The 68922-nt window shown below is 47.7% G+C and overlaps 5 protein-coding genes and 1 long non-coding RNA gene across 9 annotated transcripts in view; 5 read left to right on the forward strand and 1 right to left on the reverse strand.

Moving 5' to 3' along the window:
* Positions 1–13111: 13111 nt before the first annotated feature.
* csrnp1b (cysteine-serine-rich nuclear protein 1b) lies at positions 13112–27614 on the forward strand. The gene is made up of 5 exons (XM_076050261.1): positions 13112–13448; positions 20658–20850; positions 23115–23374; positions 23685–23984; positions 24284–27614. Exons 2-5 carry the CDS (start codon positions 20676–20678, stop codon positions 25247–25249), a joined length of 1701 nt encoding a protein of 566 aa, XP_075906376.1. The 5' UTR covers positions 13112–13448; positions 20658–20675; the 3' UTR covers positions 25250–27614.
* Positions 27615–28169: 555 nt separating this feature from the next.
* LOC142904280 (chymotrypsin-like elastase family member 1) lies at positions 28170–30170 on the reverse strand. The gene is made up of 8 exons (XM_076050264.1): positions 30033–30170; positions 29824–29909; positions 29545–29651; positions 29284–29409; positions 29078–29214; positions 28827–28978; positions 28351–28500; positions 28170–28252 (listed from the first exon to the last, which is right to left on the reverse strand). The coding sequence occupies exons 1-8, from the start codon at positions 30064–30066 to the stop codon at positions 28238–28240; spliced, it is 807 nt and encodes a 268-aa protein (XP_075906379.1). The 5' UTR covers positions 30067–30170; the 3' UTR covers positions 28170–28237.
* A 754-nt stretch (positions 30171–30924) lies between these two features.
* LOC142904279 (Golgi reassembly-stacking protein 1-like) lies at positions 30925–41104 on the forward strand. Of its 2 annotated transcripts, XR_012929372.1 has the most exons (10): positions 30925–31169; positions 31563–31643; positions 31916–32119; positions 32657–32743; positions 32840–32970; positions 33060–33208; positions 33297–33419; positions 33547–33906; positions 40339–40489; positions 40746–41104. XR_012929372.1 is itself a non-coding variant. In XM_076050262.1 (8 exons), exons 1-8 carry the CDS (start codon positions 31104–31106, stop codon positions 33681–33683), a joined length of 978 nt encoding a protein of 325 aa, XP_075906377.1. In that variant the 5' UTR covers positions 30925–31103; the 3' UTR covers positions 33684–34581. The 2 variants fall into 2 exon arrangements, 1 of the variants encoding a protein (XP_075906377.1); XM_076050262.1 differs by lacking the exons at positions 40339–40489; positions 40746–41104 and having other exon boundaries at positions 33547–34581.
* Positions 41105–49170: 8066 nt separating this feature from the next.
* Positions 49171–52188, forward strand: LOC142904334 (uncharacterized). Its single transcript, XR_012929380.1, has 3 exons — positions 49171–51322; positions 51403–51510; positions 51585–52188. It is a non-coding gene; the product is annotated as an uncharacterized LOC142904334 (long non-coding RNA).
* Positions 52189–53664: 1476 nt separating this feature from the next.
* Positions 53665–56474, forward strand: slc35g2b (solute carrier family 35 member G2b). Its single transcript, XM_076050312.1, has 2 exons — positions 53665–53926; positions 54676–56474. The coding sequence occupies exon 2, from the start codon at positions 54700–54702 to the stop codon at positions 55951–55953; it is 1254 nt and encodes a 417-aa protein (XP_075906427.1). The 5' UTR covers positions 53665–53926; positions 54676–54699; the 3' UTR covers positions 55954–56474.
* A 2498-nt stretch (positions 56475–58972) lies between these two features.
* Positions 58973–68922, forward strand: part of nck1b (NCK adaptor protein 1b) — a 26416-nt gene continuing 16466 nt past the window's right edge. Inside the window, exons 1-3 of one of the 3 annotated variants that reach the window (XM_076050452.1) lie at positions 58973–59228; positions 67676–67728; positions 68565–68805. In XM_076050452.1, coding sequence (XP_075906567.1) covers positions 68580–68805 — 226 coding nt within the window. In that variant the 5' untranslated portion in view covers positions 58973–59228; positions 67676–67728; positions 68565–68579. Of the gene's footprint in view, positions 59229–60225; positions 60250–67484; positions 67584–67675; positions 67729–68564; positions 68806–68922 lie in introns of those variants that run through there. The other 2 variants (XM_076050453.1, XM_076050451.1) reach the window with 2 other exon arrangements.

The raw sequence follows: 68922 nt of genomic DNA on the forward strand, positions 1-68922 counted from the left end.
TCTCCTCTACTCTTTCGCCCAGATGACCTTCTTCCTGGTACACAAATATTGCTCATTACACGGAGGTTTATGTGCTGGATGCAGCCATTGACCCTCAGCCCGCCTCTGGCTGCTGCTGCTGCTGCTGCTGCTGCTGCTGCTGCTGCTTCTCCCTCACCTCCTCTCCGTCGATGGCTAGTTACGGATGGGCCAGTAAATTATAGGTGGGGGGAGGGAGGGGGGCACTGGGACACACACACACACACACACACACACACACATGCACGCATACCTGCACAGGCTGATTGTCTCCCAGCCTGCCAGACGCCCCCCCCCTCCACCTGCAGATTGCTCCATCAATCAGTCGGGTTTCCTGCTGGCTCCTCTCTCTTCTTGCTTCCTTTATTTATTTATTTATTTATTTGTTTGTTTGTTGTGCTTTCTTTATGTTTTGCCCAGGCAGCAGCAGCAGCCTTGAATTAACATGCAGCTGGGGTGGCGTTGGGGGGGGTCGGGGGGGACACGGTGCATCAAATGCATGCGTGCTTTTCAAGGGCGAAATCGACTAAGTTGTCGTCGCGTTCTGTTGTTTTTTTTTTCTTTGATTTTCTTTTTTTTTTTTTTGCCGTATTTTCAATCCAAGCGACTTCTCACGCCTCATATTTGTTCTTGCAGCACCGGGGGTCCCGCTGGTAAGAGAAGCCTGTGGTCTTAATATAGGGAATGACCTCAGCGGTGTCCTCTCCTCGGCTCCCGCTATAGACGCACTAGATGCACGTGAGCACACACACGCACGGACTCGGGGCTCAAGGCGGCCGATGGAAATAGAATTGCTGAAGGGATTTCTCCACCAAATGACCTGGAAAACATCGGCCTGCTTGACTAGTGTGGATACTGTGTGTGTGTGTGTGTGTGTGTGTGTGTGTGTGTGTGTGTGTGTGTGTGTGTGTGTACATACACCCAACACACATCGCCGCCGCCGCTGATATCTAATTTCTTCCGACACGGAGTCCTCTCCTAGCTATTGGCCCGCTCGCCTAATTAAATCAGATGCCGCTTTCCCTCGTCGTTCCGCGTCAGGTCGAGCGCCAGACGAGCTTTTCTGGAGATCTCCACATCAGCAGGTTCCTCTTCGGCGTTCAATCTGTGACTGAACGCTGAAATTCCGATTCGAGGCTCCGCTTCTTCTTTTTTCTTTTTTCTTCTTTTTCCTTCCTTGGTGCGACTCCAAACTATTTGGCATTCTTTGCTCGGCGCTCGACGCCCAGAGCTGCCAAAACGTTTTAGAAATAATTACATGTACTCCTGCAGAAGCGCGTTGGAATCTCCGTCCTCTCCACGTGCTGTTTTTTTTTTCTCTTCCTTTCCCACCCTCCCTCTTTACATCCCTTGATAGATAGCAGTAAAACTATATGAAGAACCCACACAAAAATATCTTTAAATATTCTTCAAGCCTTCAGATGGAGTCACAGACAAAAAAACAATAGATAGATAGATAAATAGATAGGTAGGTAGGTAGATAGGTAGGTAGGTAGGTAGGTAGATAGATAGATAGGTAGGTAGGTAGATAGATAGATAGGTAGGTAGGTAGATAGATAGATAGGTAGGTAGATAGATAGATAGATAGGTAGGTAGATAGATAGGTAGGTAGGTAGATAGATAGATAGGTAGGTAGGTAGATAGATAGATAGGTAGGTAGGTAGATAGATAGATAGGTAGGTAGGTAGATAGGTAGGTAGGTAGATAGGTAGGTAGGTAGATGATGGATGGACGGACTCTGAGAACTGTGCTGTTGCAGCACTAAAAACATCAAACAAACACACGATACAACAATAACTTGAAGGAGTGTTGGGTGAATTAAGATAGAAGAATAGCTGCAATAATTTCAGTCAGATGTGCAGAGGCTCAGATAAGCAAAGTTTTAAGAACCATTGGTGCAAGCGCACAAATATGCGCATGTTCATTATGTGTTGCACGCTGGTATGTGCGCAAGTGTGTGTGTGCATGCTGTGCTGTGTGTGTGTGTGTGTGTGTGTGTGTGTGTGTGTGTGTGTGTGTGTGTGTGTGTGTGTGTGTGTGGCGTCTTTGTGTGCAGCAGTGAGAGACCTGCTCTGGTGATTAATGGGGGTTCCTGTGTGGAGGCGCCTGCACGCGGACGGGGCGGCAGCACCCGCCAGGCTTGTCCTTCACACCGGGAGGAAGGCGGGAAGGAGGGCGGAGAGAATTAAAAAAAAAAAAAAAAAATCTCCCCTCGCCGTCCTTTCACTCTCCCTCTCCTCCCCTCTGCCCATCCATCCTGCTCTCCCTCCCTCCCTTCCTGAACTCCACTTTTTTTTTTGACACGGCTCCCACCCTTTTCCTCCAGCCCTTCCCTTCCCTTCCCTTCCCTTCCCTCCCCTCTCTTCCCCGCTGGCCCCTGTCCTCTGCTGAACCCCCGGCACCAAAAAAAAAAAAAAAACACATTTAAAGAAATCTTGAGAAACCCGGTGAAATGTGAAAGGAGGACGGGAGCGAGTGGGGAAAGCAAAGAGCAGTGAGAGGGAGAAGGAAAAAAAAGGATAAAGTGAACTATCAGCAGAGGCTCTGAAGGGAGGGTGAGGAGCCTGCTGCGACTCCCTCCCTCCCTGCCTGCCTCCCCGCCTCCCCCGGCCCTCCCCTGCAGTTTGGGTATGCGGGCCCCCTTCTCCTCGGTGTTAAACAAGCCTTTTAAACAGGCCTTAACCTGGGCCCGCCCTCAATGGGGCCATTGTGGGAGCGGATGTGTGGACAGTAGTGCCTCGGTAAACACGGCTGCTTGTCCCTTTCTCACATTATTGTGAGAGGAGAGCCGGCCGGCCAGCCGAGCCCCGGAGGCTGACGCTGCACTAAGAGCGCGCCAGTGTGTGTGTGTGTGTGTGTGTGTGTGTGTGCCACAGAGCCACAGTGCACTGATAGAAAAGAGACAGAAGTGTCTAGAGGGACGGAGGAGTGATCAGTTTTGTGTTATTGGCTGATTTATCAATTAATCTGAGTCTGTGCACCGCTTAACCCCCCCACCACCACCACCACACACACACACACACACACACCCTACCCACTGGACTGATTTAGTTATTTATCCAACTCACAGAAGTTCGCTCCCCGAGTCTCTAATTGGTCCTCGCTGTCGTCGCCCCGGCACCTGCAGTTGGCCCTGCGTGTCTCCGTAGCCGTGGTAACAGCGGCATGCCATCCCCTCCCACCGCCCCCCGACTCCCACCACCAACCCCCCACTGGCAGCGCCGCATTGTCCTCCACCCCCTCCGCACCCCCTGAAAGTTGGAGGATTCTGCAGAGGAGCTTGGCAAGGAGCCACAGGGGGGAGATTCTGATTGACGGCGGCTGAGCACTGAAAAGCCGAGATGTGGTTAACTAACGGGAGCTAATGGGCAGATAATGGAGTGATTTCAGTCCTGTCCTGACTCGGGCCGCGTGTTTGTGTTGGGAGTGAATTAGTCATCGCATGAAAGATGAGGGACTTTGGTGAGATGGTGTCGCGAAAAACTTTGTCATTTGTCGTTTCCGTGCTCGTTTTTTTTTTTTTTTTTTTTTTAATCAAAGGTCAAACAGGGACTTTGACATTTGGTGCCAATGCTACTGTCACCAGCTGCGTTTCCATTCACTCTAGAATTGCGCAAAACCTAAATATGGTCATAAAACTGGTAATGGAAACACCTAAACTTGGAAAAAGGTTTTGACGCTCTCATGAGATGCTTTTTTCAGATCAGATTTGCAAATCGCAATTGTACTTTATTGCTTTTATTTTGCGAAAAACTGCTATGGAACCGCAGCTACTGTCTGGACACGGCAGCAGCAGCAGCCGCCAAGCTGGCGGACATCACCCCCAGGTTGCGAGCGACGGAGGGGGGGGGGGAGAAGGTTTTCACTTCCTGCGACACCCGTGGAAGCAGCTCAAAACGCTTGTTGTCGATTTTAATCTCCTCTTTCCGTCATTTGGTATCTGACTGAGTTGCCTCAGCGTCAGGCCGTGGCGGCGGGAGGCGCAGGGTGCGCGTGTGGAAATTTCAACAACACAAAAAAGGATGTTTGTCGAATTCTACTGTGGAAACAGCTTACCTCGGCAAAAGCCGACAACGGTCACGATCTGTCTCGCGAAACCTCCGAGTGACTCTCGCCGTCACGTTTTGTTGGGGGGGGCGGGGGTGTTTGTGTGGTTTTCGGCAGAATTGCGAACTCTCCCTGACACCTTCCAACAATCTAGCGCTGGGCTCGAGCACCGATTCTCAACGAGCAAAGGAAATAAAATAATAATAATAAAAATGTCTCAATAGCGTCTTTATACGTAAAAAAAATGCCTTTATCAAAAATGCCGCCTCACACCCGGTTTATTTATAACACTGGTCCGCTCAGTCACGCATCGACAGATACTTCCTCTGAATTCCGACGATGCCGAAATCGTTTTTTCCGCCGCTACTGGAAATGTCAACAGGCCCCGCCTTCAAATTGTTTTGCGTTTTTTTTTTTCTCTCTCACTTTTTCCCACCAGTGCCTATTTCCAAATACACTGTGCGCTTTGAAATTATCACACAGACAATGGGGACTGTTGCGGGGGGGGGGGAAGAAAGAGGAAGTGCCGTGTGTGTGTGTGTGTGTGACGGGAAACACGCAGTGTGCGGTTTCCTCCTGCCTCGGTCTTGCTGAGAATGTGACGCGGCGCCGGGACTTCTTGCACTGGGTCCGCTCAGGTTCCTCGCCGTCCGTCGGTTGTCATGGAGGGGGGGGGGCGCTGTAACTTCCTGCTGAAAGCTGATCTCCGCCTGCGCTGTGCCAGATAGCAGCGATCAGCCTCTCAGTCGGCCGAAGTTAGAGAGAGCTGATCTTGTTATCCTACGTCTTCCCCTCCTTGCCTTCGCCATCTATTACCGTAATTGCAGCGAAGGGCTTTTTTGTCAATGGGAAACAGGATTTTTTTTTTTTCTTTCTTCCTTCCCCACTTTGTTACGGTCGCGCCGACGAGTTCCTGCTCGAGAAGCCTCTCGGCCTTTTCTTTGAAAGCACGTGGGCCGCGTGTAAACACGCCAACGAGGAAGTGCGGCAGCCAGGAAGGAAAAAAAAAAAAAGTTTCGCTTGCGATCTACCAGGCGAACGTCGGCCATAAAGCACCGGCTGACCGCGTATTGATCTCTGGGAACAAACCATCAGCAGACATGTCCTGACAAACGGAGCCGCCGACTGCAGTTTTGCAGCTATTGAGTGAGAGGCGTGACGGCAGCTTGGGGTTGAAGTCGCAGACAGCGCTCAGGGCTGACTGCAGGGTTCAGGAGGGTAGGAAAAAACACCCAGTTTTGGCTCAGCGACTGTGAATTTACGGGCCTGAGACGAGGCTCCCGGTGTCGCTCATCGTTAAAAGCTCCCCGACGGCTGATTTACACACCTCGGTATACCTCGCTTTCGCTCCCGCGCGCAATCCCATGTCTTTGACGGCGCGCACGTTCCAGCACAAACACGTCGGACGAGCGATCGATCGGCTCTTATTTATGAGCCAGGTGCCATCGCCTGGAAACGACCCGGGCTCGAGCAGAGAACACACCGTGTGTATGTCAGCGTGATTGAAGCTGGGGACGACCCGAGTCTGACATGCTTCTCTCATGATGGCCACTTGTTATTTTGTGATCTGGAGGCGGCGTAATAAGCGAGTTGGTTCGAGTCATTAAATCATCTTTTTTCGAAAAGTATCTGTAAAATAACAAAAACCAAGCCGTTCTCCGCAGTTCTTTATTTTCACAGACTAGTTCAGGATCTCGAAGTGATGAAAACAATCATTTGTTGTCACGGCTGTTAGAATCAACCGCTGGAAGCCAAAGATTCCACATTCTACCGGTTTCTAGTTGAGTGTTTTTTTGTTTTTTTTTGGCAACTCGAGCTAAACAACACGCACAGACACACACAGTTGTTATTGTGTGCAACAGTCAGGATTACTTCAAGGGCTGCGTCAAGTAATCCCCGGGACAAAACAACATCTGCACACATCATCAACAACAACAACAACAACAACAACAACGGCTGAATAATACATTCCAGTTCAAGCAATGAACTCGTTAACATTTTATTATTTGATTAACCCCAAACTCAAACGGCTAATTGTCCAATCGGCCACTCGTCCCGTCTGTCAACAAGCTGCTACATCAGCGCTCATTGTCTCTCGGCGGGATTTTTTTTTTCTCCCCCGCCGCCGCCGCTAAATGTCAGGTCTTCCCTGACATCCAGCAGATGAAATCATCGGCTGGTCTCACCGAAAAAGCAAAGTGCGAGTCGGTCGATGTGTAAACCGGCTGCCGTCCGGCTTATTAGGGGGCCAATCATCTGGAAATAAATAAGAGATAAAGACACGGCGAGCCCTCGGCGCCTGAAGTGAAGCCATTTCTTTTCTGTTTTTTTTCTTTTATGATAGTCTATTAGCCAATCAATAATATTATGTCAGTGGGAAGTCTATCACACATCGCCGCCATGAATAAAACATGGCACTGACGTCCTGGGAGAGACAATCCAGAATGCATTAGTCAGACGGCTCGGTGACGCTGCCAAGCAAACAACACATACACACACACACACACACACACACACATACAGGCAGGGTTTTTATTATTTTTTATTGTCTTCTCCCCCCCTCCCCCTGCTTTCATGCCCTAAAGCCAAAAACGCGTTACGGAGACCTCGTTAAAAAAAAAAGAAATGTTACCCTCGCGCAGTGCAAAGCGCGGAGGGCGAAGCCAAACATAGCGCTTGTTTGTTGGCCAATGAATGGCGCCATTGAGGAGCCGCACGTTTCTGCCGCCGCCGCCGTGGCGACAATGAGGAGCAGCGGAGGCGACGTCCACGGCCGCATTTTTTATGAATGGTGCCTGTCTCAGAGCGGAACAACTGAGGCCACCAGAGGCGGAGAGGGAGGGGGGGGAAATCCTGTTCAGAAGGTTTCAGAGGGGTTTTTTTCTCACATTTTTTTCTTTCAATTGTAAAATTGATGCCAGAAACTGTAGTTTGGGGGAAATCTGCGCTGAGATCCACGTGGCGCTCCGCTGTGTTTTCTCCACGGTCCTCTGAGATGGAAGGGAAAAACAATTTCGGAGAGAGAGAGAGAGAGAGAGAGAGAGAGAGAGAGAGAGAGAGAGAGAGAGAGAGAGAGAGAGAGAGAGCAGTGACCTCTCCTTTCATGGGCAGCCGACGATGTCATGTCACTACACACAGATTCCTCGGCCTCCGAGTGGGGCGGCTCCTCTGATTGGCCGGTGGGCTGCCTGAGAGGTGGGGGAGGGTGTTTGTTTTCTCCCCCCCCCCCTGCTCTGTCTGTTCTGCCGTTCCTCTTGTTGCTGAATGGATCCCTGTGTGGCTGTCAGCCCATCCAGCAAAACTTGATGTTGTTGATTTTTTTTTTTTTGTCGTTGGAGGATGCTGCGTGTGTGTGTGTGTGTGTGTGCGTGTGCGTGTGCGTGCATGTGCATGTGTGTGTTCGTCATGCCCCGCCTTTAAGTAATCAAAATAAAACGAACTCCTTAAACACCAAACTTGCTCCTTGCATGCTTCCCTCCCCGCGGCGGCAAACTGTTTTTCCTCGAGTGCTCCTCCGCCCCCTCCTGATTGGTCGCTCCTCTGCTTGCCGCCCCCCCCCTCTTCCCCTCCGGCGGCCTGAACTCTGGCCCCGCCAGCCAAACACAATGCCAGGGTTGCTGCTACCGCCGGCCGTGTCTGGGGCTACAGGTGACCAGCTGTCCTGTCCCTGCGGGACAGCTGGAGCCATCAATCAGCGGCTCCTCTCTCTCTCTCTCTCTCTCTCTCTCTCTCTCTCTCCCTCTCTCCCTCTCTCCTTCTCTCCCATCTGCCCCCTGATCTGACCACCGCTGCCGCTGTCGCCGCCACGACAACATCAGCAACGCATCGCCCTCTCCAGCGGACACCTCTGATCTTTGGGCAAAAAGCGTCTTCAGCTGTCAGCTCGGGGGTGAAATTCGGCTTTCAGATGAAATTTCAGACTGCGGCGCTGAAGTGCGTGAATAAACTTTCAAGTCGAACTTGATTTGACCTTCTCGAAAACTTTTGCACGGACATGTCTCAACTGCTCAGCACTTTTTGCATAACATGCAGTTGTGCTGTGGGTGTTTTTGTTGACCGACTCAAATGCTCTTTTGCACTGCAGAGGACTTGCACCTAATTTCCTCGTACTTGTTAACAGTAGCTGCGTTTCCATTACCATTAGAATTGCGCAAAACCTAAATATTGCAATAAAAAAGAACTGGAAATGGAGACAAGCTAAACTTCGAAAAACCTCTCAAATATGGCTAAAAGGTTTTTTATGCTCTCATTTTTCAGACGTGTCGTTACAGAGGTACATCGCAAAAGTGTCGTGGAAGCACTGTTTTTCGCGTTTACACATCAGCGGAAGTGATTTATGGGGTCACGTGACCAGTTCACTTTAAGTGAAAATGAAAAATCAAGTGAAAAAATCTCGGCTTATGTACTTCACACCATTCAATGGAAACGCCTGCAAATTGCAATTGTACTTTGTCGAAATTTTAGAGATAGCACCTTTATTTTGCGAAAAAAGAAAAGAAAAAAAAACGTAATGGAAACGCAGCTTGTGACCATAAATTCTATTCTATTCTATTCTGGCATCTGATCCATGAATGGCAAACACTAATTGTTCTGGCCCAGTGATGGGAGTTTGTACTTCAAACAATGTTGCTCACATTTTTGGCATCACGACGCTCGGCATAAAGTTCGCATGACGACTCATTGAGACCTTTTCCACATATTTCACCCATTCTCTTTGTGTGCTCCTGTACACGACACTCGTCTTGGTCAACTCAGCCTTTGTCTCCTCAGATCATTTCACGCCTTGGGTCTTTTAACCCCTCGCTGGCCGGGGCCACTTCTCCCACCTCGGCGCTTTTATGAGGCATCCGATGGCCATAAATTGATACATTGTGGAGCTGACTGGCCGGGCACAGCACGTGCAGCCGCAGCCTTTTCTCCCTCCGCAGATGGAAAGCATTGAAGGCCATTATTGTGCTCTTGGAGGGGCGTCCTCCGCCATGAACTCTCTGGCACACTTTTAAAGAGAGTGGCCGTAATGTATTCAGGCCCGATTCAGTGGCTTTGGCGCTGCTGGTGTCACCATCCCCCATCGCACACAAACACACATGCAAGCTCTTTTTTTCTCTCTCTCCTCTGAGGGAGAGAGAGAGAGAGACAGAGAGGGCAAACATGTGTGCGCGTGAGTCACGTTTGTTCCCTGGAAAGTTCTGACCTTGTTTCTTAAAAAGAAAAATGGAAAATACAGAGGGGATCGATGAATTCTGTGACTTCTTTTTTCCTTTGTATGCTTGACAATCTGCAAAAACACCATGCAGGAAACTCACAACAAGCTTTTTTTTTTTCTTTTTTTTCTATTTTTTTTACTCGACGCTGCCCAGATGACATACTTGCATAACGTTTGTCCGTCAAAAACAAAAACAAGCCTGGTCCGATGGCGTGTTTTGCCAGAGCTTTGGCCGTGCAATTAGGACGGAGTGACGCTGAGAAGAAACCACAGCTGGTGACAGAGCTTCTCCCAGGCCTGCTGGAGCTCTTTTCAAACAGAGGGGCACTTTTGCAACTTTGGAGATGATTTTTTTTCTTCTTCTTCAGCGCGGAGGGAAAATTCCTTAGTAATGGCTGTGACTGCAGCTCACGTGCCCGTCTAGCTGTGGTCATAGGCTGCTTCATTGTTGTCTCCAGGATTGAAGAGTGGCAGTCGGGGGAGGAGCCGGTCCGGCCTCACCGCAGAGATTGCACGCCCCTACGCCGTCACACACCTTGGATGCACGAAAAACAAAAACAGAGAGAGCCGTGGCACAAATTCAAATAGTTTTATTTTTTTCTCCAGTCTTTCCCCCAACAATCTCTCCAAAGTAATGACTCTTCTGCGGTGCTGAAAGAAGCCTCGGCTTCTCTTCCTTTTCCATTTACTGACCTACTCGTTTGTGCACCCGAGTCTCCAAATGTTTTTCTCTTTCTAACATGTCTTCCACGTGTTGTTTTTTTCCAAGACTTCAATTTACTCAAATTAAAGGCTGGCGATTTTGGGTTGTTTTTTTTTTTTTTACACCAAATGCAAAAGCTGAGACTGATTAGATTCAACAAGTCGACCTCTGTGATGTCAAACTGCAACGTGAACTTACCTCCCACACCAGACCTCTCTCTCTGACAAGTGAGCTGTGCGGCCAGCTGCTCTTATCATGCTAATGATCACAACGCTGCTGGTTCTTGACTAAACAGGAAGTCGTGCTCCCACCGAAACCTCCACCTCGAAGGCAAATCAAGCGACTCCCGCCGGTGAAATGGCCCGTGCATTGTTCCCCCTCCCTTTTTTCTGGGGCACTCCCTCATCGTCATTATCATCGTCATCGCTTTTATTCAACCAGGCGGGTCAATTCAGAACGGGTACTTATTTACAATGACGGCCTGAGTAGTGACAATGGCCTCTTGAGGGAAGGGGGGTGGGAGAGGGAGTAAAACACAGTGAAAAAAAACAAAAGAAATCATAAAAACACGACGACAACAACAAGCAAAGTCATAACATTACAACAACACCACAGACAGGCAGTCTTACATGGTAGGAACAGTTGCAGGAGTCAGAGAAAGTGGGTGGGTGAGGGTTTTTTTGCAGAGCATTCCAGTGAAGAGCCGCTAACCGGCCTGCTGCCTCCGCTTGATTTTCATGTTTGGTCTTTGCGGGCAAAAAGCCGTCGCCGGCATCACAATGGAGCGAGAGAAGGGCCTCCGCTATTAGCGGCGGGCAATTAGCATAGCTCTGTGTAAACAGGTGAACCTAGGCCTCCACCCGCACTGCTGACTCAAGCACCTGCGTCGAGAATGAAACCCAGAGGATTTCGGTGTGTGTCGCTACAGTCAGAAGTGGATGGAGGAGGGCTGGGACATGTGACAGCAGTGCCTAAAGATTGCAAGGTCTCGGCTGGAATGTCAACAATGGACATTAGTGGAGGATCGTCATTCCCTCTTGAAGGGAAAACGAAACTTGGAGGGACTTTTTGATCACTTTGAATATGACAAATGAACAAATCTGAATACACGAATCATTGGACTGGGATTATTCCATCTTCTCAAACGCCATGGACGGCAATGAACACATGATGACTGGTTGTTTGTTTTTATAGTCCTTTCAAAACTCGATACCGGTTTGGCAGTGAACGGGAGCTGATGGAACTTTATTGTTTTAATTATTATTATTATTTTAATGTTTATTTATCAAGGTTGTGATGCATATAAGATGTCTAGCTTCAGCTAATTTGAGGCTTTTAGAGCACACTGAGATACACTGAAAAACCAATTAACAAATCAAATAATACAACAACAAAAAAAAAACTGTTTCAGTTGTCAATTACAAATAAAAACACGAGTTACATTTAGGTGCCGTTACGTTGACAACGACTTCACAGGAAATGAATGTTCACATTTCTCCTGCTGCTTGAGCCACAGGCCAAAACGCCAAGGCCCGTTTCTCTGGCATTGATTGTTGTTCCTGTCCTCATGTGATAAGGACAGCGACGGCTCGCCGGGGGGGGGGGTTGAGACACACGACGCGTCACATGACGGCAAGGCGTCGTGATTGAATTACCGGCCGCCCGCTGACGTCTGTTTTGATCAGTCGTCGCCGTGGAGAAGGGTTGGGTTTTTCTGCTCTGCCCGTTGACTTCCATGTAAAAGAAACTGAGTCAGAATTTCATCAGGCTGAGTCAGTGGTTTTTCTCTCTCTCTCTCTCTCTCTCTTCTGCTGCCTGGAAATAAGCCGTAGCCCACACAGCATGACAACACCTCCTACATCTCTACTAGCGCTGATGCTATCCGCGCAGGGATGGTGGTGATGACACACACACAAACGCACACACACACTCACTCAGCTCACGCGGACGACAACAAGGACAGCTGACATTCCTTGTATTTCACCGTTTTGGGCCGTAAGATGGACTAAATGTGGTCAAATACTATCAAGCAGAGGTGAATATTTGAACTGATGCAGCTATTATTAGCTTTTGGTTCACCTCCGCTTGTGTAGGACATGAAACTTGTGAATCTGGTCGAGGCGGGAGGAGGGGTAGCAAAAACAAGAACAAGGGCTTTATTTACTGCGCCGCACCGAGTGCACAACATCAGACTGAGACAATGAGGTGAGAGAAGACAGTCATATTCATATATGTAAAAAATAAAAAAGGGGAAATCAGTCATTGGCTATAGTCTGCATCTCTTTTTCTTCCACACTGAATCCGATTGTCTATCAGTCTTTCTTGCGTGACACCATGTAGGTGTTTATGTTATTTGTTTGTAGTGACGTGTAAAGCGCTTCGGTTCAACTCTGTTGTCTTTTAAATGTGCTATATAAATAAAGTGGTATGCTATATCTATCTATCTATCTATCCATCTATCCATCTATCTATCTATCTATCTATCTATCTATCCATCTATCTATCTATCTATCTATCTATCTATCAGTCTATTTAGCTAGCTAGCTAGCTTGCTTAGAATCGACTGGATTAGACTTGATTAACCAGACTACATTATTTATTTGTGTGTTTGTTTGTTTGTTCGTTTATTTATTGTAAATCCATCTGGAGGCTTGCATTATACTTAGATATTTTGGTTTGGGTTCTTTACATTGTTTGTTTGTTTGTTTGTTTGTTTTTTTGCCATTTTATCCTTAAAATATCCAGCACCTCCACTACCAGAGGAGTTGTGCCTTTTGTTGTTGTTGTTGTTGTTGTTTTGTTAGTTTGATGTAAATCCCTAAAATACATCTGTCTGTCATATTGTCCGTCCTCTCATCATCATCATCATCATCATCATCATCATCATCATTAACATCACCCTCCTCATATACAGGCATGCATACACAGTACACACACACACACACACAAAACAAAAACAAAAAAAACAACCACTGCACACAAACAACTCCCTTCGGGAGGACGTGCCTCGCTGTTGGTGTCGCTCCAGTCCGGCGTCGTGAGTCTCATTGGGCAGGAAGCGGCGTGGGCAGCCTCCCTCCCCGTGTCACCGCCTGCGTCAGACGCCAGGAGGGAGTTTTCCACTGACGAGAAAGGCTGCGCTTCTCAGCAGCACCGCCACAGACAAGGGAAGCGCTTCAGCTGGTACGGATCTCCCCCCCTCTTTCTCTTTCTCTCTCTCTCGCTGTGTGTGTGTGTGTGTGTGTGTATGCGCCGGAGAGGCAGACAATAGCACCGAGCAGCCTTCAGTAAAAGGAGGAGATACAAGAAGAAGAAGAAGAAGAAGAAGCAGAAGAAAGGCGGCGGGGGACAAGATTGCATATTTTTTCCTCCTGCTGGGGATTTACTTGCAGCTCCTACCGAGCGACCATCGGCTGTCTTTGCCCGGCGATATTTTTTTTGCCCACCGATGGTGATCGGAGACGCGGATTGGTGGTGAGTAACAAGCCGAAGCGGAGACTCGACTGTCGGTTGTGTCGCTGGCCGGGTACCGGGCACCGGGCATCGGGCTACCGGACTCGGCGTGTGTGTGTGTGTGTGTGTGTGTGTGTGTGTGTGTGTGTGTGTGTGTGTGTGTGTGTGTGTGTGTGTGTGTGTGTGTGTGTGTGTGTGTGTGTTTTACAGCGGTGGATTATTGTCTTTTTATTTCCTCCTTTTGTGGCCATTTAAAAGGCGCCCCTTGTCTCGGAGAAGGAAAACATTGTCAGCCGCGGGCGGCCGCACACTGCCCCTCTTCTTTCTTCCTTTCTTCCTTTCATTCGCTTCTCGCTAACTTTCAGTATTATTTCCTTTATCGTGATACTTGATTGTGGTGTAGACGGGTAGGGGCTGCAAGAGCCACTGGGAATGAAGCAAGTCAATGATCGCTCGATCGACCCGGAGGAGCTTCGCTCGGATCATTGGTCACGTTTGGTGGAGAAACTTCTCAAGGCGTTTAACAGCAGGTTGGGGCTCGTGAGCCCGGGGGAGGGGGGCACGGGGGGGTCGCGTTAAACCAACGCCATCGCGTGCGTAATGCGTAATTTTTTTTTAAATCTGTATGTGGATATTTTTTTTAATTGCACTTTTATTGCGGATTTAATCAGAACTGTTGACGAGGGGTCGCGCTTTGTGTGTGAGTGCGTGTGTGTGTGCGCGTGCGCTTGTCTCTTGTTCACCTCGGCTCTGCTGCTGCTCTTGCAACTCGAGCGACTCCTGAAGGCGCTACATGTGAGCGCACTCACTCGCTCGCTCGCAGGGGCGCGCGCGCACACGCACACACGCAACAAACACAGCTGACGGAGGAGCCGCCGCCGCTGTCATTGGAATTAGCATTAATCACGAGGAGTCCGTCGGCTGCGCGGGAGGGAGGGAGGAGAGTTATTTCCGCCCCACCACCATGCCGCCACGAGCCGCCAGATTTGTGCTCAATTATTAATTATTAATTGTCGCCTCGTGCGCATTACGCCCAGGTGCCTCCTGCTCCTCCTCCTCCTGGATTGGAGCCTCTTCATTGTCTGATCTTTTATTTCCATTATTCCCCCCCACCATCATCATCATCATCATACACACAACGCACACGCGCGCCTTGAGCCTCCACGCTCTCCGTCAGGAGCTGCTGATTTAATGCATTTTTAATGCAGATTGACACCACGTCTGCGTCTCTGTGTGACGCTTATACGAACGTGTGTGTACATATATATATATATATATATATATGTATATATATATATATATATATATATATATATATATATATATATATATATATATATATATATATATATATAATGGTATTTATTTATTTCTTTTTAAAGCGGCTCTAGCGCGACCTCACCCGGATCACTTCTGGAATCATGCTTAGTGGAATGGGGCTTCGCGGAGCTCAATGATCCTTTGTTTACAGAGAGGTGGAGGAGGTGGGTGGGTGGGGGTGGGGGTGGGGGGCAGTGGTGGTATACAGCACTTGATGCTCTGGATTGTGTGAGGGATTCATTTCCCAGGAATATGGCCGTACTGTTAAATAACTCTTTATCCCCACCCTACCACCACCTTCACTTATATAATGTCATTTTCTTTGCTCTCCGTCCTCCGGGGTTAAGCTGATAATTTACACCCTCGTGCCTTGAGTAAATAATGACAGCAGTGTGCTGCCACCGGCAGGGAGCAACTTGAGAAAGGGAGCACTGTGCGCCATTGTTTGGGGAGATTTTCATTTCTTTAAAATACATACATTTTCATGCGTGAGCCCCTGAGTGGCTGTGGTTGTGGCTCCTGCCTGGCAACCTTGCTGGAAGCCGGCAGCTGTTGGAACGCAGGCTTTGGCCCGGCCACTTCCTGTGTGCACTGCAGTGGATGTTTCACAGCCTCTGGAAGCTCGCCGTGCACTTTTAAGATCCCCCAGCTCTCTCTCTCTCTCTCTCTCTCTCTCTCTGCACCCCCCCTCCCAGTCCTCCTCCTCCCCCCAGCGAGACGGAGGCAGCGCCGGGTTCAGACAAGGTTGTCTGCGCCTGCTTCATTTTGGTCACGCAGGATGGCCCCCACGCTTGTGTGTGCCGGGAGACGGCTGGGTGAGGGGAGGGGTGTGTGTGTGTGTGTTGGGGGATGTATGTATGTGTGTGTGTGTGTGTGTGTGTGTGTGTGGGAAGACTGCTGACGGTGTCCCACGCAGCAGCAGCAGCAGCAGCAGGGTAGCTCCCATCTGCTTTGTCCTCTCCCAGCATTCCACTCTGTGCAAGTGTCCCAGACTGGAGCTTGACCTCTGACCTCACAGCCACGTCCTCTCTGCACACACACACACACACACAGTGTATTCTAGACTGTTAGGCAAAGGAATTTCCTAAACCTTCAGAGTTTTTCCCAGCTCTGCTTTGTCTGATAACCTGCGTGCTTTCCTCTACATGCAAATGCCCTGCGCCGCCAGCGATTTGCATACCAGAAATAGAAGAAGGAGAAGAAGAGAAAGAATAGACGGGGAGGCGTTCAAACGCAGTGAGAGTGACAGCGCAGTCCGGGGGGCCCCCTGCAGGTATCGCCTGGCCGCTTCAGGTTCGTCCCTGGCCGCACGGCGGATTAATGTCAGCCAGCCCGACGGTACGCCAGCCCCACGTGCACGCTAATACCCTGTCAGGTGTGGCTGGAGGAGGCGGCCCGGCTCAGCCGCCTCCTCCAGCCACCTCCCTTCTCTTCCCGTGCGCTGTGCAAGGAAGAGAAGGGAGGACTTTTCCAGTGGTGGCGGAAAAACACATCTGGGTTGGATTTGGGTCTGTGTTCCTTTCCCACTATTACAGCAACGAGCGGCGCTGCCAGAGTGGAATTCCTGCGGCCGGGAGACATGACATTATTTATTTGTTTTGAACGCTCCTCCCTCCATTCCTCCATCCATCCCTCCATCCCTCACTACCAGCTCCCGCCTGCTCCGTGCACAGGCAGCGTGAGCTGCGCGCCACGGGGGTTTTTTTTTTTTTCTTCTTCTTTCCCTTCAAGGCGGGAGGAACAGAATGTCTCTGTGGCACAGAGTCACTCACAGGGCCGGGGGAACAACAGGCTGGCCGAGAGGCACGGCATTGTTCCAGCAGGTGGAGCGCCTCTGACTGAACAGCTGAGCTGCGGCGGAAGCCGGAATTCCAGGCGGCCACCTTTTGACAGCTCCAATCAATTAACTCGGCGTCTCCTCCGAGGGGAGGAGAGGAAAATAGAGGGTGCAGCCAGGAGACCCCCAGCCTCGTCGATACCACCTTTTATTGGAGGCGCTGAGCGCTCAGGGTTCAGCGCCAGTGGAGTTGTGTCGACTTGTCGCTGACCCGCCCCGCCGCTGTTATCAGCTGCAAAGGAGGCCGGAGGAGAGGTGTCGCAAAGGGGGGCAAAGTCAACTGTGACTTGTCCTGTTTGGTCAGCGGGGCAGGATGAGGGCAGTTTGAACAGGCTGCACTGGGGGAGGGGAGGGGAGGGGAGGGAGGAGGGGGAGCGTTGCTTTTGCAGGACTTGCACATTCCCTCAGTCACTGGTTTGATGCAGTTTTTGTCTTCTGGATTGTTCATTTTGATCATTTGTGTGACTTGGAACCAGTTCAAAGTTTGGCATTGTAGCGGCACAATCAATCAACAAGCGGAGTGTTGTCGGTAATGATTCTTAGCGCCTGATCAGAAGTGGAGAAGCTGCACAAAACGGGAATAATTTAGGATTCCGAAAGTCGCGCTTAACGATAATCTGGTCGGACTGACGCGCCAGTGCCTGTCCAACCCTCTGGGCTGCAACGCTGCTTCTGGTGACAAATCTCCCTGAGATTTATCTCGCCTTTTTTTTTTTTTTTTTTTTTAATGTTTCCTCCCTTCTCCGGCGCCGTGACAACTGGCTGGGGAGCACCTCGGTGACGGCGGCGGCGGCGTTCTTTATCTGCTCGCCCGTGTTGTGGTTGATGGAATGACAGTGATGCATAATTTAGCGCGCGGTGGCAAGCGTGCTGCGCTCCCGCTGCGGCTCGGCTGTCCGATCGCATCCGCTCTCGAAGGAGTGGAGGCTCTCTCCTCCAGGAGCCTCCTCCCACTTCCTCCATAGCTGTGTTTTTGTCTCCCTCCTTTGTGCAAATGAGTCTCTGCACACGATTGTTGTCTCTCTCTCTCTCTTTTTTTTTTTTGCACCCGGGTCCCTTGTTGCAGCTCTCTCTCTCCTCCCTGCCCCCCCGGCCTTGTCCGGGTGCAGGCAGTGGACGAGCCGGCTGAGAAACCTCCAGATTGACTAGAAGCCCCCCCCCCCCTCGGGATTAACCTCTCCGCCATTGTTTCTGCCCGTTGAACAGGATTAACAAATCAATGTGTCAGGTAGACTGCAGTCAAGAGACAATGACCCAGTTCTGACACCGCTGAAACCCCCCCCCCCCCCCCACGCCCATCCACCCTACCCACCCTACACTGTCCTACCCTCCCAGCCTCACCCACCACCCCTCCCTCTCCTCTCTTTCTTCCTCGCTGCAGCTTTTAATTAAAAAAAAAAAAAAAAAGAAAAAAGAGAGAAGTCTTTGCTTAGCTGGCGCTGCGCACTCCCTTGAGGACGCCGCACAGCTTTATTTCTCTTTTTTTCTTTTCTTTTTTTTACCGGGGAGTGACGGCAAAAATGAAAAGGTGAGCGCGTGCGCACTTTTCACCGCAATGCTTTCTTTCTCTCTCTCTCTCTCTCTCACTGATCAATCGAGGGGGCGAAGAACAAAAGGTCCCCGAGCTCCAGATCCAAGTTGTTTCAAGGCAAATCCCTCGATGTGACAATATTAGCACTTGAGAGGGGATTAGTCATTTTTTTTCATTTATTTATTATTTTCCCACTTGAGGAAGCTGATTGATAAGAAACAAGAAGGCGACAACAATTCAAAGATATACACTCGGAGTGTGGAAATGCCTTTTTATTTTTTTGTTATTTTCGCTTGTTGCGGATGCTTTTTTTTTTTTTTTTTTTTTTTCTACACCAATTTGACCTACGGACAAGGTGATTCATTCATCATGTGTCCACAAGGGACAGCAGCAGCTTCCGGGCCCAGCTCGCTGTTCCAAAGGTGGCAGACTCTTCCCCTTGACTCCTGCCTTATCCTTGTCAGGAGGGAGGTCACTTTTTGCATAATTGCTCCCTGTTGCATGCTAAATCCCCCGTCCGTGCATACCTGGTCTGGCTTTTTTTTTTTTTCTCACCCCGCCAGTGCTGACACTTGCATAACACTCTGATAAGGCAGGAGGGGGAGAAAAAAAAAAAAAAAACACAACAGGCCTGCCGGCGATTGGCTGATCTCTGAGCTCAACGCGTTCTTTCTGGGCTGGGTGTTCCCTGTTGGCAGGACACCTGGGTGTCATGTGACTGAGTCACTTTGGGTCGAATGACATTCGCCTTGTCAGACATACACTACCAGTCAAAAGTTTGGACACATACTGCTGACTGAGTGGTTTTTCGTTCATTTTCAGGACTATTTACATTGTAGATTGTCACTCGAGGCATCGAAACTATGATTGAACACATATGAAATGTGCATTAAACAAAAAAGTGTGTAATAACTAAAAGCAAGTTTTATATTTTAGATGATCTAGAATAGCCTCCCTTCATTTAAAATATATATATATATATATAACATAGCATTTGTTTCTTTGGCCGCACGAATCCACATATCTTGCTCATATATTTGAGGTCTTCGTTCTGTATCTACAGTGTAGAAAGTAGTAAAGATAAGGAAGAAACAGGTGTTTGAAAGGCCCTCCCTCTTCTCGCACCCCCAAAAGAAAAAAAAGAAAAAAATTATTATTATGACAATTGCTCACAAACCAAATTGCAGGTTACAGCAGCAGCAGCAGCAGCAGCAGCAGGACTGCACTTTGGACGAGCCGCTCTAAAAATACACCCGGCGACGGGCAGAAGCGCGCCCGTGACGCTGCCGCCGCTGAGGCTACAGCAGCTGTAAATGATTTGGCCGCGATCCCTCGGCGCCGTGAAGAGTTTGAGGGTAAAATGATCTCTTTATGGACGAGGCGACGGCTCTCCTGGTGCCAGGGAGATGTTGTCGGAGCTCTCCGCTCCGTTCACTTCCTCCTTCCCAACTCCACTCATCCCCTCCTGCTTGTTTAGACCTGCTGAGGAGCCCTTCTGCATAATGACCCCCCCCCCCCCCCCCGTCTTGTTCCTAGCGTTCGCCAGCCGCTTACACTTCCATAAAAAAAATAATAACTGGCCGTCTGTCGGAGCTGCATCATGTGACAGTCTTAGCCCGCAGAATCTCACACACACACACACACACAAAAAAAAAAACCCCGCTTTCTCACCCAGCGTGTTCAAGTCTGCTTTGTCTTTCCTTCCCGTGGAAATATTTATTCACGGGCGTTAACGAGATTTGAAGATATCTGCGGCGCTGGTTGGTGCAAGCTGCATGGGATCTCCTCCCCTCCCCTCCGCTCCTCTGCCTGTGTGCACATGCGCGCCTCAATGGATTGATTGTTCTTATCGCTGAACCAGCAGGCCTTCTCGTGGAGCCTTCTGAAAGAACACATGCACCAGTTGCGTAACAAAACAAGTGGAGTACGCACGGTTGTTCGTGTTTACTATGCGGGCTGCGTGCGTGCGTGCGTGTGTGTGTGTGTGTGTGTGTACACCAAACAGCAGAAGCAGCAGCCCTCAGCCCGGCTCACTTTTCTATTTCTTCTCCTCCTTTTTTTCTCCTCCGCTCCTTGTTTGTTTGTCGGCGCTGCGTTCAGGGAGCCGTCGAAACGTTTATGGTCAGATGATTTGGTCAACACTGCGCCGGGGCCCTTCTCTCTAATCAATGCATTTGCAGAGCTGATGGGATTAGGAGGGCTAGGTGGGGGGGGGGGTCTGAAGGGTCTGGTAATTGTTGACTTATGCGAATTGGCCTGATTGATTGCTTCCTGCGCGGCCGCTCCTCTCTCTGCTCTTGAGTGGAGAGCAGCGAGCGGCCGGAGGGACTCGCTCCCGCCTCCGACACTGTTTGAAAAAAAAAAAAAAATAGATTCCTCTGCCCGTGTGTGCGCACGTGCGTGCTGCACAATCAGCACAGCGCACAGATGGTGTCGACCCACCGGCTCTGGCTGTGAATGAAAAAGAAAAAGCCAAGCGACGGAACTCAAAAAGGCAAAATAAAATGCGCTTTCCCTCTTCTTCTTCTCCTCCTTCCCGCAGATTGTTCACACTTGCGCCATGAGTGGGCTTCTCAAGAGGAAGTTTGAGGAGGTGGACGAGGACCCCTGCTACTCCTCGCCCTCCTCCCTCTCCTCAGTCTACTCGGGCTGGGACTCGGAGGGGGAGAGCTGCTACTCGGACACCCTGGATTCCAACCCCAGCAACCCCGGCTCCCCGGCAACTCATTTCAGCAGTGAGTAGTCCGCACAGCAAATCATGCTGCTATTTTTTTTCCTTCTTCTTTTTTTTTTTATATGTTCTTCCTGGCCTTGTCTTTACTGCTCTGCCGAGGCTCTGATAGCGAGCTCGTAAAAAAGGAAAAAGTAGTGGGGGAGGGTGAAGAGTTTCGGCAGCTGGCAGCCGCTGAAACAGTTTACACAAATGCAGCGAATGAGCCCTTTAATTTGATGCCTTGAAGTTGTAAAAAAAAAAAGAAAAAAAAGGGGGGGGGGGTTGGGGCGAGTTCTGTATCGGCTGCTCAGCTCTGTATCAGCTGACCCGGTTGTGTCTGCCGGACACATTGGAAAGAGATCGGGGCTGGGGTGGCCAGGGTTGGGGGAGGGAGGGTGTGAGGTTTTCCAGGGGCAGCAGGAAGGCTGGGAGGGGGGGTGGGGGGGGGGGAGCAGCGTGGCAGCGTGCCAAGATGGGGGAACACACAGAGCCTTGTCTGAAGGGGCCGGGCGTGCACCCAGCACAGGTGCTGAAAGTGGCCGGACTGAGGGGATAAAGGGGGGGGGGGGGGGGGGGGCGAGACGCCGGGAGAGGCAGATTGTTTGGGGCCGCTCTAAAAGAAATCTGGTGTTTGTGTTGGACGAGGTTGGAGAAAGGAGAAAGAGTCGGCCGAGGAGGAGGAGCAGGAGGAGCAGGAGGAGGAGGAGGAGGAGCAGGAGGAGGAGGAGGAGGAGGGTTCGTTTCAGAGGCTTTTTTGGAAGACGGTGTCACTCATCTCTCCTGCGAGTGTCATAAGGCCGACTGGATTTGATAGACGCGGAGCTGCAGCCGGCAGCGTCTTTCATCTCGCCTTGGCCCCCAGCGGCAGATTAGACAACACAGTGAGGCCATTGTCTGCACCTGCATCGGGCCAAGAGACTGCTTCTCCTCCTCCTCCTCCTCCTCCTCCTCCTCCTCCTCTGACTGGTGCGATTCTCAGTTGTCCAGGCAGGCCGCTTCCAAAGAAAGCAGCGCGGCTGAGAAAATGTGACTAGGGTCCCCCCCCACCCCCCTCCCTCCCCCTGCCGCCGCCGCAGCGTACCGCAAAAGGTAATGCTCAACACATGTGGAGATTAAGTCCGTAGTGAAGCGAAGGAGGGAAAGAAAAAAAGAGAGCGCAATCTGCTGTGGCTCGAGCGGAGGAAAATGTTGCTTGTCTTTTTAAGCAAAGCTACAAAGCGGGGGGGGACAAGCAGTTCTGTTGAATATTCCTGGGCAGTGGAAGCGGAATTTCTAATCAAGCTCATACATTTGCTGGACTCGTTCCCACACGTGGTTCCACTTTGATTCCCGTGGTCGTGGCTGTTGGTCCTGAATGTTTTTACCAGAGCAACAACCTTTTGACTCCAGTCTGTCACCGGGAAATTTGTGGGGCTTGTCAGCGAGCAGGAAGACCTGGGTGGGCAAGAGTGGGGTTTTTTTTCCCCTTCTACTTTTTCCCATGCACTCGCCTGACCCCTCCACCCACCTCCACCTCCATGTGCAACAGGGGTGTCAAGCTCAAACATACAGTGGGGCCAACATGTAAAACTTGGACAAAGTTGCAGGCCAACGTTGATAATAATTAAAAAAAAAAAAAGAATCTTCCTCTGGATAGAACAGTGAACCTTTTTATATGGACCCAGACAAGTTTTGCTTCAACACTGAGTATGGACCAAGCAAAGCTTGGTACTATACAATAGATAACTTCATATTGCACACATGCAAAACTGAATTTCAAATAAAAAGCATCAAAATAAATCAAATGTAAATTAAATCTTATGCCTGTTTTTTGCATTAAAAATGTTGCTTATAGTCCGTTAAAGTAAGGAGTCTGCCTGAGTACCAGCAGGGCATTCTGGGATTTGTAGTATTAGCAATACACGTGCCCTATTATACAGGTGGGCCATCTCTAGTATGCATAAAGATTTCCTTGCGGGCCAGATTTTGACACCTGCAGGCACTTGTGCTAAACATTACAGGACGTTTCCAGCCACTTGGCTGCTGGGGTCATTTGCAGGATGCAAGTGTGCGAGACTCTTGTTCGCATTGTCTTTTAATTGGCGACATGATGAGGCTCATTTGAAGACCAGGGCCATGAACAACAGAGGGGAGGGCTGTCCTCTCACCGTCTGCTCGCCATTGTTTGCACAGCTCAAGTGTGTTAAGTGGCGGGGCAGGGTGCCACCTAGTGGTGAATCAAAGCCACTGTGCTCTGAATCGCTGTGGCTAACGTGTCCCCCCCCCCCCTCTCTGATCCCTCCGCAGCCACGTCCATCCTGAAGAAGTCGAAGCGAACGCGACGGGGCAACGTGACCTTCGACCAGGTCAACGTCTTCTTCTTCCCCCGGTGCCAGGGCTTCACCAGCGTGCCCAGCCGGGGCGGCTGCACGCTGGGCATGATGCAGCGCCACGCCATGCTCCGCACGTACACCCTGGCCGAGTTCGCCGTGGAGCAGCGGCTCCTGCGCCGGGAGAAGCTCCTCAACCGGCTCAGGGAGGAGAAGCTGGAGGCCTTGAAACTCAAGGTGAGACAGTTGTGTAGGAAACAATGAAAATGTAAAATAACTCAATGACATTTTATATTTAAATTCTTCAAAATAGCCTCCTTTCATAAAAAAGCATATTTAGAGTTATTTGACGTGTTTTTCTTTGCTGCATAATTACATATATCTTGCACCATATATTTGATGTCTTCAGTATCTATCTGCAGTGTAGAAAGTTGTAAAGATTTTTTTTAAAAATTGTCCAAATTTAACGCAAAAAAAAAATGCAGAGCAGAGTTCGTGGAAAAGTGAACAAAACATCTGACCTGTACTCCCCTCTTCCCGTCCGCAGCTGACCAAGAACGGCACCCAGGAGAGCGAGGAGGCCGAGCAGCTGACGGTGGACGACATCCCCGAGCAGGACGTGGGCGAGGTGGGCGAGGCCAGCCTGGAGGGCGGCTCCTTCCTGCAGCCCTACCCGCCCAAGCAGCGCTACGCCCTGCTCAAGGCGGCCGGCGTGAAGAAGATCGACAAGGAGGAGAAGCGGCAGCTGCACGAGCTGCGCATCTCGCGGGAGGTCTGCGGCTGCGACTGCCAGGGCTTCTGTGAGCCCGAGACGTGCGGCTGCAGCCTGGCCGGCATCAAGTGTCAGGTGAGGCAATAAATGCTGTTAGGTTGTATTTTGTTGCCAGTTGCTCTCTCTATCCCTCTATGCCCCCATCACTTACTGCCCTAACCTTCCTGCAGGCGGCTACTGACTCTTTCAGCTCCTTTGTTCATAACTCAGTCCAGACTCTTTATGTTTATCTTTCTATATATCAATACCAGGCACTTCACACACACCATCAGGCTCACATTGTGATTCTTTAATTGATTGAACGGGTGTCTTTTTATGGTGTACGTACGCCAGCAAAGTCTGATGGACTTTTCCCTCCTCTGCCCCTCCTCCAGATGGACCACGCCTCGTTCCCGTGCGGCTGCACCAAGGACAGCTGCGGCAACACGGCGGGCCGCATCGAGTTCAACTCCACCCGGGTGCAGACGCACTACATCCACACCATCATGAGGCTGGAGCTGGAGAAGCGGCTGGAGGAGCCGTCGGCCGAGGAGAGCAACGCCAGGGCGGCGGCGGCGGCGGCGCCCTCCTTCCCCTTCAGCTCAGAGCTGCTGACCGCCGGCGAGAACAGCTGCAGCAGCGACACCACCGACTCGGACTCGTCGGGCCAGAGCGAGGACTCGGAGACGGGCGAGGCCCCTCGGGGCCTCCAGACCCAGCTGGACGTGGACGAGAAAGGCCTGAGCCGCATCCTCAGCTTCAGCGATGCCGAGACGTGCGCTCAGAGCTGCCAGGACTGCCGAGGGCAGCAGCAGCAGCAGTCGTCCACGGAGGCCTTCGGCAGCTTCAGCATGTCGGACATGGCCGACGAGAACGACAACACGGAGCACACGTCGCTGCTGGACTGCGTGGACGACGAGCGGACGGACAATCGGGCGGCGGCGGCCATCTCGGAACTCTTGGACGAGAACGCCAACCAGGGCAACGCCCTGTTCCACTGCGGCGGCGGCGGCGGCGGCGTTCCCCGCACGCCCTCGCCCTCCATCGACCGCTCGGCCAGCTACAGCATGGACCTGAGCCTGTCGTCCGAGTCGGACCTGGAGTTCTTCGACGGCTTCCCCTCGCTGGGGCCCAGCTCGCTGTACAACTCCCTCAAGGAGTACGAACACATGGACAACTTTTTCCAGTTTCAGCTGCCGAGCTACCCCAGCCTGCCCGCCGCCAGCGACCCGGCCGCCTGCCTCCTGGAGTCGCTCATCGGCCTTTCGGAATCCGTCCCCGAGCCCCCCGCCACTTTTACGGACAATCAGCTGTTGGAGGAAGCCATGAAATTGTCCGTGATGGAGTCTGTGAAAGTTTAAGGGGGCGATGACACGAACGTACGGACAAGTGCAAAGAAACTAAAGAGGGGGAGGGGCTCGAACATGCACATAAAGGAGTCAAATGAGATTTGGCAGGAAGCTGTGATGTGATTTTTTTTTTTAATTATTATTATTATTATTATTATTATTATTATTATTATTATTATTATTATTATTATTAATCGTTTCCTCTTGCCTCCAAAAAAATGTTAAATTCCAGGCTTGCCTTCAAAATGTTAGCAAAGCGGATTGGGTTGGTGGCTGTGTGAGATGGCAGCTAGTGTGAAAAGTGCAAATGAGTGGATTCGGGGGAGAGTAGGGGGGGTGGGTGATACAGAGCATTTATCAATTTGACCCGCGGACACCAATGACGGCTCTCAGTTCCTAAGAAAGCTTTCTGAACCAAACCACATATGCCATATAATGACAGGAATCAACTCACAACGGGGGCCAAGGTTGGCAATCTCAACACAGCTGAATGTGCACCTCAGGGATACCGATATCTATCTATCTATCTATCTATATATTTCTTTTTCTAGCTTTCTAGCTTTTTGGAGGCAATGTATGGTGACCATTGCTGTGATGGCCTTCAGACGAATTCCGAGTCAAATCATGATAGTCTTGTTATCCTCTCCTCTTTGGGAACGACCCCTCACGCCGGCAGGCAGGTTCTCTCTCTCTCTCTCTCTCTCTCTCTCTCTCTCTCTCTCTCTCTCTCTCTCTCTCTCTCTCTCCCTCCCTCCCGCCGCTCCTGATTCCTGGCAAGGGTCTTACACGGTACAAAAGAAAAATCCCTCTTCAAAAGCTCCTCAAGCTGCACTTTATCTGTGAAAAGTTAAGCGAAACAAAAAAAAAAAAAAAAAAGAAGTGACGTGTGAACAGGCGACGTTGCGGTTGCACGGAGGGGTCGATTCAGCAGTTCACAGCTTAAATTATGGGGGTTTTTGTTATTTATGAGTTGGGGCAATTAGAAACCATGCTCACGCCATTCAAATCTGTAGCTGTTGACATCTTTATCGTTTTTTGGCTTTTAAATTATTTCTCCGTCATGATTTATTTTCTATTTATTTCAGTTTGAAAAGAAAGACGCCTACTTACACTCAAGGGAGCACTCTGGTTTGATTATTTCCACCTGAAAGTGCAATCTTCCATTCTTTTTTTTTCTTTTTTGTCTTTTCTTTTAATTTCCCTCCATATCACATTCAAGCGTCATTATGGGAAACGGGGACCACAAGTCCGTCGGAAAGTATTTAATATCTATTCACTCATTCATTTAACTTTTTTTCTTTTTTTTTTTGGTAACTTATTATGTCATCATTTCATTAATTATTTAATTTAATGTTTTTTGGCAATAAAACGGGGTGTAGAAGTTTACTGGATGTGCCTGCTTATCCGGGGAGCCAATGCCTACCAACAGTTGAGTGCACAGGGCCTCCATTTAAGCTTTGGGACTGAAAACTGTGGAATCTCCCTAATCACTGAAACTAAATTATAAATCTAGTGTTATCGCTGCCTAAGATGTAACCGTAGAAATTTACACTAATATTTTGTAACTAATTTATGTAGGTTTAAACAAAATATGAATTCTAATCACTGACAAATTGAATATTTTATTAAGAGAGCAAGATGAGTGTTTTTTTCAATTTGGGACAGCCTTTGTAATATATGAATTATAGAGAAATGTATACGTGCGGAGGCGATTCTTGTTCGGAAGTATTTTTCATAGGCGGTCTCATGGTTTAATATTTTTAGCTAAAATGCCACTAAAAAAAAAAAAAAACTACGTGAAATTGCAACGATCAATTTGATTGTATCAGGAAGTCTGTGACTTGGGTTACATTAAGACACATGTGAGGGGTTTTTTGTGCATAAAAACTGCATATATTATACAATTTTTAGCACACGCTTAAAAACCCTGACATTTGAAGCGTTGCCTCAATAACAGAGCGGGAACTTTCAGAGGTGATTCACCTGTTTGAACAGCTGAGGACACTAGAGAGTTTATGTACATATCTCACCCCTTTCTACAGCTGTTTCAACAGCCTCGGACCCTTTAGAAGTTATGCATGCAGGTCCTGTTTGTTAAAAACTTGTTCTGATTAATTGTATACTTTGAAAACGTGCCCCGTTGCACATCGGAAATGTATTATTCGCTTTTTGCCTTCTTTTCCATCTTTCAGAATTACTTTGAAATCCATCTGCGAGGTGTTCCTATGCCATAAAGAGAGCACGGCTTCTTTTTTTTTTTTTTTTTCCTGCAAGCAAACGTTTGTTTCTCTTGTATAAAACCATCGATTCTAATGAAGAAATGGCAACAATGAGTGTTTATCAATGTAATGTATTACAGTACAGCTTTTTTTTTTTTTTTTTTTTTTTTTTAGAAAAAAACAAAAAACAAATGTTATTTTCAAAGAACGTGTCTTACTTTTTGCCTTTTGTGTTGTACATACATTCTGCCTGAATGGTCCTGCAGAGCAAACAAAGCTGCTTATTTTTATTTTATTTTATTTTTTACACAATTCACACCTGCTGTTCAAGAACAGTGTCTTTCATCTTTGCCATTTTGACAGCCTGTCCCTCTGAATAATAATAAAAAAAAAACATTTTCTAAATACTCAACTCCGTTGCAATTGGTTGATTTGTTTAAATGGATGGACTTGGACTTTAAAGTGAAAGCTGCGCTCGTATGACGTCACCCACACACAAACTCATACGCACACAGGCTAGGTTGCTCCTTAAGATGTGACTCTGATGTGAAAAGCATTGCCTATGCGCATTTCTTTATTGCCACGAAACCTTCAAAGCCTGACGAGGCGTTTGTGTCGCTGCTTTGTCTCGAGGAAACCAATTCTACTGTAATCCTGGGCAAGTATCGCCGCCTTGTGGCTGACTTCCGAACTACAAGAAAAACGCCGACAAGAAGATTGTAATGTTCGTTTCATTTATTTTGCTCCGTTTGAAAGTTCTGGCAAGCGCTGTTGCCAGGCATTAACTTTGCATAACCTGGATGGGATGGTTGGAAAACAAAAATTAGGCATTGAACGTGGCCATAAAAATCAGAATACACTGAGATGTTTGGAGGAGTTTTCACTGAGCCTTACGGAATTGATCCAGTCGAGGAAGTAAGACACTCTGGTGAAGACGGTGGGCTTTTTGTACTGGTTGCACCTGCCGATCGGACCGTAACTGACGACACCGTGAATTCTCCAGACTCCATCGACCAGGCAGCTCAGTGGACCTCCAGAGTCGCCCTGAAAATGGTAAGAGAACAGTTGCATGTACAGTACGATGAAAGCTCCTCTTCCTCAGCTTTTACAGATGAGTACCAACATAAGTGTCATTGTTTTGATCAGGATTGTCTCTGTTCTGAGGGGTAAGCCACAAGACGCAGACCAGAGTATCCTAATGATCACCCCAAACAAAGAAATTCAATGAGCAAGGAAAAATGTCTCTAAAACCAAATTATCAGGTTGGGTGAAAGAGTTTTGTTTCCATTGTTGCACAGAAAAACTGAATGTTGTGGATCATTTCTCTTTTCCTCTTTTCTCTTGAAAAACCAAGACTTGTGTTTCTTTACCTGGCAGCCAGAAATGACTCCATCACCTCCAGCACAAATCATGCTCTCGAGAGCAAGGCTGCCCCACCAGTCATGCTGAGAGCAGACAGAGTGCGCCACCACAGGGATGGCAACCTCCTGCAAGATATCTGGCACAATGGCAGTTGATGCATCTGCAAACAATAAACAGAACAAAACAAAAGTGAGTTGAAGGAGTGAATGAGGAAAAAGACAGATTCTGTTCACAGATGTATGCAAAGAATAACTCTTACAGTCCATGACTCCCCAGCCGGTTAGGTGACACACAAACTTATCGGGCAGCGTCTCGTAAGGTGCGGGAAGGTTACCAATGTTGACAAACCCATTGCCATAGATGGGCTCAGCCAGTTTGACGATGGCAATGTCATTTCTGCACGGAATTGAAAAGTTAAGCACTGCATTGCTGAAAGAGAGGCAAGGCAGTGCACGGTGACTTTACCCTAAGCCAAGTTCACCATTCCATCTGGGATGGACGGTGATGTGTTCCACGGCGATGTACTGCTCACTGCCTTCGCGCTCAAACAGGTTGTACTCGCCCACCACCACACGGAATGAACTGGGATGACTGACAAGGGAGGACAAGACACACAAAAAAGTAATAAAGCAAACAGCACGTTCATCCCTTCTGAAAATGGAACAAAGAAGGTTAAGGAGTCATGTGACATGTCTCAAAGTGAAAACAGTTAAATATTGTCCAAACCCGATGATGCAGTGAGCTGCAGTCATGACATGCAATGCACCAATGATGCTGCCTCCACAGATGTGGTTGTAGTAACCTTCATTGTATGTATCCTGCTGAAAAGACACCTGGAAGAAGACAAAGATCCTCCATTTAAGATGAACTCAGATTCTTCAGCATAAAGGGCAAAATTCCACTAGAGATGCTTGAGTTGAAATAACTCAAGACAGTGCATTTATTTACCCCTCAGATCTCTTTTTAATTGAAATCACAATTCAGTATATAGCCTGATGGTCGTACCTGCCACTGCCAGGTGTTGTATTGAGCATTGCTCCCACCGATGATCCTTCCGTTCTTCACGAAAGATTCCTCGGCATAAATCAGCCCTTTTGGCCGACGCATGAACAAGGGCAGAAAATGTGGTCATCAAACAAAACTGCCTGAAGCACTTTCATCAAACACTTTTAGAACATCTTGGTTGTAATCATGATTCGCCCAAATACACTTACCAATGCAGGACAGGAGAGTAGCAAACCAGATCATGTTGAAGCCGTGAGGAACACTGGCATCTTGTCTATTTATAGGTGTCAGACACTGAAAGACCTTCACTGAGTATTGGGCAATGGGTCACCTGCCAACATTGATAGCTCATGGGTACAGCGAGATCCAATGCATTCTGCAAAGATTTACCAAAGAAGGAAGGACAAAATAAAGAGACATTTAAATTTTTCAAAATATCTTTAAAACTCTAACAATCTTTTAGTATACAGTAACGTCCTTATTCATTGTTGCGTTTTTAAATATGTGAATGAATTTTTCATTCCTTGACCAGTCATGTGCTGACATGATGCGTTATCAGAATGGGAAAAGAGCAGGTGCTTTCACCTTCTAGAACATGGCTCAAACACAAGTTTGGCAACAGATAACTTTTGGGAATTTCCAGAAGCCAAAAACGTGTAAGAGTGAAATGTTTTCATAGTGTAACCAGGAAGGATCAGGCTAAAGATGGACTAAACATTAAATTAACATTATAATTGGTTCACTTTTGTTTGCACTTGTTTTGTTGTTTTTTGCACTAGCAGCAGCTGGACTGAAGCAACAATCATAATTGTTTCTACTCTTTGTCACAATTAAAAAAAAAAAAAAAAATCAAAATCAAAATCAAAATCAAAATAAGAATTCCTTCCTTCAGTGATCGCCATGTATCGATGTTAGACGGATGTCAATTCTTCATCTCTCTTTTGAGCAAGCCCTGACAATTTTTTACTGGTTCACTAATTTACATTTTAATCAAAAGTTTCATCAAATCAAGGGCTGCTTATCGATCGCGGATTCCCTTGACGTTCGAGTCAATCGGTGCCCAGATCGATTTCTCTTGGTTCTTTGTTTATAAGCCTGGTCTGCGTGGCCCATGCAGAGCCGCCTAGCTTCGCTCCCTCAACCTCTCTCGGCCACCCGGGCTCGCTAGCTGCAAGTTGACGCTTCGGTTTCCCCAGCAATGCCTCACAACTCCAGTCTGCCTCCGTGACAGCTCGCCAGCAAGCCGGATTCGGTGCTGCTGCCCACCTGTCGGACACACAATGGGGCTGTCGCAGAGCTCGTTTTTGTCGGAAGGGGGAAACAATTGCGGATATCACGTCCACGGGGTGAGGAAGGTGCTCGGCACATGAGTCGACTGACTGACTGACTGTCTCGTTAATCCATGTTTGCATGAATCAGGCGTTGTGCTGTGCTTTTATGACTGCCAGATTATTGTATAAATCGTGTGAGTCGTTGAAAGGCTGCTCAGCAACCACCTTGTCAAGGTGTCCATGATGAGGTGGCTTTTGGCTCGCTTCCAGGCTTCCAGGCTTCCGGGTCTGCAGGACCTGATGTCCGAGTGGAGTCGTTACATGCTAACCTGTCCGTCTCTACTCATCCTGCCTCGGCCATCAGCTGCGTGCATTTTTACCACCTGCCGTGTTGTGATAATAGAAATGCACCAATGCTGCGTGTGTTTTTTGTTTTTTGTTTGTTTTCCCTCTCTGTGTGTGTTTCAGATCCAGGAAGCCTCGCCTGCCCTGAAGGCCGGCCTGGAGCCTTTCTTTGATTTTATTCTCTCCATAGGAAACACGAGACTTGTAAGTGCGCCCACACTGTGCTTTGAAATGCTGCTCTTGACTTTGCAAGTCCTCGCAATAAATGAAGGCTACAATAGCTTTGCCGACTATGTGGAAAACACAGTTGATAGTTCCACTGCCCCCTTCCTAAAAACAAAACCAAAAAAAACCCCAACAGTTTATTTATGCAGGGACATCCTGCATAAAACCTCTGACATCCTCGGTTGTTTCCTGTATTTACTTGTTCAACGTGACATCTGTTTGTCGTCCATGTCACTGTCATGTGCTTCCAGAATAAAGAGAGCGACTTGCTGAAAGACCTCCTCAAGGCCAACGTGGAGAAGGCGGTCAAACTGGAAGTGTACAACTCCAAGACCCAGCGCACGAGGGAGCTGGAGGTGACGCCCAGCAACATGTGGGGTGGCCAGGGTCTGCTCGGCGCCAGCGTGCGCTTCTGCAGCTTTGAAGGAGCCAATGAGAACATCTGGCACGTGCTGGTTAGTCTTAAAATAAGACAGTATCCATACTTTTATTATTATCTTTTTTTTTTTTTTAAAGCTGCCCTGATCATTAAAAAAATATATACTGGTGTCAGTGCTGCAGGTTCTTTCCTTTGAAATTGTAGTCTTTGTTGTGTAAATGAATAAAAGCAGTTGCTTGTTGGATGGTTCTGGATGTTGCATATGATGAAGAGATCTTTGCATTCTTTGGACGCGATTGTTTTCCCTTAAGTAAAAACCAAGCACAGTGTGGTTGAAAACATTGAACGCTTTGACCTTTACGAAGACCTGCGCAGCCTGCAGTGCAACGTCAGTACTTAAATTATTTTAAAAAGAAGAAGGCGTCATTATTATTTCAGAGGATGCTTGCATTTAAAGGAAAACAGTTGACCTCCACCCCCACAGAGCCCTTCATTCGGTTCTGCAAAAAAATGTTTTTCTCATGTGATTATCGTTCCTTTCAATTATAGATTAAATCTGTTATGCAGATCAAGACAGTATTTCAATCGATGTCGAAAAACCATGTTTTTCTAGGACGTGGAAGACGGTTCCCCCGCAGCTGCAGCCGGCCTCGTCGCTCACAACGACTTCATTGTCGGAGCCGACCAGGTCCTCCAGGAGGTCAGCTCGACCGGTGTTCTTCGCTCCCTTTGCAAATAAACTCAAAATGGGCCGACTTGCACCCGTTTACACATCACCCTTCTGAATCCTTTGCAGTCGGACGACTTCTTTTCTTTGATTGAGGCCAACGAGGGGAAGCCGCTGAAGCTGCTGGTGTACAACACGCAGAGCGACCAGTGCAGGGAGGTGGTGGTGACTCCCAATGGAGCGTGGGGAGGGGAGGGCAGGTAGGAGTTCTACTTTTACTGACACCGGTCACATTAAGTTGATGTGATGTTGATGTGATTGCTTGAGCTTTGCTGTTTCTGTCATTTAGCCTCGGCTGTGGTATTGGCTACGGCTACCTGCACAGAATCCCGACCCGCCCTGTTCTGCATGCCGCCTGTCAAGCGGACGTGGGTCCAGTTGAAGACTCCGCACAGGACTCGACCCCCACCTCGCCCTCGCAACCAGCTGTTGACTCGGGTAATCAGTTTTTTTTTGTTTTGTTTTTTGTATTTTAAGGGGTACAAATCGGCTTTTTGTATCTGATCCTGCCGTTTGTCGACTGCAGATGCGTCCGACGTGCCGGAAGCGGCGACGCCAGATTTGTCCGATGTGGTTTCTGCCAGTGATGCTGGCCAGGACTCCATGCTCGCTAATTATGGAGACGTCTCTGGGGATCAATGCGCCTTCGGTAAGTAAGCAAGCGCTAGAGCCATGGCAGCGATCGTGGCATGCCAAAAAATGCAATTACACAAAGCTGAAAGCATCCGTTGGTGGTGCACACTGGCTCATGAGATCCTTTGTGTCATGTTGTTCAGATACTTCCTCGCTGGGGCCCTCATCTCCAGATAAAGAAGTAGAAGACTCGGACACTAAGAATATCGAGCAGGAGGGTTTCATCGACCTCACCGCCGACCTCGTCATCGCGGCCGCAGACGACCAAGCAGGCCTTTAGTCTCCACGGAGACCCAGCAGCATAACCCAGGTATCCCACAACTGAACTGTCTGAAGCCGAGCCGCCGAGCTCCTCAACTGTCACCGGGGACTTGTCACCAACTACTCCAAGAAGTTGTTTTTTTTCACTGGAGGACAAGGAAGTCGTCACCTACTGCACCTTTTTCTGCACTGGATAATGGTTAATAGTGCACATTAGGGAACAGGAAGCTTCTGTTATGATTGTAAGTTGCACTGCTGAAGTTCTGTTTAAAAAACATCATTTCTCCCCCCCCCCCCCCCCCCCCCCACCCCCACCCCCACCCACACACACACACACACACACACACCTTCCCACTCCCAAATAAAAAAAAAAATTACAGGAGTCACTGCTGCATGCCAACGGAAATGCACATAAAGTAGGAGTATATTGCAAATTAGCTTAGATGGTTCATACACTGAATGTAGTCTTAAAGTCTGTTCAAATTATCTCCAAAGTTGTACTTAACAAGAAGCCATACTCGTTTTACCTTTCGTTTTAATTCACAATTTAAAAGTATGAAAAATTGTTTGAAAAGGAGGTTCGATTCATGTTAATGTGCTGTTAGATTTCTCTTTTCACTGTGAATGTGTGCTGGGTGAATGTTTTTTTTTGTCTTTAATTTATGTGTTTTGCGAGGTTTAGTTGAATACAAGTCCATATGTAAGAAGGAGAAAAAGAATCTCAGGTATTCGCCACAAAACCTTCTTTGCTGCTTGCCTTATTTTGAAAAATCCTGCGTGGGAGTCGTCTTTATTAAATGCAGTCATGATTGTTTTTTTCTCTTTGCGAGATTTTAATTCAGTTATGCAATCGATTTTTATTCATGGACAAAAAAAAAACAAATATGATATTTATGAAATAAAACGCTTCAGCAGAATTATTGTCGCTTGATGGGTGTGTGCGTGCAAGCGAGCGCTGGGCAGAATCTGTATACTTTGAACCAGTAGGTGGCAGCAAATACCTTTTTTCTTTTTTTAAGCGAAGCAGATAGTTCGGTTTCCTGACGTTGGATCTTTGAATTGCTGTCAGACCAGGGGGCATGAGCGAATGGAGACGTTGTGGTTCTCATCATTATCTGCTGAGGTCACAAATTGAATATTAAGCACAAAAAATGAGATTTTGATTCGGCCCGCGTCACAGACGCCGTCCTTTGTAACGTTTCCCGTCGAGACGTCAGCGCTCGAGTCATTCATTGCGTGCTGCGTCTTGACGTTTGTTCATGCAGACGTGGCCGAGCCGGGAAAATACCTCTTCGTGACGCAACCAGAGGCAACCAGTGAGAATCATCCAGTGGGGATGTGGTGCATCTCCAGCCTTTTTCTTCCTCTCATCCCTTTTTTATCCCGTTGTTCTTTCTTTGTAGTATTTTTAAACTCGTTGACAGTGCCGTGCAGCAGCAACCAAGCGGTCGTGCACGTCCCACCGTGGCCTGCCTGGGCGTCTTTGTAGCAGACTGGGCAAAAAAAATGTTGGTTAGATACGGTGGGGGATGGGGGGGGGGAGTGGTTGGAAGCTATTGCAGCACCACGATACATTATCCTCAATTATTTACCAGGGCCCTTTCTCAGTAGAAGTGGGGTGGGGGGATGGGCGTCCACGGACGGAGGAAGAAAGCTGAGATGGATTTGTTTTAATCCACCCAGCGAGAGAGTGAGGGGTCCTCTTGTGCACACCTGTGTCTATGTACGTGCGTGCGTGCGCGCGCACGTCGAATGAAGGATTATGTTCCTAAGATGAGCACATCTATAGCTCACTTGCTTTTAGCCCTCCTGCCAACACACTGGAGCTATTCCCCTGGCGACGTTGACATTTGACAGCAAGAGGCATGGAGGGAGGGTGGCTGAGAGTTGAGGGAGGTGGGTGGGGGAAGAACCTGCTCATGAATCTGGCTTCGAGTCTTAATGCGCGACCCTTTACGTCAGGTCTGCGGCGGGAAGATAGCCTTATTAGACGACGCGAGCGGGCAAGCTGCATGCCAAGAGGTGAAGCTTTTTCTTCTTCATCATCTTCTTCTCCTTCTTCCCGTCTTCCGTGGCCGCTGCAAAGGACGCGGCCGTGCAGCCGAACCCGCTTGTCAGCTCGGTTTTATCTCAACACCCCCCCCCCCCCCGCCCCCCCCCCCGGGAGGCCGGGCTCACAGGCACCAGCATAGTGGCCCGTTGCCTCAGCCTGCCGTTGCGCCGTGACAAATTGAGGAATGGAATAATTCCGGGTGGGAGGAGGTGGTGCGGACGGAGGGAGCGCGGCAGGAGACGTTTGAGAGATAAGGAAGGAGAGGGAGGCAGGGAGAGGGAGAGGGAGAGGCATTGCCTCTCCGGCGCTGGCAGCGCGTCTCTGCTGCGCTCGTCGCCTCTTTGCTCATTTTTGATTCCGGCGCGCGCGCGCGGCGTCGGCTCAGTGGCGCAGTGAGCACAATGGCCACACGTATGCATGAGTGTGATAAACGGATGTGTGGGTGTGTGGACGGAAATCTCACACAAACACGTGGTAGAAGTGTTCTCCCCCCACCGTCACCACGTCTTTCACGGTTTGGGTCTATATTTGGAGGTGGTGCTGCGAGATGTGATGCCGTTATCTTATGCATTCATTCATTCATTCACTCACTCATGCAGGAGGTTTATCCATCCAGAGGGACCTGGAGTCCACGGGAAGATTTTTCCTTATTATCCCCTGCAGGCATCTATCGACTGCAGTGCGTTTGTTCTTCTAGTCGCGTCGATCTAGAGTTATTGATCAGCACCTGTTGTAGCCTGTAAATAAACAGCCGGCAGCACTGTGCCGTTGACTTGGTTAACGGGATCAGTTCTTGGATCAGATCTGGAGTGTAGGAGAACAACTAAAGGGCCCAGGCCAGACTGCCTTTCTACCATCTGATCTTTTTCATATCATAGCCGTCATTAGAAAGACAGCCGATCCGATGACTGAGGTCACCCAGAGTATCTCCTCAGCTCGCGGTCTGTTCCTCCACTATCAAGCGGCTCTGGGTAAATCTTTAATCTTGTTCTTATTGTGCTTGGGGCCACCAGTGACGGCAAAGAGGCCGATAAGGCAAATAGGATGCAGCAGCCATTAAGGAGGGTTAAGAGAGGGCGGCAGCCCTTATTTCCGGGGGCTAATTGCCATTCAGCAGAGGTGAGATCTGGCTGTGCGCAGTTCGGGTGACCCGGCCAAAGCCGCATCTGCGTCCATACAGAGACCCAGAAATCTTCTCCTAATTTGTTTTGTTTTTTTCTGGTAGTTGATTGTTAAATTGGTTTTTCCAATTAATTTGTCTCTTTTAGAGGTCCTGCATTACTAAAGTAATTTGCTTTGACCAGTGTTAATCAGCTCCAATCAACGCTAGATAATGAGTCAAGCCCATTCATTTCTACTTTTGCACGCTGCACTTTTTTCCGGGAAAGTGTTTGTCCCCCACCTGTCAGTCAATGCCTTATTTTTGTCCAGCCTTGTTTTAGTAGGGAGCTGCATTGTGTTTGTTAAACATAAGGCTAAATATGCTTCTTTCTGGAGACCCATAGTTTGTTTCTTCTTACTGTCCAAAGCCGCTTCTCTAAAGTGCAGGGTGGGAAATGCAGAATGGCTCTTTAACAGCCTTCGATTGACCAGCTTAGAACTGTGGCAGGTGATTTCGTTCCATCAACTTCTTTTTTTTTTGTTTTTTTTGTTTTTTTTGTTTTTGAATCCGGCTTTGCCAGATGGCTGTGGGAAATTGAAATATAACACATTTGGAAACATTCCATCTGGCCTGTGCAGTCGTCTTGCATCGCGGCAGGCCAAATATAATGAGAACGATAATGTCCCTGCTGGCACAGTTGTTCTGTGCCTCTCCCACAGAAACGTCAAGCGATGTCGAGTCGTCCGCTGCCCCATTTTGCCCCAAGAGCTCGGGGACGCCCGTCGGTTCTGGTTGAGAGGCAGCAGATGTGACAGAGGGGGTTGAAGGTTCGGCTCAGCCCCAACAAAAATCCTCACCGCTCCACCCTCTCCGCCCCCGCGTCTCTGACATATTTGCTGTGACACCGCTGCCACAACCCCGGCTCAGTTTGACCCGATGGGGAGCTGTCTCTAGGAGTTAACCTCATTTGCCTGTTAAGCATCGAGCCCCCGCAGGTGGCATCACACGAGCGCTTTCTGGGCATAACATACAGAAAGGAAGCGCACGCTATAGCGTGCCCGGGAAAAAGGATTAGGTTGGAAACGCTGGTGGTGGGGGGGGCTTTTGGATGTGCTGCTTGCGTAGGTAGTCAGCAGCCTTCTAAATGCTGCAGATGCTGCAGCTGCGTCAGACTTATTAATATCCAGTCTTATTTGAATAAATACCAGTCTGAATGACGCCGTCCCGCACCAGGCCCAAACAAAAGGTTGTTTGCCGTATCGTGGTCGCAAAGCGTGAAAGTGAGTGCGGCAATTTTCCCGTCGCTGATGAATAAAAAGCATCAGTCACCGTCGGTGTCGGCAAACAGCTGTGCCGTTTGTTTTCATCCCGCTTCCACTCCAACACTGTCAGGACGTTGAAGGGGGTTTAACTCTGTCCAGGTTGTTGTTGTTGTTGGTGGTGGTGTTGTTGTTTTGGAGGCACAGTCACTCGCAGCCGAGGAGGAGATGGATTAGAGTGAATGGAGGAAGAGACAGATTTTAGAAATGAGTTGACAGTGTGTTGCAGATGGATCTGCGAGAGCGAGGATGTTAAAACCAACACTCGCAACCTGTTCAGAAATCGCACTTGGCTACCCAGCCTGTCCATCAGAGTATGGAAAAACAGTATTTTAGATTTTTTTCTTTCACCCAGGTAGCCTCCGCATCTGAGCCTCAGCTCTGTGCATCTGTGTACATATCAGTGGGCCTGCAGAGGGGAGAAAACTGAAGGGTCTTGCAAAGGCCGAAACTGAACGTCACCTAGTGAGAAACGCTGCATCCATGCATGCATGCATGACTGATGATGACTGAGTGGAACATGCACTCGATGAGTGCTAATGCTCTCTTATCGGCCAGTGCCACACTCTCCACCAACAGCTGAGCTGCCAACACACACACACACACAGCTACCCAGCCGTCCCATGAGATCCCCCCCTTCTTCATTTTGTTTGCTTTGCAGAGAGAAAACGGAAGTGTGTTCTTGTGTCCAAGCATGCTCCTGATTTTCAATAGGGTCCGACTGCTGACAACGTGGGCCCATGTAAGTAATGCGCCCTGAAATGTGGTAGCGAATCTGGGGGCAATTTGTTATGCGGACCATTAAATTGCCATTAAACCCGGCGAGAGCGCCTATCAATTGTCGGGATTAGCGATCTATCATAATTAGCGCGGCTGCACGAGCGAGCGGGCTCTCCATTGGCCTTCAGCGTCGCCGTGTTTAGTTTAAATCCGCCGGGAGGGGCGGGGGCGGCGACGTCTCCGTGTCCAGGGCAGAGCCAGTGTGTGAAAATGAAGACTTTATTTACCTTACCAGAGACAAACAATAGGGAGACAGGCGAGCCGCTGCCCCGCTGAACCCACCCATGACTGCAATTGCCATAACAAATGCAGATCAGAATGCTCATCCACAGAGGACTTGGGGGGAGGGGCAGGGGAGGGTGAGCCCATCGCTGTCGTAGTGTGAGTCATCAGCAGCTCCTGCTGTCAACAGAAGCTCATCAGGCTGTATGGGTCTGTGTGGGAAGCCCTGAACAGTTGATGGCAAGTTTCCATCGCGGCCTTCCAGTGTCCTCTGAGCCACGTGTCTGCCCTTTCATCTGATCTGTTGCCTGCAAACACATTTTGATGAATCCACAAAGACAGGAGTAGGCGTAGACGGTAATTTTTCCTCTGTACATTGTGTCCTAGGTGTATTTCGCACATGACCAAGGGTCTCCATCCTCTTTACGTTGGCACATGTTGACTAAATTCACTAAAAAAATGTTTTTTGGTAAAGACTGCAAGTTGGCCAGAGTGCATGAAAATACATGGAGACCAGACTGACGTTATAGCAATCGCATTGTCTCAATAATTGCCTTGTAAGAGAGATGTCACGCAGAGATGTGCATAATATAGCTAATCATGTAGGCGTGACAGTAGCAGCATGCCCTGGGGTTAGCCAGCTGGCTGGCGCCGCTTCTTACTTTCAGACGCTATTTTCCTGCCCCAGATTCTCATTGTGACATTTTATTTATTTTTTTCAGGCGGCGATAAGCTTCTGAAACAGACATGAGGAGAGAGTCAACTCTCATGTTTGCACCGCTTTGATATGTAACCTTCTATAACACTTAGAGCACAGCGTTGTGTTCATAACTCGTAGCAGTCAGACAGCGTCGTTTGATGTAGCGAGAGACGCGGCAAGTTCTTCATACCAGTGGAATGCACGTCAACAGGAATATCTCTCCCCAGTCTGGTGCCGCAACAACAGGGAAAAACAATCACATTTCCCTTCCTGAGTGAAAATGAGAACAGTTAAAATATTGCCCAGCGTGACGGCGCGGTAACGTATCAGATGACCGAGACAAGCGCCTTGACATGCGTCAAGAGTTGAGCGTTAGATGGACGTAACGGAGAGAATCCGGTCATTTTTCAAAATAAAATTGTTCACTCAGATAATGAATGAAACGGGATTAATTTAACAGAAGTTACCGGTACCAAATGGTACCAACTTTTTTTTTAGGTCAGTATCCAGCCTGGATCAGAGACAGCTGACTGTGACTGTGGCTGAGGCTGACAGTCCCTCAGTAGGGCCTGTAATGGTGAGCTGTGACCTTTCATCTGGTTGTGGAGGATCTCCACAACGCTCTGGGACCACTGAAGAGATCCGAGTGGTGAGACTGCACTGATGTGTTTACTTTATTTTGTACCTCACCTGAGTCAATTTCTTTATGAATATAGTTTCATTTTCTCTGACTGACTGCAATGTATTTTAAATTACTTAATAAGTGCTGTGTGTCATACTTACTGACTTACTTGCAGAACTGTTGTAAGCTATTTCCACTTTTTTAGCTGCTCATTCCCTGTATCTTTTGCACCCCTAATAGTGTGATTCAAGCTGATTTGTTTGTTTTCTCTTCATTTTTTCAGATCAGTATCCATGCTGGTTCTGATCTTTCCACCGAGAAGCTGATCAGAACCTGTATCCTCAGCAGCCCTAGTGGTTCAGACCAGTGATCTGTACCACAGAGCACAGTGGTCTCTACCACAAGTGATGCGAGAGATACAGGCAATGACCAGCGTGTCAGTGGTTGGGATGAAAATCCTGGCATGGATCAATGGTTCCCTACTACTAATAGTGCTGAAGATACAAATTTAACAAGCTTCTCAATGCCCCCTGGTGTGGACCAGTGGTCTAAGCCACTCTGGGAGCTAAAGGCAAAGGTTTGGTGTAAGTGTCTTTTACATAAGTTATTTGCTGTTTGAACTTCAATAAAGCCCTCAATGTCAATAGTGTGTCCGAAACTCTGCTCCCTCTTCTGTCCAATAGAAAACTAATATTTGGCCAGGCCACACCCACTCCTGTTTTTGAATAGCAATGGGTGTGTCCACAAAAACCCAACCCACTTTCCAAGATGGCGCTGAAAATTGGGCGTGTCTTCCATGCCACGGCCATATTTATATGTTAATATATGCTCATTTATGCTAATTTGGTGGGTGTGTTTATTGTGCCTGTGGTAATTATGCACGTTTATGTAAATGTGTCCCAGGTTGTCACGCTCTCAGGTCTGTGTTTCATCTGCTCTAGTCCCAGATTCGAACCAGGTTCAGGTCGTACCCCAGGCTCGTTCGCAGGTCCATATTAGCAGACTCACCTGGGTGGGGGGGGTTGTTGCTCTTTTTTTCTGAATAAATCTAAATGGCCGCTGTGTCTGGAAGGCGCCGTACGCATGGCATTTCACAATGAACACAAGCCATCACCATGGCGAAGTGAGAGGAGGCAGACTTCTGTTTATTGGGAGACGAGGTCACGCCTAACACACAGAGAAATGTACCATAAAAATGATGCAGTGCTTAAAATGTCAGGCCACTGATTATGACCCGTCGCCTTGTTTTACTGCAGCCATAATGTGCTTTTGTCTGCCTGCCTGCAGCCTCAAGGTTTGCAAATACATGACCCAGAGGAGGGGGGGGAAATGAAGGGGAGGGGTTGGGTGAAAAGAGAGGAGGGGGAAGAGGGGGGGGCTTCTTAGCTGACCCGCTTCCGCGCGTCACGAGCCACCGTGACTCATGCCTCATTTTGTCGTGACTGTCAGCTCGTCTTTTCTTGCTACCTCCAAACGACTGCTGCCGGTCACTGGATATGTTTTTCTCATTTTGGAGCCCTTCTCTATTAAAGCCCTAGCGAGGGCCGCTGTGGATGGGGAAACGCAGGTAGATCACCATTTTGATGCTCGCTTTTGAGCTTGAGCAAGTCAATTTCACCAGTGACTGCAGAATGGCTGATGACATTTCTTTTCTTTATGGGCAAACGCACACACTTATAATGTTTTTGCTGAGCTAAGGCTTTGACTTGCTGGGCAACAGCAAAAAAAAAAAACAACAGTCTGACCTGATTTCCCACCAAGCGCATTGCCTGAGCTGTTCAGTATGTGGCGTGGCGCAAACTCTCCCGGGCTTCATTTCTATTTTTTTTTGCAATTCCTAGAAGAAACGACATTTTACATTTCAGTCCGCCCGACGGCCCCGCTTGGCTGACCCGGTGGCAGCTGTCTGCTTTTGCACTAGAAGGCCAGAGTCGGTAGAAGAGGGGAAGAAACGCGCAGGAGGGAAGGAAGAGAAAAAATAAGGATTCTCGCATTTTATTTGAGAACAGAATCCGCTTGCATCAAACAAGTACTCGGGTGATGTTCACATACCGAGAGGAGGTGTGCCAGAAATGAGGGCAGGCAGCACTTCAAAAAAAAAAAAAGTGGGGGGGGGGGGGGAAACTAAGGGAGGCTCCAGAGCCTACCACCTCTTTTGTGCTATGAGTCAGTCTGAGGAGACACTTTTCTTGCCAGAGAAGAATCCTCGGTAATGAGGGTTTTCTTGAGGAGGAGGTGGTAGACGACTCCACAAATCCTCCTCTCGCAAACTGCAGGCAGCTGTAACGAGGACATCTGTAACACGGTGTCGCTGCTACTGCACGGGTTTTCATATGGAGAAGCGTTTTCTGTGCTTCGCTTTATTTAAGGGCTGCTTTGGTTTCCCGGCTGCAGCTCATCGTGCACGTTGGTTGAGGCGGAGTTTCTTGCAAAGATGCAGATTTGCTCCAAATCACATTCACAGAGACGGAACATAACTAATAATAATGCTGGAAGGGCATCGGTCTATCAAGTTTATAGTGGACCAACCAGTTTCTGTGTGGTTTTTTCTGGACGGAGTAACAGCTGTCTTGTGATTGATCGTTGTGTTTGACAACTGAAGCAGGTCACCACCCCGTCACAAACACTTGACCAGCTGCTCATCATTTCCATCAAGAAAATGCTTCAGGTCTGCACTTGCATCTTTTATTTTTCCTTTGCATCAGCAAGCTTCTCATTCGTCACTCGTTGCAATAATAATAATAAAAACAGGTACAGAAGTATCAAGTATGGCCAATACAATATTCCTGCCTCTATGGCAGTTCAGTGTGGGAGTATTTCCAGGATGTGACCTCGTATTGGTTACCTCAGCAGATCAGTGCCTGATTTCTATTCTCTCCTGTTGTTATCTTTCATTTGCACCAGGTCAACGCAAACAATCTGTGTCCACCTCTTTTTTTCCCCGGCTTATTTATTTTTGCCTTTCGCTCCGTCCGATACCTCCTGTCCCCCCCCCCCTGCGTTCCATCTGTTCACGCAACGGAGGTGCGCGGCTTGTGCGCCGGCGCCGGCTGACCGGCTCCATCTGGTAACAAGGCGGTGGAGATAATGGCCGCTGAGAGACGCGCGGCCAATCAATAGGGGCAGGAGCTCACTCTGCCTGGTCGATGCGACGTTTTCTGCTCGCTCTGACACGCGGCCATGGGAACGGCGCACTGGCCTGTCAGCAAAAAGAAAGGCATTTGCTTCGCCAGAGGGCTCAAGGTTAATGAGTCAAGGACTCGTGCAATGTAAAAGCATGGTGAAGCCTTTCACCTGTCTTCTTTATTTCAAGCTGCAGCTCAGAGTCGGCCGTTAGTCAAAGTGCCAATTTTCTTTCATTTTTTTGCCTGTGCAGGAAAATATCCTTTTGATTTTTCAACAGACTTATGATTTATGTCCACCATTGTGCAGAGCTGGCACGCTAGATGGAAATGACCAGGTTTTTATCTGACAACAGCATGATAGAAAACATCTGGTGATGCCAAGTTAAGAGAATACATAAAAGGTGAATGGCCAAACCTTCTTTTGGCTGCATTTGAAGGCAGACCGAAACAACCACCCGCACTTGTCTGACCTATGCAGCCTATGCAGTCTGGGAAGAAAAAACAAAAACCCTCTGGGGTCCGAATCAGAAATGCTATGCCGCGGCGGCACCACCAATCTGTCAGCGTTCTTCACACTTGTCTGTTCTTTTCTTCTTCCTTGCGGTTTACTTAAAGGCAGCCTGCGTCAGCCGCTTCCTGCCTTCTTAAAAACCAAAAGGGAAACCGACTGGTTAGGTTACGCTGTGACCGGAATGGTGGTGGGGGCCAGTTTGCATGCTTTCCCTGTGTGGCTCCTCTCTGGGTGAAGACATGCACATTAAGCTAATTGCAACCCTCAAGTCTGACGGTGCGAGGGCGGACTGCTGTCCAGGATGTAACCCGCCTCCGACCCGAGGCAGCTGGGATTAGGCTCCACCACCCCGGTGAGTGCAGAACAAGCTGTGATGGGGAGAAAGTGATTGTGTGGATGGCTTCAGGATTTTTATATCAGCTGCGTTGCAACCACATCAGCTCACAACGCTGTTTACCGACCAGTATGCATCGGTGCACATGGCTGTGGTAAATAGTGGCTTTGCATCGTGCTGACATTTGAGGTTGGTCTCTAATGGTGCCATCAGCGGGGCGTCCATCTACTCTGACTTGCTGCTATCTGACCTGACATTATCATCGGAGTTCTGTCAACCTTTTCGGCTCGGCGCGCGCACAAAATCAACCTGGCAACGGGCTTTTTGTCATGGCAACCGTGTCTCTCGGAGATAAAGTAAAAAGAATGGGTTGACTCCCGCGCTGCAATCAATTTCTGTGGTTTTCTGTGACCAGAAAGAAAATGTTCCCATCAAGCCAAATCATAACAACCTCCCCCGGCCACGTGGTCTGGGTACACGGTGGGAGAGAGCATGTTGGAGTGCATTTTAAAGAGCACTCGGGGCGTAACGGGATGATGTCAGACCCTGTTCGACAGTAAATAAGTCCAGTCGTGATTAATCAAGATATAACTTGCTGCGACTTGCTGCGTATTAAGGAGAAGGAAAAAAAATTAGCCTGCCTGCAAACAGTCTGATCCGTTTGCCTGATATCCGGCAAATCCCACAAAGAAAGCATCATGTATGTGCTTTGTCTTTGCGGCTTACCTCCTGTGTTTACCACGCCGCGGATATATCCAAATATTTACCAACTGTTGGCTCGCCATAAAGTTTGTACACAGAGGAAAACCCCTTCTGGATTAACGGTGTGTTAATGACGCTCCGGTGAGCTTTGCTGTATTGGTGTCTTACTGCCACGATTTGCCAGGTTTCGTCGGCAGTAACATGAGAAACCTCAACTCTCCTTTTGTATTTTGTGCAAAATGACAAACACGCTGCCTTAGAATGATCATCGTTCATCGACCCGTGGTAGATGTTCGCTCTCACCGCCACCGTCCATTCCCACCACAGCCAATGGGAGCCTAATGACTCGCATGACTCAGGTGGCGGGTGGGGGGGGGGGCACAACAAGCAGGTCATTAGTGAAACAACTCGTATCAAATGGGTTTTGCCGTGACAACAGAGCGAGCTTGGGCCGACTCTCAGGACCACCTCGAAGGTGAGGATGCCTTTTGAATGAAGGGAGGATCATCTTGACCCTCCCCCGTCGGGCATGAACCAAACTGTAAACTCAGTTGATCCATCTTTATTCACGGCCATTGCTGCGAGCATGCTGACGCAAGCGCCTCCTCAAGAAATATCCCCCTGCACCCCTGAGTATTAAGTCACTGGTGGAGCAGCCCATAGTTCCACATCGGAGAAAGGCCGAAAGAAAAAGTGTTGATTTTGTTTAAAAAAAATAAAGAAATGTGCCGGCAGAGCATTTACGAGGCGGCCCAGTTTACCTCCTCGAGAGCAGAGAGCTGCCTTTAAGACTGAGCTACACCAACGCACTATTTATTCTCATTTTACAGAGTGGCAGTAGAGGCGGCGGTACTTGCATTGATGCACGAGCGGATTTTGATTTATTTTGACACGTGCGGCCCCGCCGAATCCATAATCCAGCCAATAATCCGGCCACCCGCGACGTCCCCCTCCTCCGGCGAACAACTCTGTCGAGGTAAAGGAGATTAATCCCCCTCCTCGTCTGAACCCGCTCCCCTACAGTCAGCGATGGGTCACACACGGCCACGTGTGGGAGGAGAGCCGTCCCATCACACGTCATGGTGTCCTTTCGCTTCCTCGTGACGCCTCGGTCCGTAACGAACTGCGCGGGGCGAACGGAGTGCGCGACAAGTGGCTCAGACGGCGGGCAGCTCGGTCCGTAACGGACCAGCGGGTCCCTGGAGGACGCTTTCATTCCCCCGGCCGCGGCGGCCTGTGTGATTACCGTGCGCCCGTTGTTGGAGATTGATTTTGTTGTAGCTCTGCGCGGCCCCCCTCGGTGGACCCGCCATCAGGCCACCGCCGAGTAACAGACATCTTATTGATCCGTCTTCATCTTCTGAGGCTTTTTCTGTAGGACATGCAGAACAGCCACGCAGCGCTAGCTCGACGTTCTGGGTAAAAAAAACTGATGGAGCTTCAAGCAAAGCACGCACATGAATCTCATTTTATTTCCTTGCATCACGACAGTGTTTGTCTCAGTGGTCTACCACCTGGGGACCATCAGAGTGGCAACAGTATTCCTCAGCCGGCTCTTCAAAATCATCACTGCCTCGTGATGCCAGAAGCAGCAATGAAAACAAATACAATCAAATCGCATCGAATCTTAACAAGCATCCATCCACAACTGCCACCCCTCTGCCAGTCAGTGTGTTCTTTCCAGCGTCGAATGCAATTATGGCTTCAAAGCTGTTTTTTATTTTATTTTATTATTTGTTCTAGTCTATTGGTTTTGGCTCCCTGAGCGGCAGCAGCTCAGAAAAAAAACAGAAAACACAGATCCAGTTCGCTACAGCTCAAATATATCACAGCCAGATCACTGCTTAGGGATAATAAAGTGCAGAAAATGCATTATGTTTGCACAACCGACATGCAGAGCTTCTCGAGCAGACGCCAGGCCTGCTAATCAATAGCGTTACTGACGTAATCGGCGGGGGGGGGGGCTGCAGGCCCGGAGCCGCTGCACTGACCGACATCACCGCCGCTGCGCGACACCTCCGCTCTCATAAAACACTCCTGGCCGCTGGTTGTTATTGTTCACCACCTGTTTACCGCTGTTCTGCTCCCTCTCGCACACAGAGTGTGTGATTCATGCACTTTTGTGTTCATTTCACGCCTCGCAATATAACGGCTTCAAAAGATGGACCCTGATTTGAAAACATGCTGCTGCTGCTGGATGACAATGAACCGTATGCAGCGTTCACATCCCCTGCCTCCTCTCAACATGCATTATTTCCCCATTTGCCAGCTTCAAAGTATTACAATAAGTGCAGCCCACCAATGGCAGCATAATGGCACCGTGATGTAGCAGCCTAATTGTGAATCTAATAACCTGGGACAGAACACGAGAGGACAGCCACTGCTTTCCCGCCCCTGTTGTTGTTGCAGAGAGATGCAAAGAAAAGGGCATTCTTTTGAGGAGGCATCCAATCACAAGTGTTGCATGTATTATGGAGCAACACCCTCACGAACACACACTGACGTGCACACAAACACCCCACTATCAGTTCCTGAGAGTCTGCGGCAGAAACATAAATTGGGTGAGTCATGAGCTAATCAGAACCAGAGACAGCCATGTCTAAAATCATGCACTCCGCTCAGGCGGAACCACCCGGGGCAAAGTCGTGCACGTTCCTCTTCCAGATGGTGTTTTTTTGATGTTATTTTAATGGGGATGAACAGATCAGGGAGCAACAAATCTAAAGGCGCCGATCACGGCAGATGTGGTGAATATGGAAAAGAGTGGATGGGATTCAAATTCCGAATCAAATAGATTACGAAATAGGTACGATATTTAACAAAGATTAAGTTGCTTAAATGTTCATTGAAGATAACTTCCATAAGATAAGCATGTAGTATTGTTGTATAGTGTTGCTGTGGCTTGGGCTTAACTATGCTATTTCCATTAAAATAGTATTATTTTAATGTTTGATTTGGAATTGGATCAACGATTTTGTTTTCTTCTTTTCCAGGGGCAGAGGCGATGACGGCAGAGGAAGCTCCCCTTCACAGACGTAAAAAAAAAAAAAAAAAAAAAATCTTGCTCATCCATAATTTATCAGGCTCGATTTAGAAGAAACCGCTGGCTTCACCCATTTATGATTCATGCAAAGCATGAGGCCTAATTTGGTTTTGGGTTCAGCAAATAGAAGGGCAACAAATTCAGATAGCGTCCCAGTGGATGTGAGCTATTCCTGGAGCCAGTTTGCAGATAGCATCACTTTGGGTTGGGGGGGGGGGGGGGGGGAGTTAGTATGACGGGGGGTGAACATTAACTGTGTGTTCTTTCAGACAAAGTGAACAACAGCCTCCAGCCAGGGAACCTTTTAGTATCTGACACTCAAAACACTGCTTTTGTGTGTCTTAAAGGCCTATAAGCATCGGCCTTCAGTCAAAAAAGACGATTTCGTTTTATGTGAAAATTGCCTTTTTCCTTTCCCCCATTCACAGGCACATTTTCTCCGCCTTAATGGTCGATGAAACGAGAGTGAGCACATAACAACGTATATTACCAATTTGAGCAGCTATGTTCCACTTATTCCACTCGATTTTCTCAGCGTCAGCGGCACATTGCTTATTTGTTTCGCTGCATTTGCCTATCAGTCAGCTCACAAATGAATGTTCTCTGCACTCTGGCCAAATAAAACAGTGGCATCACTGCATAAACGATGACAGATGGCCCAGACCCCAAGAAAGATAAACCGGGCACATGTGCACGGATAAAACTTTTCGCAGGAACCGACCAGGAGAACAGAAGCGATCAGTACAGAGAAATGCCCCGAGGAATTTGCGTCATTTCCAATTCAATGACCAACGAAGGGACAAAAGTGTGTATAAAGACTGCGGCTTGTCTAAAGGGAATTAAAGCTAAGATCAAGAGTACAGCAAAAAAAATGACAGCTGCTCAGGGAGGTAAGAAATGACATCACATTGTGTTAACCTAGAAACAGTAACAGCGAGTTCCGCACATGCAAAAAGTGATCTTGCAAAAAAGAAAAAAAGAAAGAAAAACAAAGTGGGTGGGACTCAAAACGCTTAATGCTCCAACTAATGAAAGTCACTATGGGTGTCTCACGTCCCATAGAGCTCCAATTCCGCATCGTCGTCCCCAGATGAATGTTTAATTGCGGCGTTGCTTTGTACTGCTCACTGTGCAAACTCATGAGTGCGATTCTTAACAGGAAGCGCTCGCACTCGACTTGAGATTTCATCACCCATTAGCCACATGTAGTGCAAGCGCCGCGTTGTTCCTCTTTCTCAAGCCATGAGTTGTGCTTGCCGGATTTCAATTCATTCATTCATTTATTTATTTATTTATTTATTCCCAAGCACTGCAAGTTGCGCTGCTCCGGGGGCAGAACAACAAACTTGACCAAATGTTTGACAGCAATTAGTCTTCATTACGCGCTCACATCTGTTTCAAATCGTCCTCAGCCACAGGGCTAATTTGCTCGCGTGGCAATTTAAGCAAAAACATTATTAAATATGATACATTAGAGGACAATCAATGCATTTACTTGTTTAAAAGGAAGCATCTGCCAGCGGAGCCTCGGCCTAAGTGGCCTGATGTACGCGTGTAGCCAGGATTAAGGAAGCTTAACGTGTTGCCGTCTCCCGAGAGATATTCAGCGGAGCAGATTCATTCCCCGGTTAAGTGAGATAATGAAAATCCTGCCTCGTTTCACTTTATCAGACTCCACTCTGGCTGAAACCAGAAGACTCTCCGTAAATTTCTTATGGTGGGATTACTCGCCGTGGATGAGAAAATTAAGAGACGCGGTGGTCATTCGCCCCAGTTTTATTATCACTCAATGAGCTGTGCAGCAGCAGAGGGTTTTAGGAGGCCGCTCCTCGTTTGCCACGATGGATGAGACGCTTTAAACAGACTTAATCTCCACGAAAACACGAGCATTAAACTCCAGAATATTGCAGAAAACAGGACGGAGGCACCGAGGGCTTTTCAGTGATATAAATGTACAGTCTGGACATCTAATTACACGCGCTTCCAACAGTCAAATGTCGGAACTATTTGCTCTCCCGTGCATTTGTTGTGACGCTCAGCTGAGCGCGACGCCGAGACTCTCCGGGAGTCATCAGCCTGTGTAAATGAGATCCAAGGCGATAATTAGTGAGCTTCGGCGTTTTATGCACTCGGGCCCGGAGGCGAGCTGACGGATTAGCGGACGATTCACAGAGCCGTCAGAGGTGTATCCAAAAATGTCACATTATTCCCGCCATGAAAGAGATTTGTCGCCCTCCTCCAACAGCGGCGGCAAACCTTTTAGTGAGGATAATTAACCTCAGTGTGTTTTCCATTAAAGAAGAACTGGGCAGTGCCCCGTGACATTTAATACGCCGAGCCGAGCCAAAGGGACTTAAATGTCGGGTGAGAAGATGCTCAAATGTAATAAGCATGCTTTGTTTCTTTTCAAACTTAATTCACCCTTTTTAATTTTCACTGCTGTTGGTGTGTTTCACCTTTTTGTAGTGCAAGATATAAAAATTATTACACTAGAAACTAACAGACCAGTTACATACATTCCTGAACTGTTACACCTCATGCCGGCTGGATAATGAGGCCAAATAACTTAGTAACACAAATGTTGACATTTATTAAATTGCCAGTGATATAAGTCAGGGTCATATTTAGGGAGGCGGCAGAGGCAGAGGCAGCGGCAGCATGTTTGCTGTGTGAAAAGCAGAGGGTCCTGTTGCACTGCCCCAGGGGTTCAACTCGACAATCTAATTTTAGTGCTCTCAACCCGCCCCCCCACCTCCCTTGTCATCATCTTGAAGTCTCCGTAAGTGGCCGCCTGCCTTTCATCAACGCACGTCACCAAGGCCTCACTTTCATTTGAGGTTTGTTTTACATCAGCATTTGGCCTAAATCTCTGCGAAATGGATCGTATGAGGCCGACGTTTAGAGTGATGTTCCTGAGGAGAGACACACATGCAATGTGGGCTGTTGGGAACAAGCGGCGCTGAAACGGCTCCCTGCACACAACAAAGCGCCGCAGCTCTCCTGAGAGTATTTTTGGAGCTAATGAGAGGTTCCCGGAGAGGATTATGGGAATCCTGTGCCACTTGAAGCTCAACACAGAGTACAACAAAACCATGTGGCAGTCTGTGTGCAAAATGGGGCCAAACAAGGCGTTTTGGAGCAGGAGGTGAGACTGACGATTCAAACTTGAGCTTTAAAGGCCAACGATTTTGGAAAATTGATTGACGTTTTTTTCCTGCATTACAGTGTTTCTAACAAGCAACTGAACGAGCCGGAGATGAGGAAAATCCATCCTTGACTTATTTCTGAACTTTCACACAGTTCTGGAAACCAGTCCCTCATGATTTTACAAAGGTAAGTGGTACCTCATTAATGTGTCAATGTTCCAGCCTATGGCTTTCATGATTCTCTCTGTGTTGTTTGGATAGATGACTGGATGGGATGGTCGGCCAGGTGTTGGCTTCACCCTCAAAGACCACCGTAAAGCTGCCTTGTTTTTTTTGTCTCCTGTGAAAAAAAACATATGGAAGTGTGACAATAGCTTCAGTGACTGGTATTATCACCACCTGCTACATTTACATACTCAAATGGGTTTGATTTCACCCAGAGAATTATCCTCCCCTTCAACACTCAAGGACCCACAGGTTCATAATACTCGTAGGCATTAAATGCAGATTTGGGAAAAATACAGATTTAGCTTTTCAAAAAATTACATTTAAACAACACATGCATAGAAGAAGGGGAAACTAATCAGCGCTGAGGTTTACCGGTTGGGAGGGGGCCACCAAACAAAAATTATCCAGGCACATGAGATTGACTCTCCAAAGTCAAGTGGCTCAAATCCCAGAGCAGCACAACACAGGCCCAGGAGTAGACACCATCACCACTGGCTTACAGCAACTGAAAATGATGAAATTACAAAATAAAACACGGCAGACAAACACTCGCAATAAGCAATTCAAAATATAACTTTAGCAAAATATACAAATCTTGAATCTTTTAATCAATACAGGATGGGGTTTGTCTCGTATTTCTGAGTTGTCTTGGACGTACATTTATTTTCAATGCAAACTAACTTTCGTTTCCATTGAGTTTGTGTTTTTTATGAATGAAAGTTGGAAACACTAACGTGAGCTTTTAGGAAACATAAAGCATTTAAAAGAGAGACAGAGAGGGGGCGGGGGGATAAGAGACTAATAACCGCAATGAACAGGCTAGCTACGGCTAGGCTAGGAGGAGATGAAGCCATGAAGTGCCCTAGTAAGGGAAGCCCAAGCTAGCGTTAAGAGGATAGCAACATGACTGAAAGCCACGGTCAGGGGCGGAACATCACTCACTCAGCAGTGAACCACAAACACCATAAACATACATCATTTCAGCGAGCAAACACAATATCTCGCAGCTAGCCAGAGAGACGTTTCTTCACCTTTGCCACGGACAGACACCTGGACCGGAAGTGGCACAGGTGAGAGGGAGTGCCGCAAACATGGGAGAACCGGGGAAGAACCACTGCTGAATGGCCACAGACGGCGCTTCATTCAATGCAACGTGCCACGGTTAACAGAAAAGTCGCCTAAATAGTTTCTTGAACGCAACACTGAGCGTTTTCCCACGCTCAGTTTCTGTGTCCTTTTTTGCGATAACTGAATCCGCACCGCATAAGATTTGCTGAGATGTCCACCTTCTTGCTGTTAGTGTTGCACACAGTTGTACCTAAGAAATACTCACGCACCGTCAATTTTGATTCTCACTTTCAGTCGAACAATTAAATGACGTGATGTTCCCCTAAAGGTCGATGTACCTTAATTGAATGATGGAGCCGATGAGTTGGCCGACTCCTGTGAGGGATGACGAACAGAGGTGGTGGAGAGGGGAGGTGGGGGGTAAACCACTGGCTGTGACAGTGACAGTTGCTTCTCTCACTGTCGCTTTCGACCCCCCCCCTCCCCCCGTCCTCTCCTCCTTCTGCTTGAGAGTCTTCATCCTCATCACCAGCATCCTCAGCAGCAGCAGCAGCAGCAGCCGCCGCCGCTTCAGCCTCATCAGCAGGAGAGGCAGAGAGAACAAATAAAGCAGCAACAGCAGCATCTCCGGGAGGCGCTCGACTGGATGGGGAGGAAGATGGGGGCACTGACCGAATGCAAGCACCGAGAAATCAGAAGAGATCTGCTTTTATGATATAAGAGGGGGGAAAACCCGCGGACCTGCACCAGCCGGAACTCTCAAGGAAATAAAAAAAAAAGGTGAGGCATGCTGTGATATGTTGCATGCATGGAATAATCGCGATTGTGGCTTTGAAGAATGTTGACTGATAAAAACAATTGCGGCGAGTTTTAATTTCAATTTATTTTCCAGACGAAACCAGCATATCATTTTCGTCATTTTAAATGTTTTTTTTTTTAAGATCTTGACCCTGTACTACTCTACTTTATCCCTTTGGTCGCAAATATTTGATGCTTTGCACTAAAATGACTGAAACCGCGATTTATTTATTTTTTTATGGCAGTCAGATATTATGAGGCGTCGTTCTATTGAATGGGAGATCTCATTGCCCAGTGATGAGGTTTAAAAGGTATTACGAGATACTTCATATCGGCAGAGTATCAACATTTCTTCTCAAGCACCATCGTCCCGTCGCTTCCTAATATTATTTCTTATCAAGCGTCAAGTTGCATTAATGTGTTTAAAGGTAAAGGAGGAGCGACCGCAAATACACGAGACGAGGAAACCTCCTGCCCCCTTGTGGTTTTTTATTCATGTTGCATTAAAGGTAGGCCTAGCGTTTATATTATATTGTAAGTGTTCACTTTTATTACCAGGCTCTCCTATTGTGTGGTCTAGATTTTATTTAACAGCGTGTCGTAATGTTCCACCCTCATTTTAAATCGCTCTCCATTTTTTGGCCAAGCACGAGGAATCTCACAATCCCTCGCTGCATGAAGGCTTGTATAAAGTGGAGACTGCAGCCAACATTTACCACAGTGCCCATTTTTTCTCAGGATGTGGTTATTTATGGTGTGCAATTCCATTCATCTCTTAAGTGGCCCACATTCAAGTCTGCGCTCTGCTGTTATGTAATGTCATCCCCCATCAGACTGGATCAGCCTCAGAGTGTGCGCTGCAGCTCGGCTTGAGAACGTTCACATGAGCCACAGGGTATAGGATGTGGGCTATATATAGGGGATGTGCGATATGCATGAGCATGTCAGCACGTGTGTTTTATGTGGGGGGATTTTTGAGTGGTCCATACTAAAACTGCAATTAACCTTTGACCCTTTTGAAAAACACTTTTAAGAAATGTAATTTTTACATGCAATTCACTTGATGTTTACTGATTTTTTTTTTTTTTTTGAAAATTCAGAGTTCAATTCTTTACATTTTTTATTATTATCGTTATTTATCCAGAATTGAGGAGTATAATCCTCAAAGAGAGAGGAATGATGGAAATAAACCCATACATGTGTAATTTTCACCTACAATAAATCTAAATAGACTTGTTTGGTCTTTGTCTTTTTGCAGATTATCCCTCTGACTTAGAAAAACATGGATGTATCCTCATCCTCCCTGCAGTACGGATCCAAGAAGCGGGTCAAGATCCACCCGGACGCAGTGACAGTTAAATATGCCACCCACTTCCCCCAGCCTGGCGATGAAGGGTACGATGACGCACCTTCTTTCGAGGACTTTGGCGCCTTTGCCGAGGCGCCGAACGTTGGGAAGAGACTGGTGTCGGAAACCAAAGGCGGCAGGACTTTTTTCGGAACCATGGAGACTCAGCCGAAGAATCCCAACGTACAGAAGGACAAGGGGGTGGGGGGCCAGCTGGCCAGCTTCGGCGAGGCGAACGTGCTGGCCTCCAGGGTGACCTGGACAGCCTTGTTCGGGGCGGCGGTTGCTCATGGTTGCGTGGCGCTGATCACCCGTTTAGCGGCCGACCGCTCTAAAGTGCCCTCCCTGGAGCTGCTCTTTATCCGCTCCGTGATCCAAGTGCTCTCCATCCTCGTGGTCTTCTACTACCAGGAGTCGCCCTTCGGCCCCAAGGGCTACCGTCTGCGGCTCTTCTTCTACGGCGTGTGCAACGTCATCTCCATCACGTGCGCCTACACGTCCTTCGCCATCGTGCCGCCCAGCAACGGCACCATCATGTGGCGCGCCTCCACCACGGTCTTCAGCGCCATACTGGCCTTCCTGCTGCTGGACGAGAGGCTGGGCTACACGGATGTGGTCACAGTGGTGGGGAGCGTGTTCGGTCTGTGCCTGGTCATGGTGCCAAACGTGGCAGACGAGGAAAAGTCCAGGCTGGGCTTTTGGAAGGAGGCCTTTGGCTACACAATGACAGTGATGGCCGGCTTGACCGCCGCCCTCTCCATGATTGTCTACAGAGCCATCAAGGAGCGGGTCAGCATGTGGACGGCACTCTTTACCTTTGGCTGGACGGGCACCGTGTGGGGCGCCTCCACCATGTTTATCATGCAGGAGCCCATCATCCCTCTGGATGCGGAGACCTGGGGCTATTTAATCGGGATCTGTATCTGCTCCACGGTGGCGTTCCTCGGGGTCTACTATGCCCTGAACAGGTTTAATCCGGCCTTAGTGAGCACCGTGCAGCACCTCGAGATCGTGGTCGCCATGTTCCTCCAGCTCATCGTTCTGAGAATGATCCCGTCCGTCTATGATGTCATCGGTGGCCTGGTAATCATGGTCAGCGTGTTCACTCTGACAGGAGTCAAGCTGTACAGGGTGAGCAGGGCCATTCGGCAGGATTATCAAGAGATCCTGGACTCGCCCATCAAATGAGGTTTTGTTCCGTTCCTCTAATTGTTTACAGTGTTGCTTGGTTGTAAAAAAAAAAAAAAAAAAAAATTTAAAGAATGTCTGGATCTTCATCTGACGAGTTTGCATTGTTGTATGTTGTTGGAAGGGTGGTAGTTGTGTAACTAATGTCTTAATATTTGTGCGTGAAAATTAAAGACAAAGTCAAATGTATTATGGTGACCGTCCCCCCCACCCCGCGCTAGTATTACTTTAATGTCAAACTTGTGTCAAAAAAAGAAAAGTGTCAGCAAAGAAAATAACACTCGATCTGTGTGATTTATTTCGCAGCGACGTCTAAACGGACGTGAATCCGGTCTGGTGTGAGTTGACTTGAGTGGCAGTGTTAAGATGGTCATTCCAATGGTGTTGCACAATTTCCAAATTACATCATGAAGGTGTGGTGCATCCTTCTGTTGTCACGCTGTCACACTGTGTAAATGTCAGCCCAGATATCGTACTACATTCATGGAATACATGAATAAAAGGAAATACCACCCACATTCCACACAACAACTGGTATTGCTTTTCTTAGCCTTAACCGGCTCCGTGCCAGAATTACATAATTTATTATTATTAAGCTGTAGCTAGCATTAAAAAATGTGTGAATTGTATTCATTTATTTATTTTTAAATAAATGTAGTCTTTACTTTAAATATAATTATATTCTATTTTTATCCCAACTATATCTTGAGAGCAAACACGCTGCACTTTAATGCATTTGCCCCTTCCCATTTCCAAAGGAGAGAAAAAAAAAAGAGGTATATACTTACTGGACCTTTCACATGTTTGGATGGGGACAGAAATAAGGTGGCAACAAGATGATCTGAAGGTGTCACTAAATTGGGAATAGTATCAACAGGGACAAGCAATTTTCAGCCCCTTGACTTAAAAACGACCTGGGCCCTACATTTATAGGCCCTATTCTATCAGCCCTGTACTATTGGACCTCTGGTTACTTTCATGTGCATGTAAAACTAATGCCCAGAGGCAAGTGCACTATAATTAATTAAGGCTGCATTTGACAACAACCCTAACGTCGGCTTTTCTTTTCTTTTTTTTCTTTCTTTTTTTTTTTTTTTGCAGTGTACAGGTCAGCAGCCTTGCCGTTTCCTTATTTCCCTCCTCAGGTTAGGCAACCCAGGCGCCACGGTCAGTGTTGCTGATTCCACCATGAGACCACACAAAGGCGGCGGAGTGGGGGGGAAAAAAAGGTTGATGGGGATAACGTGGTTGTTTCGTTACCAGTCCAGCAGGGGGCATTCAAAATCCACTTTTTTTTTTTTAGTCATACCACAAATCAAACTTCATTACTATTATTGCCATGAGCTTAGTTAGTGATGCCGTCCTCACTAACAATCCCCCGACAAAGGCTAGTTATGAGACTGTAAAAAATGATTTTGATACTTGGAAAAAAAAAAAATCCTCAACCAAGCTCGTAAAATTAGCAGAAGCAGAAGCAAATGTCCTGGGCAGATTTATGGATCCTTGAACACACAAAATCACCCAATAGAATGTCGTAAATGTTTGACACTTAGCTGAACGCTAGACTGTTTCTTTCAAAAATGGAGCCTTGTGGTTATGGCCACTTTGGAGATGTTGCTGAAATTGTTGTTTGTGATGACAATCGGTGATAAGTCACAAAATAAACTATAAATGGAAAAAGCAAGTACAATGTGGGCTTATTGAGTAATGAATAGAGGGTGAGCAATTTCCACCAAAGGGGATAATTGAATGAAATAATCTTTTACATCTTCTTATCATCATTCAAACACTCAAACATACACAGCAATCAATCACATTTCGCCTTGTGTTGTATGTGTCGTATCAAAGCTGTAATTTTGAGATAGGGGTTTGGGGTTCAGGTGGCCAAATACATGTCGAGGAGGCCCATCTGTTTGAGCAGGAAACAGGCTGCATCCTGCAGTGAGTCTGCAACCTTCCAAATTACTGAGCATCGCGCTCCACTGCAGACATGTTTATCAGAGGAATCCTGGCATCTGTGCCCAGGAAGAGCTCATGCCGAATTAAATAACAAGATAATGCATCAGTGTGTGTGTGTGTGTGTGTGTGTGTAACAGAGTTACTTGGTGAGCGCTGCATGGTATGGATGAGTGAGTGTTTTTTTTAAATGAAATATTAGGATGGAACACATCATCCAATGTAGCTGTTCACCTTTAAATGCCAGATTTGCAGAGGACCAGACGTGACTTTAAGGCTGGATTCAACACGGTCGGTTCTGAAGTGCAGTTGGTGACATTAAACAAATCATCCGATGTGAGTTCATTGTTCACCTATGAGGCCGAATGAATTAAAGGGTTACACTTTTTTCGCACCAGATTCTATGGAAAGAAAAAGCAATGGCAAAAGCATACAAATGGGCAATAACGTAATAATGTTTGTTGACCATTTATATTATAGTGCATAGAAATATTTATCCGTAGGCAATCAGGCTACTAAATGCCAGACCCCTATTGTCACTGTCATGTGAAATTTTGTTGTTGGACATGGTCATTTTCTACATGCTTATTTATTTATTTATTTATTTTACAGTCCACCTCATCAGCAGTAATGTACATGGGCCTTTTGAGTGTAAGTGTGTGGTTTGTGTCCAAACAGTTTCCTGATTCTCACTTGAATGTTTTAAACTTGTTATTCCTAATTGTTTTGTTTTAATAATCTTATGGCTTACTTTTCTTACCTTTTTTATTGCAGTATGGGGAGAAAGCAGAAGCAAATTTCGTTTTAGCTCCCTTTTGCAACGATTTTTTTTCCCCCATTGACAGAGACAAGAAAAACGCGTACAACCACCAGGACAACTGAAATAAAAATAATGAATAATGATAAATAATGGACGCCTGAAGGAGTGCACATCATCAGCAGCTGCAGTATGAGTCACTGACAGCGGCGGCGTCGAATAAAAACTGTGCTCACATCATCGTGACCAGTGAGAGTCAAGTGGGCGGGACATGGAGTCCGAGCAGCTTGTGAAACTGCTGCTAGCTAGCCTAGCCTAGCTGCGGCGGCGCTGCTGAGCAATGACACGCTTTGATAGAGAAATGCTCTTCCAACGGGGCACCGCGTCTCACCACCGAGGCTAACTCGCTGGCGTGGAAAAATTCACTGGCTGCTAGCTCGGGTTCTGGACATCATATTCCCCCGCACATTCCGGGTCCAAAGACTGTGCGACGTGTCTACACATTCAGTATCTACCCCCCTCCCCTAGAAGGAGACCCGGAGAAGTGGCGGCAAGGAATCCGGTAAGCGGTTGTGTGTGACTGGGCTTGAATCAGGGAGAGTTGCCGCTGACGGTGTTGCTATCCCCCCCTGCACCGATGTCCCTCCAGAGAGCTACAGGCTACTAGCTGCTGCTGCTGCTGCTGCTATTGCCGCATATGCCGAGTAACGTTTTAACTCTCGTCAGCTAAAAGCTAACTATTAACCCAGACAAGCGGCAGTCTGTCGCTCTGCCAACATGGCCAAGCACACTGTTATCCCGACCGGGCTAAGACTGCAAGGCTAGTCTGCCACTTAGCAGTCCTCTCCCTGCATTTTTGTGTGTTTTTCTTCGTTTTCTTTCTCCTCTCCTCCTCTCCTCACAGGTAAACGTTAGCCAAGTTGTACAAGAGACGAGACACAGTTCTGTCTGAATAGTGAAAAGGAGAAGGGAGAGGATGAAACTCCCCCAAACACATCGTGAATTTAGCCTGGGAAGACGAAATGAAGCATAAAATAAGAAGGCAGCCTTTTTTTGTGTGACGACGTGCGTTCACGTACTCTTAAGTTTGCGCGAGGTGTGTGAAGTCAGCAATGCTGAAATGGCAGTTTGTGTTTTGCACAGATTTGAACCACCAAGTCACGACGAGGGGGACACGTCCCCCGATATAAACCGCCTGTACTGGTATTAGACATCTTTGCATACTGACGGTGCCTTCGCCCATTTCCTCTGCGGCTTTTAACTGACTCACGATTATGTGACAATATTCTCGTGAAAGGTGGTGGCACACAAGCTCCCTGTTATTGTTCAACAACACTCCCAATATAAATGCCGTGCTGTGTAAACGTCACAAAACCTCTGTGCTAAATGAAACGGCTCCTGTTTTGTTCCCTTCCCTACTGCTTCTTCTGTCATTTTCACTGAAACTGTTGCTATCTAACACAATCAGTGCCAGACTAAATGTCAGGCCTCAGCAGCACAGGGGGCGGTATGACTGTGTAATGGTCAATAGTCTCTTGGGAGGGGAGAGTTTTTGTTGCAGAGCTGTGCTTGGAAACAATCAGGTAATTATGGTTTGGGTAATTTTTTTTTTCCATCTTGCTAATATTAACTTGGAAATGTGCGAGTGGTTGTGGCTGAGCGGTTCAAGGTGGCAGCCTGTGTGTGTGTGTGTGTGTGTGTGTGCGTGTGTGTCTTTCCGAATGCCACAGATGTGTGGAGGGGGTGGGAGGCTTGCAGCTGCTGGATGGTACAGTTTCTGTAATTATTGTCGCACTGACAGGCCTCTTCACAGTCTCTCATTAGGCTTTCAGGGAGGTGAGAGAGACATTTGGTCCTCTGTGGCTCTTTGTCAGAGCGGACAGGCGACAGTCTGCAGTTGGAAAGGGGTTCGAGACCCGCTCGAGGCGGGATAGGACTAAATCCTTCTCTTGTCAGCCAGGCGTCTTGATGCTGTACCCATGTGGCTCCGAGGAACATCCATACCGTGTGTATACTTGTTTTTGAGTCAGAGAGCCTCCGATAGCACTGCTGCTCGGATGCAGTGATGAAGTAATGTTGTGGATCTGCAGTGATGAGCTCTTCTTGCACGGGGATTCTCCTCCTGCTTCTCCCTCCATGGCCTCAAGCAGAGGAATACCAACTGTGCATTTTTGAAAGCCAAAAAACTAATGTGGCTTAAAATTTCCTCAGTCAGATTGGGAATCTGGTCTCTCCCACCCCCACCCCCCCATCCTCTCTCTCTCTCTCTCTCTCTCTCTCTCTCTCTCTCTCTCTCTGTGGGTTTTATTGACATGGAGGGATTTTTGGAGACTCTCTCTTCTCTTTTGCCGTCTTTCGTTACTCCATTATTAACCTAATCGTGGTGACGGCTTCCCCATTTTCTTTCCGATTTGCATACTTTCTGTCAGATGTTAATTTCCTCCTTTACTGCTCGTGTTTGCCAAAGCGTTTAAGCAGTTGCGAACAAGGCAGTGTGTATGTATATAAGCAAAGTTGAAAGAGGAACTGTGCTTTTTTTTTTGAAACCCACGACAAGATAACACCTTTCTAATAACATTGTTTGAGCCATTGTGATTAAAAAAAAATAAGCTATAGATAGCTCCTAATATGCTCCAAAGCACTCTTCAAACACTGTGCACTTGGTGGTGACAGAATACTTTGAATCCATCTCTGTGAAACGATGTGACGTGGGGACAGAAGACTATTTTAATCTGACTTCCTCATGAAGAAGAAGAGGAGAAATGTGCCGTTTCTTTCCTCTCTTTATCATCGTAGAGTGTCAGATGGTTTGACAGGGTGAAAATGAGGATGTGAGCTCTTGCAATTTGGGCTTTTTGTCGTGATCACAGCATTTGTTGTGTAAACTTAGGCAAACAGGAATATACCTTTTTTTTGTTTTGTTTGTTTCTTCAGTGCAGAAAACGCCCACGGCCCCAGTTTTACTGGTGATGTGATCAGCCAAGCCATCTCGTGCGTAATGTGGTAATATCATCATGGTGTGTTCTAAAAAAAAAAAATGTAGGACAGGACAGGAAGTCGCGGAGAAAATAGTTGGTTAAAAATAACTGCAGAACAATAAGAGACAATGCAGGCAATGGATCCAAAATGACAGGCACAACTGTCTGATTAAGATGTGCACTTTTTATGTGCCCGCGGACGTCTATGCCAGGGTCTCACTTGGCAGATATGACACTTACTCAGCAGCTGCGTTTAATATCTCTTGGCAGTATTTCAGATGGTCGCCGCGATCGCCCAGCACACTTCTTTCAGTGTTTACACGGAGTTCCGGCTGTCACATTTGTGCAGATCCTGGATTTCTGTGGCGTGGCCGTGCGACGGAATGCCTCACGCTCTGGAGACGCTAATCCGCAAGTTCCAACACGTGGCCCCTCGTAGACGTGTGTCCCTAGTGGCTTGTTGTGACAGCACCCCAGGGCTCATATTTGCCTGGATATGCAAAGACCAGGAGGAAGCCGCTGTATCCATTTCACCTCTCGTGCACACAGCGGGAGATTATTATCCGCTGGCTTTCGGCTGATTTCCTATTTTGGCTGAGTTTGCGATGGCACACGCAGCTCCGGGCAGATTGTCTGACGTGATTGAGGTCGGACGTGGATCTTTGTCTCTTCCCCTCCCGATTTCTCAGAGCTACTGCTGGTTTTTCTTAGCATGACACAAGACCAGACCACAAACTGTTTAATCACATTGCGGCCTGCCTTTGATCCCTCCCTTACGTTAACGTGCATTAGTCATCGGGGAGAAATCCACTGGAGCGCAGAGAGATTGAGGTAAGTTGGTGAGATTTATTTTGCTGTGGCCTTGATCCTCCGACTGCTTGGACATGGCCGTTGCTGGATGTGTGCAGCTGCCAACACATGGTCCCCGATGAGCGATATTTGGCACGGATGTAAATTCGTAGGAGAGATTACAATCCCCTAACTTTTCTGTCACAGAGGTGAGGAGCCCTTGCAGGCAGCAGAGCTGATTTCCTTTGTAAACCTGCTTTGTTTTGGTTGCATTATTTAAATGCAGCCACAGTGTGGATTCTTATAAATAATCACCATCAGATCTATTTGCTATTATTAGCAAGGAACTGATTTCATCGAGCAACTGGCTCGCAGCAAACACTTCTGCCCTGTGTGTTTGTCATCATCAAGCACTTGTGAGTGACTATCGCCGGGGACGACGAGCCAAATGAGGTTATTTTTCAGCAGCTCGGTGGAGTGTGGCACCTCATCCTGTTTTCCAGTCTGAAAAATAACAAGTCAGATGGCCGCGGCCGTTCCTCTGTGGGTTTGCACGGTTGCATCCATTTCTGAGGGGGGGAATATGTGGCCACGACAAATGAGGAAGTAAAGAAAAAAAAAAGGGGGAAGCGCAAATAGCTTTGAACCGCGCTTATTTACTGATCAGTGTCTGGCTTTCTTTTTGTGTTATGAAAATAAGTGAGAGATTAGATTATTTATATACGATGGATGTATAATTCTAATATTATACAACATATTACAACTCAATATACCTAAACAGCACGAATGTAAAGTTTATGTTTTAATTTTTCAGAACAAGATTTTTTTCCGTCTTATCAATGATTTCTTCCCGGAGATGTGCTGAGTGTAGTGATAGTAGGTCAGCCTACAAGGCGGCGTGCAACATTTGGCATTAGCCGCTATATGGGGGAGATTCTCCGGCACTTCTCGAAGGACACGAGCGCCGTCTATTTTTGGCCACTCTCAACTGCTGAGGGTGATCCCAGGGGGGCGAATAGCCAACTGCTTTCACACAGTCATGAGAGCCTCTTCATGCTTCAATATGTTCACAGTTTTTTTTTTTTTTCCTTCCCCAGTACAACTCGGGTTGACACGGATCTTTCGATTGGGGTCCATTACACGCACCGCTGCAAAATGGAGACGAGCTATCTCTGAGCTCATCTGACAAGAAGCGCAGCGCCTGCCGCCCGTCAGATTGCATCACTTTCCCATCATCCGGTCACTCTTGTGTCCACACTTCCTGTCTCACAGCTGGCTCGCCAAGTCTCCCATGACCCGTTGCTGCGATGCCGCTGTTTAGTTTTTGAGTTTTTTTTTTTCCCCCTTTTAAGAGGAATCTGGGACAGCTGGGATGAGACGCCGTCCCACCGGGTTTCCGCTTCTCCGTGTTCCGATGAGCGCACCAAGTGTCCGTGGGCGAATTAGGACGCCCCCCCACCCCACCCCACCCCAACCAACCCCCCACGGCCAAAATGTGAGAGTTTGGTGCGGGCTTGCAGGAAGGGCAGCGGTGCCAGAGGGGATGAATGGCCAGCGAGCACACAGAGCACATTCCAGAAGGCCGCAGAGGCTGTGATTTTAGCAGGCTGTCGCAGGGATTAGGTTACTCTGTCTGCCTCAGTGTGCTCACGCCGGTGCTGTCTTGGTGCCTCCGCCGTCCTGGCCGGCAGAGGCACGCTGTCGGCGCCCGCTGTGAGGAGCTACAGCTATCCATTGTCATAGCCCACGGGCTTGTTTGCACAACTCGGCATACGGACAACTGATAAATAGTAAGGCCGGACTCCACGTCCAACACTAACTGCGTTTTCCATGACCCCTAGAATTGCGCAAAACCTAAACATCGCAATTAAAAAAACTGTTAATGGAAACACCTGAACCTCCTAAAAGGTTTTGCTGCTCTCATGAGGTGTGTTTTCAGGCGTATCAATATAGAGGTATATCACAAAAGTGTCATGGAAACACTTTTTTCGCATTTACACATCACCAGACGTGATATACGGGGTCACGTGACCAGTTCACTTCAAGTGATAATGGCGCGATATGTTTAGACGGATGAGGAGATGGAATATTTTTTACAAGTAACCAAAGAGAAAAATGTAACGACCATTCTTGAAAGCAAACAAACAACAAGAAAAGGCAAACTTAATTGATTTTGTCAAAATTTTTATAAGAAACGCTTTTATTTTGCAAAAAAAATGCAATTGAAATGCAGCTATTAACAAAGAACTGTTCCAGATAAAGAGCTTCTGCATATAAAATGGTCTTTATGTAGAATCTCTTTCGCTTGCATTTTCAAATGGGCCACTGGGTGTGCTGTTGTTTTTTTTTTTTTAAACTGAGGGTGTGCATGTGCTTGTGCATGCATGTCCCAGAAGCAGTTTGCCACAGCAGCTGTTGTCGACAGGATGCGGTGTTGGTTCATAGTAGCTTGCAAACTGCATCTCTAACACACCATTGATATGTAACTGTTGTGGTTTGCGGTCCTCGCGCCGGGTTCTTTTAAATGAAGTTGACCTGCAAAATGTCTTCATGTGATTGGAAGGCCCGTCTTCTCAGTCAAGCATGTTTGCATGACTTGTTGCAGCAGTGGTCGAATAACGGAGTCTCACAGTTGACGCTGTGTCAGAAGATAGAACGTCTGTCTACTGTATCTGCTTTCCTGGCATCGCTTTTTGGCTGCGTATCTTTTGTTGAAGATTGCTGATTGGCTGGAACGGTGTTGTGCAACTCCATGAGTCATTTCTTTTTACTTTCTATTTGCAGACCTAGTGCAAAGAATAACCTTTTTCTTTTCTTTTTTTAGGTATGTCAAAGCTTTTCTGATACTACTGACTGCCTTTTTATTTCCCTCAGTGTTTACTTCTTGAAAATATCAATGTAACATATTACATTATAACAAATGGCCTATTGTCCTCTGTAACACGTCATTCGTTAATGTGTTTTCATTCATTTAAAATAGTAAAATAGCGGAAAGCTTTTACTGAAACTTGACTATACTATAAAGTGAACCCTATGGTCTGTTGTATATTTAGCACCCATTCATTCTTCTCCGCAGCCGCCATAAAGGAGTTACCCGTTAAATGCAATACCTTTCCGAGTAGTTTGACCCCACCTGACCTGGTTTTTAGGAGCTCTGGAGTGTCGTGTGGCCTGAAATTGTGAGATTGGCTCGGAGCATCTGTCAGCAAATGTTCTGGCGCAGCCTCACGGTTGCAGTGGAAAGCCGCCGTGGCGTTAATGTGCACTTTTGGTGGCAGTTTGGGGAAGTAAGACTAGGATGTGGTGTGTGCTCTCTGAAAATCTGCGGACAATGTGTGCAAATCATACCATCTCAACATTTGCAACGAGCTTATACACAAGTGTGTGCAATATTACAGCACAGTGTGTTGACATTAGCGCTCCGTGAAGGTCATACGTTTATTATTTGCCATGTCGGTATTGAGAGCGTATAAAGAAAGGAGATACACAAGGGAGGGATGTTGTAAAAGACGGAGGAGCACATTTGCACACATTACAGCTTGTTCCGCCCGGCGACCCGGCCCAGCTCAGGGAGTGAAGAGATTGTTGCCTTTGTCTGGTTGAGAGAGGCTGCACTCGAGGAGAGTAAATCAACCCTTTGTTTTGGCCTGCCGCTCCCTCACATGTCTCCCACTCTTCATTAATTTCATTAGAAATGCAAAGAAGAGGCAGGCGGCGAACGTGCACTGACGTAAAACCACAGCCGAAGCGCAGCACGGTTGAGTTTTACCACGTGAGCGGCCACAGCGGTGGGAAAGTAGTTCAGGTTGCTACTGTTCACTGTTTAAAGGCCCAGTTGGGGACCTTGATATCACTAGCTGTGTTTCTATTAGCCCTAGAAGTGTGCAAACACTAAATATCGCAATAGAAAACTGGTCATGGAAACTGCTAAACTTGGAAAAACCTCTCAGATATTGCTAAAAGGTTTTGATGCTCTCGTGTGGTGGTTTTTCAGACGAATTGATATCGAGGTCTGTTGCAAAAGTGTCATGGAAACACTTTCTTCACTTTGAATCGCAATTGTACTTTGTCGAAGTTTTAGAAATATCGCTTTTATTTTGCGAAAAACTGTCATGGCAACGCAGCTACTCTTGTAAACTGTTGTTGCGTTTGAATCCGTCCTTCGTCCACCAGTCGCTCTCTCTCTCTCTCTCTCCCTCTCTGCCCACCCGCCCGTGTTTTTGCGAAGCGTTTACTTTGCGGCTCCCGGCCAGTCACGCCGTACTTCTCCTTTGCCACGGCTCCTTAATGTTTGCCTAAGATCAGGTTCAGGGGGGCCGAACTCTCGGCCAGCTGCAGCTGAAACTAAGACGCCGCCGCTGCTCTGGTCATAAAAAAAAAGAAAAAAAAGAAAAGAAAACCTCCCTGCTGCAACCCAGGAGCTGTTGATCAATGAGGTCAGTGTCTGCTCCTGAAGGTGAAACGCCATCCGCTCTCATGACATCAGAGCGCCGCCGTGCGATTGCCCCTTCACGGCCGTGCCGGTCACAAGACCTGCCGCTGCCTCTGAATGTCGGCTGTTGTCAAACATAAACAACTCTTGACGGCACTTTGCAGGATGTTGAGTTTAAAAAAAATAAAATAATAATGGGCAGCTCGCTCTCGCGATAAGCGGCAGCGGCGCCGCAGACAATGGACCCGTGTCTCACGAGGCCTATCATGTCATCTTAGCATTGGCATTGGGCTGCACACGTGCAGTATTCCGAACAGTGTCTCGACATCATCAGCTCTCTGTGAAAGCTCAGCATCCGGACACGGACACTCTTCTGACGCACAGCGGAGCTCCTCTCTGCTTCCCTTATTAAAACAATCTTTCGCAGTGTTCCTGTCTCGCCGCTTCACGTTTGAAGCTCCACACAATAGACAATAATTGGAACGTCCTTTGGAGAGGAAGTCCACCCCCCCCCACCCCCAGGCCAGCGGCCGTAAGAATGTGGAGCTGTTGGGAGTCGATGTTGAATAAAAAAAGGAATAGTAATTTGTATCTGTTATTGTAAGAGCACAATTGGTGGTGGCGGGAGTTTATATGCGAGGAGACTGAACTGTTGGACTGCTGAGTGCTTGCGTTTGTGTGACGAGGCCACGTCGTGACATGAACGAGGAGCTTCCAGGTCACTTCAGCAGAAAGATGAGTATGTTTTCGAGTGTTGTGATGTCATGATTTTCTTACGCTTCCCCCCCCCCCCCCCTCCCTTCCTTTCAGGTCAACAGACGTATACTGGAGCCCTTGAAGTTCTCAGCTTTGATGCAGAACAGGTAGAGTCAGCAATTTTCAAACTTTTTTTTTTTAAAGACATTTAGTGCCGCTGCTCCAGCGCTTAATTGTTATGTGGGACGCAAACAGCAGGAGCGAAAATTGGTTTAATTGAAAGACAACACTTCAAGGTTAACTTGATTGATTGATTGATTTTTTTTACTGTCAGAATTCCTCCTGAAATTTGTCTTGCATCAGAAACGTCTGTTTTTTCTACTTACAAGAAATCCCCACGAAGCAAATTCCCACAATAATACAACATATACAAAAAAAAAAAACATAACTCAAAACATTGCACAAGATATAACGTAAAACAAAGTATAACATCAGACATGTAATGTGCTTTACAAAGCAAAACATCAAAGTGGTTGTGGTGCCTCCAAGTCCCTATACTAACGTTTATTTAACATTTTAATAAACTGATGTATAAAAGAGTTGCCCAGTCTGTTTAATCTCACAAAAAAAGGAAGAGATGTGAAGATGGCACTAACAATAACAAGGTCCAAGTGGTCCAGTCAAACCAGTCACATAATCAAATAACATGTAGGCAAATAAATATTTCCAGCATGAGTTCACATTTGAGCATATTCCAACAACAGTTCCTTCCTAAATCTCTTTTTAAAAACGGACTTTTGGGGACACATGTACAGTACATGTTCTATGTGTCGGGTCGGACAAAGTCTTGCATGCTAGGGACAGCAATCTCTTATTGTATGCAGCTTTACAGATTGGCTCAAGTGTTTGACCTACCATCTTTGAGCAGATACTTATCAGTCTCACCAGTTGAGCTTTATGTTGCACTAGCCGTACCCGTAGACATCAACTCTCTCGTCTCCAGTCCACGTATTGCAACATGACGGAAGAGGTGATTGTCATCGCCAAGTTCGACTACATGGCCCAGCAGGACCAGGAGCTGGACATCAAGAAAAACGAGCGCCTGTGGCTGCTGGACGACTCCAAGTCCTGGTGGAGGGTCCGGAACGCCACCAACAAGACGGGCTTCGTTCCGTCCAACTACGTGGAAAGGAAAAGCAGCGCCCGGAAAGCGTCCATCGTCAAGAACCTCAAAGACACGCTCGGTAAAATGAAACAAATCCTGTACTATTTTGCAAGGTTGCCGAGGATCCTCGCGCTATTGAAAACATGCTCGGTGTGAGTAGAGTTGACTTGTTATGCTTCCTCGCTGATCAGCAGCT

The sequence above is a fragment of the Nelusetta ayraudi genome, unplaced genomic scaffold (assembly GCF_046127955.1).
Source record: "Nelusetta ayraudi isolate G7.1 ecotype Tasmania unplaced genomic scaffold, CSIRO-AGI_Nayr_v1 ptg000127l, whole genome shotgun sequence".
Lineage (NCBI taxonomy): Eukaryota > Metazoa > Chordata > Actinopteri > Tetraodontiformes > Monacanthidae > Nelusetta > Nelusetta ayraudi.

What these genes read in the sequence shown, in the direction of transcription:
- csrnp1b (XM_076050261.1), top strand. Translation starts at nt 20,676, where the DNA reads ATGAGTGGGCTTCTCAAGAGGAAGTTTGAGGAGGTGGACGAGGACCCC. An exon ending in CCCGGCAACTCATTTCAGCA is followed by an intron (nt 20,851 to 23,114) that starts GTGAGTAGTCCG and finishes ATCCCTCCGCAG; the next exon opens with CCACGTCCATCCTGAAGAAG. An exon ending in TGGAGGCCTTGAAACTCAAG is followed by an intron (nt 23,375 to 23,684) that starts GTGAGACAGTTG and finishes TCCCGTCCGCAG; the next exon opens with CTGACCAAGAACGGCACCCA.
- LOC142904280 (XM_076050264.1), bottom strand. Translation starts at nt 30,066, where the DNA reads ATGATCTGGTTTGCTACTCTCCTGTCCTGCATTG. An exon ending in ACAACACCTGGCAGTGGCAG is followed by an intron (nt 29,652 to 29,823) that starts GTACGACCATCA and finishes GTCTTCTTCCAG; the next exon opens with GTGTCTTTTCAGCAGGATAC. An exon ending in AATGGTGAACTTGGCTTAGG is followed by an intron (nt 29,215 to 29,283) that starts GTAAAGTCACCG and finishes AATTCCGTGCAG; the next exon opens with AAATGACATTGCCATCGTCA.
- LOC142904279 (XM_076050262.1), top strand. Translation starts at nt 31,104, where the DNA reads ATGGGGCTGTCGCAGAGCTCGTTTTTGTCGGAAGGGGGAAACAATTGC. An exon ending in AGAACATCTGGCACGTGCTG is followed by an intron (nt 32,120 to 32,656) that starts GTTAGTCTTAAA and finishes ATGTTTTTCTAG; the next exon opens with GACGTGGAAGACGGTTCCCC. An exon ending in GCAACCAGCTGTTGACTCGG is followed by an intron (nt 33,209 to 33,296) that starts GTAATCAGTTTT and finishes TGTCGACTGCAG; the next exon opens with ATGCGTCCGACGTGCCGGAA.
- slc35g2b (XM_076050312.1), top strand. Translation starts at nt 54,700, where the DNA reads ATGGATGTATCCTCATCCTCCCTGCAGTACGGATCCAAGAAGCGGGTC.